Source organism: Taudactylus pleione, unplaced genomic scaffold, assembly GCF_031769625.1.
Source record: "Taudactylus pleione unplaced genomic scaffold, aTauple2 ptg000845l, whole genome shotgun sequence".
Classification (NCBI taxonomy): domain Eukaryota; kingdom Metazoa; phylum Chordata; class Amphibia; order Anura; family Myobatrachidae; genus Taudactylus; species Taudactylus pleione.
Window position 1 is genome coordinate 4,965,284 of NW_028285247.1, and position 72,089 is coordinate 5,037,372.

The following is a 72,089-nucleotide window of genomic DNA, read 5'->3' on the forward strand; positions in this document are numbered from 1 at the left end:
GTCATCTTGACGACCGCCATTCTGCCCATCCAGGAGACCTCATGGTTCATCCACTCTTTTGTGAAGGCACTAAATTGGTTCAACAGCGGGCCATAATTATATTCAAGAAGAGTGTCTTCTTTAGCTGACAAAGAGATACCCAGATAATGGAGAGACAGTGATTGGCAGTTATAATTATAACGAGATTTAAGGGAATACAGGAGCTGGGGTGGAACATTTATTGCTAATACTTCCGGTTTAGATGCGTTTAATTTAGGTGGTTTAAATTGACTGTAAATGACTGGAAATTAATGTTATTGAGTTAATAATACCCTAGGAACAAAAGAAAGCCCAAATTATGTGATTTTTAGCCAGTCACGGCAGGTTTGGCGAATCCAAAGCCAGATGACGAATCAGATCCAAATCTAGCGAAAATTATCCGTCAAACATCCCAAATTATGACCGCCCCCAGCAACTCACCACACCATGTCCCTCCAGCAGCTTCTCATCTTCCCCTGTGTGCCATGAGCAGACAGCAGGTGTAGATTTGGGGCTAATTACAGCTGGCTCATTGGCAGACAGCAGTAGACATGTACAGACAGCATCGGCGCAATTTGAATCTGGCATTGGTCGTGAGCCACTGCTGATTGGCTGCCAGTCCGCGAGCTCTGATTGCCTCGTGACCAGCGGCGCTGTCCCTCCATGACTGTCTGCATGTGCACCAAATCAACATTGCTCACACCCGGGCCCCCATCAACGGCCCTAACTGGACCGGCCCACCTTGTGTGCGTGATTGGGTGCAGGGGGAGTGGCGGGCCACAGTGTCAGAACGGGCACCATAGTAGCCGCACCCCTTGCACCCACGGCATGTTAGCAAATAGTGGGGTCCTTTTCAGGATAAATGGAATGGTGCAATAGGCAAGGACAATGTAATCAAATATAGGCTGCAGGTGTACTTCAGGGTCCAGTCTTCAACCCGGGCAACGCCGGGTATCCCAGCTAGTGAAAATAAACCCACCAAAACGAAAAAATAAAAAAATGTACAGTGCTACCTATGTATAACACCAGCTGAAAATATGCCCCAAAGCTGTTATAGTGAGAGAGGCATTACAAATGGAGTGTCATGAAATACTTTATAATGCAGTTTTTTAAAGTGAAGCGCCATTAAAAAGGGGGTGAGAAAAAATAAATCCAATAACCAATTTTTTAACTAGCAATGCAAATATTAATAAAAAAAAAATGTTTTTTTAATTAAAAACTTTGACATGGGCTCAAGTAAAACTTGCTTTTCAAGAACACTGGTGTGTTGAGCTATGATCTCACTGCACCATCACACACTGCCTGTACTATAATTATGTGTTGCATATATTTCAATGTGAGTACATAGTGTATCCAGATTGCATACTAATAAGATGCACTTTAGGATTGTTCTTGCTATAGGCTATTCCTTGCAAAATTAACAGCTGCTGTGCTTCTGCCACATCATTTTCTGAATTCAATATAAAAAGTGCAAACATTGGAAATTGTTTACATTTGGATTACAGGAATTACAGAGAGGCATGGGCAACTTTGGTAAGTAGTGTGTTTGCAGCACAGTCTGTCCTACTGTCGTCATGTATTATTAATTCATTATATTTTAATACAAAACTATTATTTCTATTATATTGCCCGGATGTAAGGATTTTAAGATCCCTGTTTAGATGAAAACTGATTGAGATATTGAATAGAACACCAGAGCTAGCAGGTATCCAGGACAGTAGAGACATGAAAGCCTTACTCCACTTTAAAACTAATGTTTAATTTGCAAACAAAATTATCAGCATTTGTGGTGACATAAACAAGTCACATTTATATATTAAAAATGTATTTCTAAATATTAAAACAAAATAAAATCCAAATCATATTCAATAAATATGCTAATGAACAATACAATATGTTACATATATATATAGAGAACAGACAGGCCCTGATAGTGTGATAATTAAGAGCAGGAATGAAATGCATATAAAGTAATAACTAAACTAATATGTGTAGCAAAAGGATGCTTTGTCAAGCTGTGAGTGTGTGTGATGAAGTCCTGTACAGTATCTTACAACCGATATGGAGCTGAATGACTTCAATGTTCCCTGGACGATGCAAATGTGTCTTTTAATATATAATTTTGGTACGCATATTTATTGATCTTAAGCATCAAAAGGTTGTATTCACTAGTAGGCGCCACTTCTCATTCACTATTGAGTACACAGATATATTTGACCACTGTGTAGATCACTTTTATATATTTGACCACTGTGTAGGACTCTTTATATATTTGACCACTGCGTAGGTCCACTGTGTTGGACACTTTTATATATTTGACCACTGTGTAGGACACTTTTATATATTTGACCACTGTGTAGGTCCACTGTGTTGGACACTTTTATATATTTGACCACTGTGTAGTACCACTGTGTAGAACACTTTTTCTTTTTTTTACATTGCACGGATTGGATGGGTGCAGTCTTCACCGTGTAGGACCACTGTGTAGGACACTTTTATATTTGTGACCACTCTGTAGTACCACTGTGTAGGACACTTTTATATATTTGACCACTGTGTAGGAACACTGTGTAGGACACTTTTATATATATGACCACTCTGTAGTACCACTGCGTAGGATACGTTTATATATTTGACCACTGTGTAGGACCACTGTGTAGGACACTTATATATATATATATATATATATATATATATATATATATATATATATATATAAAACCACTCTGTAGGACACTTTTATATATTTGACCACTGTGTAGGACCACTGTGTAGAACACTTTTATATATTTGATCACTGTGTAAGACACTTTTATATATATGACCACTCTGTAGTACCACTGTGTAGGACACTTTTATATATTTTACCACTGTGTAGGTCCACTGTGTTGGACACTTTTATATATTTGACCACTGTGTAGGACCACTGTGTAGGACACTTTTATATATTTGACCACTGTGTAGGACCACTGTGTAGGACACTTTTATATATTTGACCACTGTGTAGGACACTTTTATTTATTTGACCACTGTGTAGTACCACTGGGTAGAACACTTTTTCTTTTTTTTACATTGCACAGATTGGATGGGTGCAGTCTTCACTGTGTAGGACACTTTTATATTTGTGACCACTCTGTAGTACTACTGTGTAGGACACTTTTCTATATTTGACCACTGTGTAGGACCACTGTGTAGAACACTTCTATATATTTGATCACTGTGTAGTACCACTGTGTAGGACACTTTTATATATATGACCACTGTGTAGGACACTTTTATATATTTGACCACTGTGTAGGACCACTGTGTAGGACACTTTTATATATATATATATATATATATATATATATATATATATATATATACAGTCAGGTACATAAATATTGGGACATTGACAGAATTTTCAGATTTTGGCCTCTATTCACCACCACAATGGTTTTGAAATGAAACAAACAAGATGTGCTTTAGCTGCAGACTTTTATATTTAATTTGAGGGTAATTACATCCAAATTGGGTGAACGGTGTAGGAATTACAACAGTTTCAATATGTGCCTCCCACTTTTTAAGGGGCCAAAAGTAATGGGACTATCAACTCAAAAGCTATTTCATGGACAGGTGTGGGCTATTCCTCGTTATTTCATTATCAATTAAGCAGGTAAAAGGTCTGGAGTTGATTCTAGGTGTGACATTTGCATTTGGAATCAGTTGCTGTCGACTCTCAATATGAGATCCAAAGAGCTGTCACTATCAGTGAAGCAAGCCATCATTAGGCTGAAAAATGAAAACAAACCCATCAGAGAGATAGCAAAAACATTAGGTGTGGCCAAATCAACTGTTTGGAACATTCTTAAAAAGAAAGAACGCACCGGAGAGCTCAGCAACACAAAAAGACCCGAGAGACCACGGAAAACAACTGTGGTGGATGACAAAAAAATTATTTCCCTAGTGAAGAAAAACCCCTTCACAATAGTTGGCCAAATCAAGACCACTCTCCAGGAGGTAGATGTATATGTGTCACAGTCAACAATCAAGAGAATAGTTCACAAGAGTGAATATAGAGGGTTTACCACAAGATGCAAACCATTGGTGAGCCACAAAAACAGGAAGACCAGATTAGAGTTTGCCAAACAACATCTAAAAAAGCCATTACAGTTCTGGAACAACATCCTATGGACAGATGAGACAAAGATCAACTTGTACCAGAGTGATGGGAAGAGAAGAGAAGGAAAGGAACTGCTCATGATCCAAAACATACCACCTCATCAGTAAAGCATGGTGGTGGTAGTGTCATCGCGTGGGCATGTATGGCTGCCAATGGAACAGGTTACCTTGTATTTATTGATTATGTGACTGCTGACAAAAGCAGCAGAATGAATTCTGAAGTGTTTCGGGCAATATTATATGCTCATATTCAGTCAAATGCTTCAGAACTCATTGGATGGCACTTCACAGTGCAGATGGACAATGACCCGAAGCATACTGCAAAAGCAACTAAAGAGTTTTTTAAGGCTAAAAAGTGGAATGTTATGCAATGGCCAAGTCAATCCCCTGACCTGAATCCGATTGAGCATGCATTTCACTTGATGAAGACAAAACTGAAGGGAAAATGCCCCAAGAACAAGCAGGAACTGAAGACATTTGCAGTAGAGGCCTGGCAGAGCATCACCAGGGATGAAACCCAGCGTCTGGTGATGTCTATGCGTTCCAGACTTCAGGCTGTAATTGCCTGTAAAGGATTTGCAACAAAGTATTAAAAAGTGAAAGTTAGATTTAGGATTGTTTAGTTTGTCCCATTACTTTTGGCCCCTTAAAAAGTGGGAGGCACATATAGAAACCGTTGTAATTCCTACACCGCTCACCTGATTTGGATGTAATTACCCTCAAATTAAATCTGAAAGTCTGCAGTTAAATCACATCTTGTTTGTTTAATTTCAAAGCCATTGTGGTGGTGAATAGAGGCCAAAATATGAAAGTTCTGTCAATGTCCCAATATTTATGGACCTAACTGTATATATATAACCACTCTATAGGACACTTTTATATATTTGACCACTGTGTAGGACCACTGTGTAGAACACTTTTATATATATATATATATATGACCACTCTGTAGTACCACTGTGTAGGACACTTTTATATATTTGACCACTGTGTAGGACCACTGTGTAGGACACTTTTATATATATATGACCACTCTGTAGTACACTTTTATATATTTGACCATTGTGTAGGACCACTGTGTAGAACACTTTTATATATTTGACCACTGTGTAGGACACTTTTATATATTTGATCACTGTGTAGGACACTTTTATATATTTGACCACTGTGTAGTACCACTGTGTAGAACAGTTTTTCCTTTTTTTACATTGCTTGGATTGGATGGGTGCAGTCTTCACTGTGTAGGACACTTTTATATTTGTGACCACTCTGTAGTACCACTGTGTAGGACACTTTAATATATTTGACCACTGTGTAGGACACTTTTATATATATATATGACCACTCTGTAGGACACTTTTATATATTTGACCACTCTGTAGTACCACTGTGTAGGACACTTTTATATACTTGACCACTATGTAGGACACTTTTATATATATGACCACTGTGTAGGACACTTTTATATATTTGACCACTGTGTAGGACCACTCTGTAGTACACTTTTATATATATGACCACTCTGTAGTTCCACTGTGTAGGACACTTTTTCTTATTTTTTTACATTGCACGGATTGGATGGGCGCAGTCTTCACCTTTTTCTTCATAAACCTACCCCTTTTCCTGTCAGTAATAAACAGGACACACATTTGAAGATTTGCTACCATCCTTGATTCAGGGGACTGTACATGATAATAATAATAATATTATTATAATATACAGAAGTAGTATGAATGTGGCCTGTTAATATTCCTGGAGAAGGAGAACATTTGCTCTATTAATAGCTAGAGAGGTGATCATCTTTTATTTTATACAAAAAGAGATGAAAGAACCTGCTATTTCAGGTAAGCTCAGCTCTATACTTATTTCCTTTTCACAGAAAGTTCTCTTCCAAATAAAACTCCAGATTAGTCTCATGTGTAAGTGCAATGCTGTTACAATGAACAATCAGTTGTGGGATAAGGCCAGGTACACATCAAAACGACGTACAAAAGATGCAATGGTCGTTCCAATTTCCCTTCATCCCAGAACACACTATACAATCTTCTGTACGACAGCACGATATATCATGTCTGAGCATTGTATCCAATTAATCTTTTCTCCTGTACACACTATGCAATCATCGTGTAGATCACTGGCAGCTCAAGTGATGTATTCAGAGAAAAGATTGGACCAGTATATCTTGTGGTCTTCCGGTTGAGCATACACACTGCACAATGTGCACCACATTGTTCATGACATCTTCCCAACTGACGTGCAGCACATCAGATGGGAAGATGAAATGAAAGATGCACGTGAACGTGCGATTGAGCGTACATGTGTGATACCCCAGTGTTGTAGAAGGGGATGACAAATTGTCATTTCACCCAAAATGAGTGTTAGTTATGTGTAATTTTATTTATGAACACTTAAGTAAAATGATAACTGGGGATGTTCCCCCTGAAGAACTGATGGACAATTCGGAAACAAACCCAGCATGGCAGCACTTAAGGGACTAACGAGGCAAGGAGTGATCTATTACATCTTTGAAGGGGGGAGTCATGAAAGCACAAGAGACTCCTATTGGGATACAGTGAGCCGACCAGCGTGTGAGGATGGCGGGTGAAATCAGTTGGCCCGTGCACAAGCCTGGAGCAAGGTTATAAAAGGGTCCAGCCAGAGACTGTTAGGCAGTTGGTCGTGAGGTAGCCAAAGCAAGCAAAGCACGACGCTGCATGTTTACAGTGAGAGTAGACCGGACGGCACCCCAGGGAGACAGGTTGTCACTTCCTCTATCTGCCGGAAAATACAGCCCAGCAGTACCTGCGATTGAAGGAGGTGCGACCGGAGTGGAGCCTGTCAGAAGGAGTGGTTCGAGGATCAGTTTATAGTGCCACTCATAGGCGAGACTGGTCAGTGGAGGGGAGAGTAGTGAGTACCGCAAAGCCTAGCTCACCTCATACACACGCTACCTCAGTCTTCATTCAGACAATCCGATTCAGTGAACCATTGCCATAAACTCTAAAACCTGACCATTACATTGATAGCCAGACCGTTTTCCCTGCTGTGTCAATTTCTATAGACTCAGGAGACTTCAGTTAGCTATCAGCTGCAGCAGTATCTCATTCAATACCTTTAAGGCACACAGACAATGGAGTCAGCAGGGCACTGTTAGGGATAGCCTGCAGGACTTAGCAGCGCTACTCACCAGTCAGGAGAGATTACCAATGACAAAAAGGATAAATTAACTACAAGGCACCAGCAGTGAATTACTTATAGAAATTCCTAACAGTGTGACTACAGAGATTGACCCGTTCGCAAGAGGGTTGATGGTTGTGCATTGTGCATGCGCGGCGTGCGCAAGCTCCGTTGCGAGTGAGAAATTCACTCGCTCCGGGGCTCGCTACAAACAGGGAGGCTGTCGATGTTGATCGACAGCTCGCCCCATTTTGTAGGCGGGGAGGGGGGTGGCTGGACAAACGGAGGCATTCCTGAAGGAATGCCTGCCATTTGTGGGCAGCCCTACTGACATCATTCGTGATGTCAGTAGTGAGCTTCCGGCTCTATTAGAGCCGGAAGCTCACTGGGGCTTGCGGCAGACGAGACCCTACCACAAGTGGGTTAATGCTCAGCCTGTTATGATTGCTTTTATTTCGTTGTCCAAATTGAGTCCGTGCGGGGTTAAGGTCTTAAGTTCCATTATCCATTTTAACTCTTCTTTATTGATTTTTTTATCGTAATTGCCTCCTCTCCAGTTCTTTTTAACTTGTTTAATCCCTATATAACACATACCTGTGGGGTCTTGATTATGAAAATACCAATAACCTTAGTTTCACCACTCACTATAGTAAATCGAAAGTAAATTTTTTAGATATAACATTATACATAAAACAGGAGAAAATTGGTACAAGAACATATCAAAAAACAGTAGACGTCAATAGTTATATATTATTAAGCAGCGGGCACCACCCAAATTGGTTGGGCAACATTCCCTTAGGCCAGTTCAAAAGAGTCAGGAAGAACTGTAGCCAATTGTCAGACTATCACAAACAGGGACTAGTGATGAAACAACAATTCATAGACAAAGGATATAAACAAGAGACAGTACAACACGCTTTTGAGCAAGTAGAATCAGACAACAGAGAGTCCTTGCTGACATATAAAGATAGGTCCATTACACAGTAGAAACCCAACAATACTAAATACAGTAAGGATCACAAACGTTTAAATAAAATTATTCATAGGCATTGGCACATTCTCCTTGAAGACGACACTCTAAATGATCTTCTTCCACTCAAACCACAGTTGATTTTTAGAAGAGCACCAGATTTGAAACAAAAATTGGTACATAACCATATGAAGAATAAAACGACTATTCAGAAGACACTCCTGGGCAATACATTAGACTCAGGCTTCTATTATTGTGGAACATGTCAATTTTGCAAACTAAACCCACAATCCACAAAGAAAAGATGTTCATTCAGTTCCAATCAGAGACAGACAACATATGACATTAAAGATCATCTCACATGTAACAGCATGGGGGTCATTTACCTTGTAACATGTCACTGTGGACAACAATACGTGGGAAGGCACATATATACTGACCATATTCCGTATATAATCAACAATGAGCACATATACACTGACCATATTCCATGTATAATCAAGATGAATTTGTCTTGATCTATTAGTGTGGATACACCTGCAGAATAATCCTTCATCCAAGTATATGTAGGCATGACATCTAACGGGAAGGTTTAATGGATGAAATCAGTATGATCAGCTCATTTATAGCATTATGCATTCTCAAGGATATAGATAGATGTCCTATTGTATTAGCCCAGTGTGACATCTGCATCTCCCCCATCCCGCACTTTCCCCTCCCCCTCCCCCTTCTTTTTGTTTTCATACATAGTATGGAAATAAGATAGAATACTTACCAGCTCAATTTAAGTACAATGGAGTACATAGATCTCCTTCTCTCTCCCCTTTTACATATACCCATACTGCATTAGAATGTTTAGCCCTATCATTCTACTAGATTATATTTATTTATTTATCGTGATCCATAACCTTGGACATGTTTTCATATGCATACCATATCATTTAATTTTTTAATACTCTATATGTCACTCCTATCAATTCAACTTATACAAGATTAGGGTTGTTCACAATTTGTTATCCCATCACGGCTAGCACAGTTTACCAGATCCCCTTTCTCTCATGAGGATGGATATCTTCCCCCCGCCCCTTTTTTTTCATTATCACGTCCAGTAACTATGGCAACGATTTGTTTATCCAGTGACGTGGGCCCGCATCATAGACGAAGCCCGCCCAATGTACTTTAAATTCCACCTTCAAGATGGCGCCGATCACTACTCCCTAAGGAAGGCTTTTGATAAGCTGATACGCGTAGGAGCATCTAAGAACTACTACACATCCCCGCCACCACCGTGCACCCACGCCCCTTCTGCCTGCCTAAGTCTCCTCATCTTTTGGCGAGTCGAGCGTGCAGTAGTCCCGAGACAGCAGGTCCCTTACAGCCCGCGACCTCTCGCGAGATTGCGGCGCTGCATGGGATTCGGCTTCCGGACACTGTGGGGACCAAGCCTGTAGCTGCATGAGCAGCGGCTACTGGAATACGGCCCTACCATCGGCAGTGACACGAGGGAGCGGGGACCTTCGGAACAGGACAGGAGCAGGACCAGCTTTACGATCACCACAAGGTGAGGCCTCACCAGGATTTTAATTAATACAGACTACCCACAGACCACTGGTCTGATTGAACATACAGTCAGGTGCATAAATATTGGGACATTGACAGAATTTTCATATTTTGGCCCCTATTCACCACCACAATGGCTTTGAAATGAAACAAACAAGATGTGCTTTAACTGCAGACTTTCAGATATAATTTGAGGGTAATTACATCCAAATTAGGTGAACGGTGTAGGAATTACAACGGTTTCTATATGTGCCTCCCACTTTTTAAGGGGCCAAAAGTAATGGGACTATCAACTCAAAAGCTATTTCATGGACAGGTGTGGGCTATTCCCTCATTATTTCATTATCAATTAAGCAGGTAAAAGGTCTGGAGTTGATTCTAGGTGTGACATTTGCATTTGGAATCAGTTGCTGCCGACTCTCAATATGAGATCCAAAGAGCTGTCACTATCAGTGAAGCAAGCCATCATTAGGCTGAAAAATGAAAACAAACCCATCAGAGAGATAGCAAAAACATTAGGTGTGGCCAAATCAACTGTTTGGAACATTCTTAAAAAGAAAGAACGCACCGGAGAGCTCAGCAACACCAAAAGACCCGGAAGACCACGGAAAACAACTGTGGTGGATGACAGAAGAATTATTTCCCTAGTGAAGAAAAACCCTTCACAACAGTTGGCCAAATCAAGAACACTCTCCATGAGGTAGGTGTACATGTGTCAAAGTCAACAATCAAGAGAAGACTTCACAATAGTGAATATAGAGGGTTCACCTCAAGATGTAAACCATTGGTGAGCCTCAAAAACAAGAAGACCAGATTAGAGTTTGCCAAACAACATCTAAAAAAGCCATTACAGTTCTGGAACAACATCCTATGGACAGATGAGACAAAGATCAACTTGTACCAGAGTGATGGGAAGAGAAGAGTATGGAGAAGGAAAGGAACTGCTCATGATCCAAAACATACCACCTCATCAGTGAAGCATGGTGGTGGTAATGTCATGGCGTGGGCATGTATGGCTGCCAATGGAACAGGTTCCCTTGTATTTATTGATGATATGACTGCTGACAAAAGCAGCAGAATGAATTCTGAAGTGTTTCGGAAAATATTATATGCTCATATTCAGTCAAATGCTTCAGAACTCATTGAACGGCTCTTCACAGTGCAGATGGACAATGACCCGAAGCAAACTGCAAAAGCAACCAAAGAGTTTTTTTAAGGCTAAAAAGCGGAATGTTTTGCAATGGCCAAGTCAATCCCCTGACCTGAATCTGATTGAGCATGCATTTCACTTGATGAAGACAAAACTGAAGGGAAAATGCCCCAAGAACAACCAGGAACTGAAGACATTTGCAGTAGAGGCCTGGTAGAGCATCACCAGGTATGAAACCAGCGTCTGGTGATGTCTATGCGTTCCAGACTTCATGCTGTAATTGCCTGCAAAGGATTTGTAACAAAGTATTAAAAAGTGAAAGTTAGATTTAGAATTGTTTTGTTTGTCCCATTACTTTTGGCCCCTTAAAAAGTGGGAGGCACATATAGAAACCGTTGTAATTCCTACACCGTTCACCTGATTTGGATGTAATTACCCTCAAATTAAATCTGAAAGTCTGCAGTTAAAAGCACATCTTGTTTATTTCATTTCAAAGCCATTGTGGTGGTGAATAGAGGCCAAAATATGAAAATTCTGTCAATGTGCCAATATTTATGCACCTGACTGTATATTTTGGACTTTGACTTTTTCTGACTTTGTTTGATTTGTTAGGTACAGTGGGGTGTGGGATGCCCTGTGGGATGCCAGTTACTGAACGGTCTATTAACTATCAATTTCCAGTATTGATTTTTATTTCACCTATACCAGTCCATTACATTATTTCCCACCCCCCTCGTATCGTGTTCCCCCATTTCTCTACTCACACTCATTACATATATTTGTGATTAACAGTACCAATAAATATATCACATGATAGGATTATTAGAGTGTCTCAGACTCATTCATTGACAAACGCTGAGATTTGTATACTATCTACGGAGCGCAGTCCCACCTTTGACACATGTGTGTGACACATAGGTCATTCCTATTTCTAGATTAATATTGTTAGACCTTGGGAAGTCTAATCTTGGGATCTGCAGCACCCTTGTTCCCTCACATTCCCCCTATAAGAGGAGCGAGCGCCGATCATAAATAATTACATTTTCTTATTTATATATACATTGTTGCGCTTCACATAAGACACACCATTATCTCTACTATAAATCCACATAAAGGCTACTTTTTTTACTACAAATCCATAGCATGTAAGTGATAAAGATAAAAACAAAATTACATTTCTTAAACAGGCTATTAGATGCCCATACATAGGGCCTGATTCAGCACGACTCGCTATTGCGATCGCGGCAGTGTAATCGCACCAGTTCTGCTGCAAAAATATGCTAATGTTTGGAACCGCTCAGCCAGCATAGAGACGCCTACAACCACTTTCTCACATCCACCTCGCAGTCCTGCATACACATCGGTAACATCGAGTAACATCAGGCCCTCACACACAATTACAACAGCTCTGACCTGTCTCAGAAATTGCAAGTCTCGTCGCATGCAGTGAGTACTCAGTGGCTAATTTATGCACAGCCATGTAACGGCGTTCAAAGGGACAGGCACGCCTGCGTTTCTCTGACCACTCCCCCGTCACCATCCCCAAACGCTGATGTCCCGTCACTCACTCTGCGATGGCTGTCTATGTACGTGCGTGATCGCAGTGCGATCGCAATGCTATCCTGCGCTGGCACACTGCGGTGCATACGCATGCACAGTACGCGCCATCGGCAGATTTGCGCACGCGGTTGTAATTGCGATCCATGCTGAATCAGGCCCATAGTCAAACAACGAAGCCAGGGAGTCAGAGCCAGAATCTTAGCCTAAGCAAGCCAATGTCAAAGTCCATAAAATCCAATAAGATCACAGAACAGGAGCAGCTAGATCACAGGAAAAATCACAATAATCAGGTCAAGGTGGTCCTGACTCCCTGCTTCAAGCACCCACAGCCTGTATAAACATGGCTGTAACCAGGACGTGGGCAGATGGTAGACACATTCTGGATATTCAAGTATTTCTGAGTGGGAGCAGAGATTAACAAGAGCTGTTGTGACCCTTACCTGGAAAAGAAAACATGCCTACTGTATAGTGCAAAAGGTCCAAGACCAAGTCTTGTGGGATGCATCAGCCCTTTTTCTTGCGTGATCATGACAGAAGTAATACTTCTACAGGGCATGGGGGAGCAGTTTTCATTTCATTTTTCATTCAACAACACATTTCCGTTCCCCATCAGTCAGCAAAATGCCTAGTCTGTGTTTTCTTTGGATGCAAAGACTTGGTGATGTGAAGTATTATACCATTTGACAACTGGGGGCACTGTTTTACATTTATATTTGACTAGGCTGAGGAAGTAATGTGTCAGTTTCTACTTATGCCAGTAAATGAAAATGTACATTTCTCACTGCAGTGTTTCTCTCCTTGGTATTCTGGGCAATGATCTGTGGGACGAGGAGTGATCTAAGCCTGTTGCAGGAATGCCTTGAGGATCCTGAATATGAAGAGTTACTGGATATTGCCAAATATGGATTGCCTTCCGCTAAGATGCTTCATCAGAAATACATTGTAATTGTTGGTGCCGGGATGTCTGGACTCTCTGCAGCCAAAGCTTTACTAAATGCCGGCCACAGAGTAAGTAGATGAGTCTGTGTTATATTGAGTCTAATCATATCCAAATTAAATTGTATTGCTAGTTTTGTAGGGAAGAGGATGTACTAAGGGCACACTATTAATGTCAATGAACTCTTGCACATAATCAATTACACTGCACAACAATGAAAATGTCACCGATGTGAAAATAGTTACTTCTAATTGATTTCAACATGCAAACAATGAATATGACATTTAAAACTCTCAGTTAGCTCTGAGTTCCGAGATATAGCCCATTTATGACCATGTAGGGGTATTCCTAGTGAAGTGGGCAGAATGGAGAGAATCTTACCAGCAATCTGCGTTCCGCACAGAGGGGGCGGGGCCTAATGACCCAATTAAATTAATCAGTCATTTATCCCCTCCCCTATTCAAATATATGCGATTCACGGGATTACCCACACAAGATAACTGTGGTGCACTGAGTGACAAGCATAGTGAGCGATTCCACCAAGACATTTCAGCAATGGAACAAAGACATCAGGGTAAGTGAATCACTACTGTTGGACAGTGACAAGAGATGCCCCAGAAGAGGAGTACAAGGGACAAGCAAAGAGAAAGCACCCCCATGAATAGGCCACTATATTAGATAGTACTTTCGTATGCTGTATGTTTGTTTCGTATGCTGTATGTTTGTTTCGTTTTGTGTTCTTATTTGTGATTGAATTAAAACAACTGTTATTTATTTTCTATCAAGAAAATATCAGATTATTTTAAAATAGCTTTTCACTATGACTATATTACCAATGTACATACAGTATAGTACAAGTAGTGTAGCTCAAAACATAGAGCTAGTAAAAACATTCTGATATCATTTTAGTTTTTCATGACCTCAAATTAGTAATGTATGACTATTTTTAGAGAGGAAACAAGTTAAAAGTATTAATTTGTTGTACAGTGTTACCAGAACCTGTCTTAACGAGGCCTATTGCAATGCCAGTTCTCATGGAATGCCATGTGTTTGCCTGTACTTGCTTTTCCCCTGGAGTTAAACTCATGGTAGTTGCCACTGTTAAGAAGTATGAGCAGGAGATTAGATAATAACAAATTAATTCCTTGATGGTATCACACAGATTACCAGATCATGTCATGCTGGATGCAGTACCAATGATAACCAGTGTGCACAGTTCAACAGCGCAGACCAGCACAGTTAGTCACCACAACAGTGGTAAAACTGTATGAGCAGAGTAAGAGAAGTACAGTAGATGATTCAAGCAGCAGAACATAAACACAGTTTGGGTACACAGGCAGTGTTCCGTCCAGATTGTATACAAACAGAAGTTGTGGTGCCAAGAGCAGACAAGGCAGGCATGGGATAACTCCATACTTTAGGTACTTTAGGTACTAAGCACAATGATAGACAAAAAAAAAATCCTGATAAACTCTACAATTAACATGGAGTATAAGTGAGGTTCTTAGTACATGTTTGGCCAAAAATGTTTGCCCATCCACCTTGTCAAGGTGAACCCCATAAGATGGGTCCCTAACATCCCTAATACTAACACATGATGTTAAATGTATCCAGGACTTACCTGTAATAGTGGCTATTCTAATATGTAGACAGAAATGCAGGAACCTGGACTGGTGATTAAAAACACCTGAGGGCAGATGGTTGGGGTGCAAATTCCAAATAGGAGGAGTCTCAGCCTTCAAGTGTACAAAATATACACAAATATATTATATGTATTAGGGATGTTAGGGACCTATCTGATGGGGTTCACCTTGACGAGGTGGATGGGCAAACATTTTTGGACAAACATGTACTAAGAACCTCACTTATACTCCATGTTAACCGTAGAGTTTATCAGGATATTTTTTTGTCTATCACTGTTATTAGTACCTAGAGTGTGCGCCTGCATTCTATGTACCCTGCATTGTACTACAAGTCTCAGTATGGCAACACCTCCTATTATGTTTAAAATTAGGGTGTGCAGTCCAACCCTTCCCCCCTTCCTATAACTCCATACTTGCCTACTGTCAAGGAGACCCCTGAGTTTTGGGAGTTGTTCCGGACTCCCATGAGAGTAGGCCAACATCCAGCCTTCCCATAGCCAGTCTTGGTTCTGGGGGCTAGTCTCCCGATATTTCCAGTCCCCACACCTTCTATAAGGAGGGCCCAGGTAAAGGTTGGCAAGTATGGATGTGTAACACTAATATAACCAACATTGTTCTCAAACTGAGGGTGCTGATTAATGCAGCTAACACCATTCAGCAGTGTGCTACAGCAAGCATCCGGGCTGATGTAATGGCACAACCACTGCACCTGATCATTGAATAACAACCAGAGTATGCTAGTGGCTTTTCGTAACACACAGCCTCCCATAAAAGGGGGAGTCAAATAATCTCTAAGCCTAGATGTATCAGGTAATGATCACTGATAGTGACCAGTGTCTCCTCAAGATTTTTTTAGTAGATTATATTGCAGAACCTATGGATGTTGACTCCTTGGGCCGTAGCCCTCTGTGTATACAAGCACTGTGACTCCTTGGGCCTTAGCCCTCTGTGTAACTGTATACAAGCACTGTGACTCCTTGGGCCATAGCCCTCTGTGTATGCAAGCACCATGACTCCTTGGGCCATAGCCCACTGTGTATACAAGTACTGTGACTCTGCTGGCCATACCCCACTGTGTGGGTGGGAGTGCCCAAGGACAATTCCATCTTGCACTACCTTTCATTTCTGCCACTTCTGTGTGGCAATGTTTCATAGATGTGCTTTAAACTGCGGTGTCTGTGTCTCTGCTCTGTCACTTAGTAACCAGCCAGCTCACTGCAGCCTTTGGCCAATAATGGTGAAAACAATATTGTGAGCTGTGAGGTGGTCTAAATTGACTGTAAAAATGACTGTAAATTAATGTTATTGAGGTTAATAATACTCTAGGAACAAAAAAAAAGTCCAACTTATGTGATTTTAGCTTTTTCTGTCAATTTTTTGTAAAAAATCCAAATCCAAAACCAGTCACGGCAGTTTGGCAAATCCAAAGCCGTATCAGAGCCAAATCCAACTCCAGCAAAAATTGGTCCGTCGCACATCCCTAGTAAAGAGTCAGAGCAGCAGAGCCGCTGGGAAGAATGGAGCTCAGCTCAGTCATGTACTGCTCTTGGCTGCTCTGAGCTCATGGTAAGACAGCTGGTCTGGGGGAGGGGCCAGCCACTAGGAAGTATAGCTACAGTGACAGCTGCTGGCCGACGCTGTGGATGTTCACTGATGTCCAGTATGCCTTTTTTAATATATATATTTATCCAATTACTATTTTGTCAATTTTGTGGCACATGTGCTTATTGCTCTCTCTGTGCATGCTGCATCTATCCACACAGACACATGAGAATGTCACTTGTCCTTGAGATTTAACGGGGTGAGTGACTCGCAACTTCACATGGGAATAGTTTGTTTATAATTAGGAAATGGGACTGGACTGTTTGATGTTTATCGCAGGCTCACGATTTTTCGGGTAACCCCCTGCACCCCCAGAAGGGTAGTCATTTCTCCTGCATTTCTTGCCACTTCCTAGTGAAGTGGGCAGAGTGGGGAGCATTTCCGCGGCGATTGCGGGTCTCCGTGTAGGAGTGGGGCTTAATTACGCGATTCTTCATGAATTGCGTCATTTGGCCCCACCCCCTATTTACATTCGAGCCAATAGCGGCAAGTTACTGCGAGGGGTGGGGCTTAATGACACGTATCATCAGGCCCCGCCCCCCTTAACCACCACCCTGCTTCTCTTACCCAGGCTTCTCCCGGGAAGAGAAAAAAAAAGTAGGCAAGTATGGTTTTTACTCGAGGAATTGCAGAATAATTTAATACATTTTCTATTATTACAATGCTCACGTTGTATAGATTCAATAGGTTTTGCTTTTATTAATACATTTTAAAATATTACTTTATTTACATAAACAACTGAATGCTTTTAAAGATAAATAGCATAAATTAGGTAACAGGGCAGTAACTAGGGTGATGCGTCCATTTGCCAGGCGCCCGCTGCAATATTTTTAAAAGCTGTGTACCGGGCTCATTCTCTGCAGTCTCCTACCGGCTCCCGCAGGGCTGTCATAACTTCAGGGGAGGGAGTGGAGAGGGAGGGAGAGTAACGTCGTAGCATGGTGGCTCAGCAACAATATAAAAAAGATATTGCCCAAGATTTCAGTAACAAACTCATTTTCGTGGTTTTCCTGGGCCTCTATGAACCTCTGAAAGGGCCGGTATACAATTAGACTATGTTAGCTAAATCATAGTTTTAATTTGAAAATAGTTAAACAAAATTTTGTATAAGCAGTTTAGTAGATTATGTTGGAGCTGCACACATTAACAAAAAAAATAGACATTATGCAAAAACAAATTTATTGCAAAATGTTTATTGGGTTTATATATTAAATGCCGACGTCTACGTATTACATGCCTACGTCTAAGTAGCTGCTGCAATGACTGATGACCTATAAAGAGGGCGGAGCAAGCGCCGATGACTGACAGAAAGCAGGGAAGTATTCAACCTGCTTTCTGACTCCAGAATGGACCACCAGAGTCCTCATTTTTGGATCGCTTTGTCGGAAAGGTAAGTCTACATGAATTTAGCATAGCTATATATCACATCTAACTGATGCAATATATAATGAAAAGTAACAATCCATAACCGCAAATCTACATGAGTAGACACCTTTATCTCTCTCCACTTAATCTCTCCAAACTTTGATAAATCTCCCCCTATGTCCGTTTAACCAGTTGCGCTTATAGGATAATCTCTGGGAAACTACACCCTAGACAAATCTGTAAATTAGTGGGCTTGCTCTGGTTGTGTACAATAATGGAGGGATTTTAGTTATATATTCCTGTAGGAGAAACATAGGATCAGAGGCTAGACAGAATCTAAGTGGTGAGAGAAAATGGAAGGAATTGGGAGCTCCTGCGATAAATAACTAAATATACGTACAGTATCCATGCATTCTGAAGGACAAAATTAATGTAAAGAGGACAGAGAATGTGGTCCAAGAGAATAGGATTATGAAAGTAAAAATAAATATAAAAAGAGTCTTTTATATTCTAGGTGACTGTACTAGAAGCCAGTGGCCGTGTGGGAGGTCGTGTACAAACATACAGAGATCCAGATGGTTGGTACGCAGACTTGGGACCAATGCGTCTGCCAATAGCCCATAGGTAAAGTTTGACACCCATGATGCAATATATCCGTTCTATACGTTCTGCTCGATCACAAAACAGGACCATTGAGCAATATGAGCTAATACGTAGTTCCTATTGTATAGACTATAAATGATTGGGAAGGGGAAAGCGGGAAGTTAATACACCGCACTGAGGAGGCCGTGAGGTAACTATGATGGTCACACACAAACAAAAAATAGAATAATAGATTCCTATAATGATAATATGATGAGGGTGCTCCCATGGAGCAAAACCTCGAGTAATTGACAAAAAAAGAAGAAAAGTACTCCTATATGCAGGGGCACACCTCTATAAAATATTACTTTTAATAAATAAATAGATGTAAAATTCAGGAATCACTACAATATATATAGAACACATGTAAAATCACATAAATAATCTAAAAATAGTCTGTGTATTTACACGCACTGGGATCTGCTTTTCCCAGTCCTGCAAAGCATCAGACTGGGAATGAGAGTCCCGTACAATAGCACAGTACAGAAACAATAGACCTGTTTGTGCTGACAGGGCTGGACTATGGGCTAAACCCTGTTGCACAGACCTAGTCGCAGCTGGTGAGGGATCAGGAGAAAAAAGAAATGAGGTACCTGTAGATAATTGGCAGGAATATTCCCAGTGGGACAATGGTCAATGATGCATGGGTCCTCTGTGCGCACTATTGTTTCTGCACTGTGCCGTTGCACATGACTCTCATTCCCATTCTGATGCTTCGCAGGACTGGGAAAAGCAGATCCCAGTGTGTGTAAATACACAGACTATTTTTCTCTTCAGCATTATTATTTAATCTATGCTGATTCTATACCTGGTACCGACACTGAGCATTTCTTTATATTCACAGTTATCTGAGGGACGTTGATATTTGCATAAAGATATTTAAGGGCAGATAAATTGGTCATGGTGTTATTTTAATCTATGTGTGTTTTTCACTTCATGTATGTTTGTTTATCACATCTTCACCAACACTAAATGCACAAATGTTTTTCACTTCTAATTATATAATTGTTCACCATTTTTACTTCTTTTCACCTACTTTATTTTTCTTTTATTTCATGCTGCTATATTGCTAATACTAATTTAGACTATATTTAGATTATTTATGTGATCTTATGTGTGTTCTATATTATATTGTAGTGATTCCTGGATTTTACATCTATTTATTGGAGTACTGAGTACTTTTCTTCCTATTGTGTAGGCATCAGAATGATCAACAGAAAGGAAATATATATTTTGCTGTAATCATTCCTAACAACTGAACTGATTTTCCAACTGCTGGATAAAATTGTTGTTGCCCTGGTCACCCCTGTAGTGGTCAGCCGATGTAATCAAATTGACCAAACTGACCTGCATGCATTGGTCCATCTTAACCATATTTGCTAAATGCAGGGCTTAAAGTGGTCCTGGAGAGGTGGTGGAACTCATCTCCCCCGCCATCTACTCGCTTGATTCTTTCCTTACCTATATGCTGGTTTCTCTGAAATGAGAGACCTCCCAAATACATTGAGACTCCCTAGGCAGACAGAGAGTGGCTCTCTGTGGGACTTTTGTGCAGGGACTTGGTGGAGGTGGAACTAGTTCCACCTACCATTAGAGGTGACGGAACTCAGTTCCACCCCGTTCCTGCCCACTTTAACCCCTGGCTAATTGCCTTTAGCCTCTGTCTAGTCACACACAAGAACACAATGCACCACAAAGAAAACAATGTTAGGGGTAATGCTAAGAAATGTTGCAATAGATACAGATATGTGGGTATTATATAATAAATAATTCTGTTTATTGCTTAAGTATATTATTGACTAATGATGATAATCTCTACAGTATATACACTAGTTATATACAGCTGTTTCAATCAGGCAGCCAATGACAGCCTGAAAGCATAGGGAATGTAAAATAAAGGATGGTAAGAGCAAACGTCTAAACACTTTTGGCTCAGACTGACATTGAGATAAAACTTACATAAAAAAAATAACATCACACAGGTGGGAGAGGTGGGAGGACAGGGAGGTGTGCAAATTAAAACATCCCAAAAAAACATTTAAAAAAAAGACGTGTATTGTGGTACATGATGATCGCAGAGTCCTGTCCCGCATGCGGCCCTCCAAGACTTGACTTGCAGCCCAGCTCCATCCTGGTTTGTTGTTATTTTGTCTAACTTATAACACTTGTTTAAAAGGCCTGTTGATATGTTCTTACAGATGGATATTGGTTTAATTGATTAAATGTATTAACTTAACTTACAACTGAAATTAAGGGATGTGAGGCACTTTTGGAGGTCCGAAGGGTGCCCAACGGGGTCCCAGAATTGTCCAGCAGTGTTGGCTGATTGGAAGATTGGATTCCGCTCCTAAGGTGCCGCGGTCCAATACTGGTTCATGTGGATACTGATTGAGGATGCTTATAGTTATGTATTTACCTCAGTTATGAGGAGAGGTGAAGTAAGGTGCAGGTAATCCAATGCATTTCTGACTACCTTTTTCACAGTCACATGTGCAGGAGCACATCAGGTTCGAGGACGAACCTCCCTATAGACTGGGTCCTAGTGCCCAGCATATATGCACAGTGAGGAGGAGTGCACTGCGTATTTCAAACAGATGTAATGTCCATTAAAAGCAATGTGGTGCCCAGCAGAAGCACATGTATCCTGTTGTGGAACATGAGCAATCTCATGCATCCAGCAATGTACAGTAATGGGAGCAATGAGGATCGATCTGAATTGGTGAACAAAATTCTTGTGTATCACCTATCTCCACCTTTAGGTGGCTCAGAAGGTGGTGTCATTTCCAGATTATCCCCATGCCTTTAATCTGGTAGCTATTTCTGTCTGACCTCCCATAGAAGACATTTATTTGACTGTCCTGTAACGATTTGTACAGTACAGGGTCTGTTACTTTATAAATTTCAGGGATGGATCCCAATTGCTGGCATTAACCGGAGCCAGAGACAGAGGCAAATTTAAATGTTCTGTAATCAGGTAGGCAGTAAGAAATCTGTCACTGGTATCCAAGAGATGTTCCAGGGACAAGATCATGAAAAAAGCAAAGAAAAACAGAACCGGACTGGAAGTCAGATGAATCCAAGGGAAATCAAACAGCGGAGCCAAGTTAACAGGAACATCTAGAGGAGAGTGCAAGGTACAGAAACATGATGTTTAAGCTTTACTTACCAGTAACCTAACAAACAACATGTACCATGGATCACTGGTTCTGAGTACACGGGATGCAGGATCAAGGGCCTGAGAGATGCACACAATGCCAGTCGCTGCTGTGATTCCGTAAACAGTAGACTTGCAAAATTACGCTAATAAAGCAGACACTGTATTGTGCACAGAGACGCCCACCACCGGCGTCTCACATCCGCCACTTATTTACAACAGCTATAACTTTGGAAATAGCAGCCGCAAATCTAACCTCTGACCTAGCCTATGCTGTCTCAGAATAAGCGTCTCACCTCTGTAGCTGCGTACAAACTCACTGAGGCTCACCAGAAAATGGTCCCGATATGCCTGTATTTTTCTAGCCACCCCCAAAACTCTCATTATTTATTAGGGTGCACTACCAAATAAAGTAGCAGAATTGTAATTGATTCTGGGCCCATGGGGAATATTGTGGATCAAGGATTTGCGTATAACTGTAGTATTTGCAAAACGTAGTCGCTCCTAGAGACGTCGACAGTCCCTGTCACGTCAGAATTCTGTCCTCTGTTGATGGTTCATCAAACTGGTCATCAAGAATATCTCAGTTTGGCTTTGGTCTAATATTCCTAATTCCCTGTTGTCCTTGGTATGACATGGTTGGCAAACACAATTTTCAAATTGATTGGACCTATAACATTTTATTATTTTATGTTTCAGCCACTACATATATATATTTTATTGATGTGTTTATGTGGTCACAATGTATAGTACTTTTCAAGTCAGTTATACTGCTGATCATCAACCAACCAGATCATTTTTCTATACTCTCCTTCTAAGCTAAGTTTTGCCATTGTCAAAGCCATACTTCAAAAATCGATGTGATAAGCACTACATACTTATGCAAAATATGTTTGATTGTTACTGGTGAGTTGTGATGTAGGTTTAACAAACCTTTTAAGTGTTAATGATATAATATTACTGCACTTCCTTACTAGCGGACTATCACTTAGTTTGATTAAATAGAATATTGATAACTGAGATTAAGGGGCATATCCAATTAGTCGCGGGGTTTACCCTGTGGCTAATTCTCGCGTTGGTTGGGATTCAATTTAGCAGGGATTCCACACGCGGGTGTCCCCGAGACCCAGCACGCGAATCCCCGCTGTCGTACAGTACCTCGCACCTCATGTTGGTGCGAGGTAAAATCCGTGTCAATATGCCTTATCCCGCTTCACGCGAGAGGCTATAACACACTGTTTCCGCATTTCTCGCGGAAATAGTGTGTTCCCGTTCGCGAGAGCCGATTTAATGGCGCGGGGAAAAAGCTATTTTATTGAATAGCTTAACCCCGCGCCGCGGGACTTTCGAGCCACAATTACTCGCGGGTGAAGTCCCGCGGGTAATTGGATATGCCCCTATATGGTGAATATTGTGTATTGCCATCACTGAATCATAGTATGTGCCAATTGGATATTGAAAGTGTTTCTGTTTTTTTTACAGGATTGTGCGTGAATATATTCAGCAGTTTGGTTTGAAGCTGAACCCTTTTATTATATCGGATGACGACAATTTTTATTTTTTTAACAATGTAAGACAAGTATTCAGGGACATTGAGAAGACACCAAACTTGTTCGGATTCCAGCTAACATCTGAGGAAGAAGGAAAATCTGTTGATGATCTGTATTCTGGATCAGTAGACAAGGTACACATGTTTATTTGACATATTCTACTTCTTTATATACCCCGTCTTAAAACACCAGCATCACTTGCCACCAGTTATATATTCCTCACATTAATATGTATTAATTCCTTTTTCTCTCCTCCTCTTTATAATACCACTATAATGTTTTTTTTTTGTAATAGATGTGCTCCATATACAAAAGTGTGTACATTTAGGTTCTTACTATAACATATATAAATGTGTAACTAAAGGCTTTTTTTAGATTTTCAAATACAATTACAAATATTTTAGGTTACCATAAACATGGTCTCAATGTGTGATCCTCTCCTGGGTGGTCCTCACAATACAAGAAAAAGAAGAGCGTTTATTAGTGTGCACTAGCACTAATGATTGATTAATAGAATAATTATTTATTGGTATGCATTAAAAACATATTTTTAATGCATACCAATAAAGAATTATTCTATTACTCAATCATTAGTCCTAGTGCAAAACGCTCTTATTTTTCTTGTATTGTGCAACGATTCTTCTCCATGAGCTATAAGTAGCACCTCTTATCTATTAATCTAAAATACTACAAGACTGAATGGATTGTAGGTGAAATTATAAGAGTACAGGACTAAAATAATGACTTTACAACTATATAAATTGGTGCAGGATTGTACGTTCCAAATTTGGGTGTGGAAGGTTAATGTATCATCCTTCCTGTAGTATTATATTACCCACCAGTAGTCATGGAAGATATTCTTGCATGCAGGATGACTTTGGAAGTGAGAGCAAATGTTACCATCTATTGGTCTAAAAATAGGGATTTTCTGTGGAAATTAAAATTATTTGTTATCTCATGTGAGTCCATCTCACTGTTCACCGCATAAGGAGATACTATAGCTGTTCTTATTTATTTATCCTCTTTAGTTTCTGAAGAAAATTAGCGCCAGATATTGTTCTGAAATGTTGCAGAGATTTGACAAAGCTTCGGAACAGGTAACAAACTCTGCTCAGATGGTAAAAATTACAAAATCTAAAAACGTATTTGCCAAATGATTAAGATTTAAAGATTATTTGTAAGGTGCACCAAGATCAACATGGTTTGGGCTGTACAGTACCTTAACTGTAAACCACTGTAGCAATGCTTAGGTTCTTTAAAACTTTGGCACCCAAATACTAAAGCTGATTCTAGTATGATTGCAGTGTACAGGACACAGTAGTAAAACACACACACACACACATACATAAACACACGTACATACACACAAACACACACACACATAAACATACACGTATAAAACACACACATACATACACACACAAACACACACACACACACACATACATACATACAAACACACACATACACAGAGAGGCTGATCCTGAGTCGCAGGCAAAGTGCTTGTAGATGGGGGCAGCCAGAATTACTATATGCTAATGTAAGATTCTGCAAGGCTAATGAGAGGGTCTGTGCATCTGCATGCGAGAAGCCATGCCGCCCATTGATTTTACACCATCCTCCGCAACCATCACTATCAGTACTGGCTCTTGTACTGCACATGCTAGGTGCAAGAGATCCACCAGAAACAGGCTTCCTTTCCCCATATGCACATAGCTTTACATACATACCCCATATGCACAGAGCTTTACATACATGCCCCATATGCACAGAGCTTTACATACATACCCCATATGCACAGAGCTTTACATACATACCCCATATGCACAGAGCTTTACATACATACCCCATATGCACAGAGCTTTACATACATACCCCATTTGCACAGAGCTTTACATACATACCCCATATGCACAGAGCTTTACATACATACCCCATATGCACAGAGCTTTACATACATACCCCATATGCACAGAGCTTTACACACATACCCCATATGCACAGAGCCTTACATACATACCCCATATGCACAGATCTTTACATACATACCCCATATGCACAGAGCCTTACATACATACCCCATATGCACAGAGCTTTACATACATACCCCATATGCACAGAGCTTTACATACATACCCCATATGCACAGAGCTTTACATACATACCCCATATGCACAGAGCTTTACATACATGCCCCATATGCACAGAGCCTTACATACATGCCCACGACACTCCCACAAGTCAGGGCGGTTCCATGTGGCCACATTGCCACCACCCAGTTCCTGCTCTGAAACACCTAATTTCATGAAGAGACAGATACAGCCAAGTACCATCAATCTCAGAATAGGACGGACATACACAAGAATGCTGCATACAAAAACTCGCCATTTGCGTCTATGCACAGAGGGCCTAATTCAGACCAGCTCGCGAGCGCTCGCAAGCGGGTCGATGGTGGCCCAGTGCGCATGCGCACGATGGAGGCGGCTCCGTCGTGCGCATGCGCAAGACCTGGATAGCGACGGGCAAACCATCGCTCCGGGTCTCGCTACAAAGGGGGCGTGCTGTCGATGGTGAGTGACAGCACGCCCCCTTTGGTGGGCGTGCCGGGGGCGTGACTGCCCAGACGGAGGCGTTCCCATGGGAACGCCTACCGTCTGGGGCCGGCCACAATGACATCACAAGTGATGTCAGTGGGAGTGCTCTCGGCTCTGATAGAGCCGAAAGCACTCCAGGGCTTGCGGCAACGAGACCCTACCACAAGGGTCTCGTCGCAAGCCCGATGGTCGCAATGGTCTTGACCATCGCAACCGTCTTCCTGGCCGCTCGCTATGGCTGTGGGTGGTCACCCACAGCTATACGAGCGGCCAGGAGGCCGCTCTAAAATTAAGAAGGACGGCCCTGATTCAGAGCGAGCGCTCTGTCAGTGTGTCCGGCTCTGAATCAGGGCCAGAGATCCATCCGATATAGAGAGCTGCAAAGTAAAGGACTTACCATATGTGTTTGGAAGAGATTCTGCTCCCACTCCTGCTTGGAGATTATTGCACCAAAAATACATTGTAAGCGTCATCTTAGATACATTGCCACAGTAAATGAGTATACATTATTATGATAATATATATATATATATATATTAGGGATGTGCGCCGGACCATTTTTGCCGGATTTGGATTTGGTTCTAATTCGTCGTCCGGCTTTGGTTTTGGATTAGGATTTGCCAAACTGCGGTGACTGGCTTTGGATTTGGATTTTTTTACAAAAATTTACAAAAAAAAGCTAAAATCAAATAAATTGGTCTTTTTTTTCTTCCTAGAGTATTATTAACCTCAATAACATTAATTTCCAGTCAATTTAGAACACCTCACAGCTTATAATATTGTTTTCACCATTATTGGCCAAAGGTTGCAGTGAGCTGACTGGTTACTAAGCGACAAAGCAGCGGTACAGACACTACAGTATAAAGCACATCTATGACACATTGCCACACAGCAGTGGTGTCCCTTACACAATGCCCCCAGCAGTGGTGTCCCTTACACAATGCCCCCAGCAGTGGTGTCCCTTACACAATGCCCCCAGCAGTGGTGTCCCTTACACAAGGGTATGCCCCCCAGTAGTATGCCCCCATAAGCAGGCCCCCAGTAGTATGGCCCCCATTAGCAGGCCCCCCCAGTAGTATGGCCCCCATAAGCATGCCCCCAGTAGTATGCCCCCCATAAGCAGGCCCCCAGTAGTATGCCCCCCATAAGCAGGCCCCCAGTAGTATGCCCCCCCAGTACTATGCCCCCATAAGCAGGCCCCCAGTAGTATGCCCCCCCAGTAGTATGCCCCCCAAGTAGTATGCCCCCCACTAGCAGGCCCCCCCCAGTAGTATGCCCCCCATTAGCAGGCCCCAGTAGTATGTCCCCCCAGTAGTATGCCCCCATAAGTATGCCCCCCCAGTAGTATGCCTCAGATTAGCAGGGCCCCCCAGTAGTATGCCCCCCCAGTAGTATGCCCCCCCAGTAATAGGCCCCCCCAGTAGTAGGCCCCCCATTAACAGGCCCCCGGCCCATACACACATTAAAAAAAAACAACTTTCCTGTATCCCCGCTCCAGCCGCCGTCCGCTCTGCTGCCACGCGACGAGGAGGGAGCCGGAAGACGGATCTCCTGAGTGAGCTCCAGCTGGCTCCCTCCGTGCAGCAGCCAATGAGCATCTGTGTGACTCTCATTGGCTGCTGTAACAAACACACAGCTGCCGCTGGCGGCTGTGTGTTTGTTCTGTGTAGAGCAGACCACTATCACAGCGGTCTGCCCTACACTCGAGGAGCCCTGATGTCGGATTCTCTAGCGAGAATCTGACATCAGGCGGCCGCCGTTCGGCCCTAAACGGGGATCCGAGTCAGGCGGGGAACACCCGAACAGTTTTCGGGTGGACTCGGATCCCCTATGTTCGGAGCGGTTCGGATTCCACAGAATCCGAAGCACTCATCTCTAATATATATATATGATGCGCAAAGGTGCGGCACTCAAAGCATATTAAACACTATATGCATCTCACCACATGTGAAGCCGTTCCCCCGGAGTTGGGGCTGCTCACCCGCCCGGCGGTGCAGTTGTATGACGTCATCACACTCTCAGCGTGAACAAGACCGTCATTCCTGTGACACCATCACCATGGTAACAATGATAAAATATTTACAATTAAAAAGCACACAATTTAGCTGTAGGCCAGTTGTAAGATTCTTAATGCGGACATGAACTATTCTCAATGGTTTAGTACAGACATGAATAAATATGAACACTAGTAGAATACCAATCAGTGCACAGTAAGAGAGGGAACTAAGTACCCGGACTGGTAATAGACCGCTCACAGAATAAAATACCATGGAAAATGCACTGGCAACTAACAAGCCAGTTTATAAAAAACTAGCATAAGAGATGCTCTCATTAAGCCCCCTAGGATGTACCACATCCAAACGGGCTATCCATCGAGCCTCATACTGCAAGTATTTAGAGGCACGATCACCTCCATGTACTAGGGGAGGGATGTGGTCAATCATGTGATAGCGAATACTAGCCAAAGGGTGTTTAAAGAAAGCGAAATGCTTGGCAACCAGCTATTCGCTGTTACCTGTTTCTAATGCTTGGCGAATAGCGGAACGATGTGCCGCCATGCAGTCCTTAAATTTCCTTTCAGTCTTACCTATGTAGGTGAGACCGCATGGGCAAATAATTTGATAGACCACAAAATTAGTGTTACAACTCAGTAAAAATGTTATGGTTAGTTTTTTGCACTATGTGGATGTGCAAACGAGTCACCCGCAATTAAATACTGAGCCCCTTGTAGTGGTCCGCTATTCGCCAAGCATTAGAAACAGTTAACAGCGAACAGCCGGTTACCCGGCATTTCACTCTCTTTAAACACCCTTTGGCTAATATTCGCTATCGCATGATTGACCACATATCTTTCTAGAATCTTACAACTGGCCTACAGATAAATTGTGTGCTCTTTAATTGTAAATATTTTATCTTTGCTACCATGGTGATGGTGTAACAGGAATGACGGTCTTGTTCACGCTGAGAGAGTGATGATGTCATACAACTGCACCGCCGGGCGGGTGAGCAGTCCCAGCTCCGGGGGAACGGCTTCACATGTGGTGAGATGCATATAAAGGAGGTATGTAATCATCTATATTTTGTGATCTTGAAAACAGTCTTTAATGAACTGAAACGTTGATTTCTACAACCGCATTCTGTCAGTGTTTGATATGCTTTGAGTGCCGCACCCATGCGCATTGTACCAATTACCTACTGTGAGGGCACCGGCAGCAGCTACTATTGTTGTTAGGAGTGCCAGTCCTGGCTTGAATAATATATATATATATATATATATATATATATATATATATATATAGTATTACTAATTTTTATTATTTAACCAACTGCTGTAATATATAGTCAGAATTCAGTTCTAGTCCAATGATAAATACTGTCTTTTTATCTTCTTTTTTGAACAGTCTTTCCTGGAGAATGAATTAGGTTTGAGCAAAGGAGCTATTGAAATGCTTGGACACTACATGGGTTTGAATAGTCAATTATATATCTCATTCATGGAGTCAATGATAGATGCCATTGTGTTTAACACTACCAGGTACAGTAAAGAATATGATAAAAATTGTTTTCATATTTTCTGTTTTCATTATTACAGATAGTTATAGTGTGTGGTAGAGCAAGCTAAGGGTCTTATTCAGAGATGGAGGCAAATGCCATTGCAACTGCGATTTTATACGCCATGGACTTATGAAAAATATGGTAATGACTTAGCCGATGTCTTGTGCACTGAGATACCCATCTCCGGCGTCTTGCGTCCGCCGTTTACGTACAAGAACAGGAACATCGGAAACATCGGCCACACATGGAACTTCTTGGCAGAGCCGTAACTAGACTTTTTGGTGCCCTGTGCCAGAAAGAGCATTGGCGCCCACCTCATTTTTCAAAGGGACATAATGCACCCAAAAAAGGGGAATGGCCTCATGGGGAAGGGCCAGGGAAGAGATAGGAGAGGCCAGGAGATGCTGGGGATGAAATAAGAGGAATCTACAAGTGAATATGATAATAAACAGAAATTTGACACGCCCAAACAGCGCCCCCTGACCTGTGGTGCCCTGGCACCGGTCGCACTACCCTAGCTACGGCCCTGCTTCTGGGTAAACCCATGCTGTCTCAGATAGAGAGGCTCTCTTAAGCCACCGTGACCTCTGCAGCTGCAAATGAATATGCAGAGGCTCACTAGAGCACGCCCAGAAAACAGACCCGACCAGTGATGGCTCCAGAGGTGGGGCTTCAGCGCAGTGTTTGGAAAGGCAGTTGGTGTGGCTCCCCTATTTGAATTTTGGACTGCACTGCATCCTCACTTCTGGAGCCACCACTGGTCCCAACATGCCTGCGGTTTTCTAACCCGACCGCCATCGCTAATCCATTGCCACGCTTGTGCATTGTGGCTTTGATGCATGCGCACTGGCAAGAAAACGCTTCACTGCGTCCAACATTGGCACTGTGTCCATCTCTGAATCAGGCCCTAAGTCTTGATCATAAGCATACGGGGGCCTAGCACTGGGTTTGAGTTGTTCCTAAGCCTGGTTGCAGAAAGTAACTTGTGTGAATTTGCACTGTGCAGGTTTCAGAACTGGTTGCACATAAGTATGAGCCATGAGGAATCATTTCACACCTACACTACAAGTGGTAGAACTGGGGTATGAGAGTGCTAAATAAATATCTAGAAACTGATTGGTTGCTATGTTTCCAAGGTTTAATACATCTCTCCTATAGGAATAGTTTGGTGAGGGTGGACTAATGAAAATTTGTCTTATACCATACTTGCCAACTTCCTGGCTGCCTTCTCCGGCTCAGCAGTGGGGCGTGTCACAGGAATGTGGGCAGGCCAACGGGCGTGATGACATTATCTTATCATCATGGCTCTGCTTCCCGCTTCACAATGACGGCATTGTGAAGCAGGGGCAAGGCCACAAATTGAGCCATCGGCTGCCAAGACTGTCTATTTTCGTTGGGTAAGTGGACAACTTGATGGCGGAAGGCAACTAGCTCGGGAGACTTAAGCCGCGTATCCACTTGCCGATTAAAATGAGCGATTGAACTTTCAATCACTCATTAATCGTGCATGAATCGGGCACTAAAATGTCGGAAACGACCAGCAATGCGCGATCCCGCTTGTCGTTTCCAGCATCAATCATTGCCTGAACATGCCGGTCAATCTGCCGATAATGACAGATTGGCCATGTTCGGGGATGAGGGAGGGTGCCTGCACTGAATGACATATCGTTCAGTGTAGGCACTACAGGGGATCAGGAACGACTGTAAGATTACGATGATGTAATCGTACTGTCTTTCCATAGTCGGGTAGTGGATGCGTCTTTACCCACTCTTCCAGGCGGCCAGGAGCACCACCTGATTTTCGGGAGCCTCCCAGATATTCTGGAAGAGTAGGCAAGTATGTCCTATTTGGAGAATTATTATTTGCACGCAGTGTGGGTAATTCTGTTTAAGTCTTTTTTCAGAAGACTTTGAATTTTAGAAAATAGCATTAGTTTGCTTATTTCAAAGACACTCTTCCTAAAATTGGCCAATAATGTTTATTTTTTTAACTAAAATTGCAAGAATGTAAGCTAAAATCAAATGTGTGTAATGTGCAGGCTCGGTTCTACTCGGTTCCGTTCGTTTTTTTTTTAACCGAATCTTATTGGCTATCCAAAACTCGTGACAGCTGAAACCCAATAAGATTCGGGAAAAAAAAACGAACGGAACCGAGTAGAACCGAGCCTGCACATCCTATTTATTGTTATAACAAGAACCAAAAATACACTGTTGCTTTGGCATTAATCCACCTTTCCAGTCTGACTGTACACGTAGGTTTTCATAATAAAATCTGCACTTGAAAATGATACATCTTTTTTTTTTACATGTTGTTATGAATAATACGGTAGCACAACAAGACATACCATTTTGGAAAATACGCACCCTATAGCATCCATCGAGGGGACCTTGTGTTTATTAACCATTTAACTGGCGCGGTACCATGGAATGCAACTGCAGCCAGCTGGGCTTTAGGTGACACGTTCGCATCCCATACTGCGGTGTCCCCCAGCACTTGTGCAGGACGTATTTCCTCTGGATCCCAAGCAGTGATGTAGGGGTCTATGAATCACGCACCAGAATGGCATGTGGCAATCTGGAGTGCATATGCAGGGAATCAACTTAGTTCCCCCCAAGAACTATTTTACAGGTGCAGAGATCAGCTGCAGCAGGAGGAACTCATCATCTGTCCCCACTGACACACACTCCACAGAACTCTTTGTGTGGAGGAGGGATAATAGCTCATTTGTGTGTGTGTCTGTACAGTATGTGTGTGTGTGTCTGTATGTGTCTGTGGGGGGGTGGGGCAATTCTCACCAGGGGTTACTCTATTTGCACTCGGGGTGGGGGGAAGGGTGTGGTGCTCAAATAAAAAAAAATGAGGATGGAGGGATTTTAAATTAGTAAGAAAATGACACCGGTCCCTGGGGAAGGAGGAGGGGGTTGTATGCAAAAGCACGGTCCTATTACACTAGGAGTGTGGGGGTTACACGTCTGGTGATCTCCTACCACTAGGGGGTCAGGGGTAATGCTTATGGAGAGCAGTTGTCATTGGGGTGGTCTATTGCCAATGGGATCAGAGGTAATTTTACAAGGGGACCTGTGGAAACGGGGTGCTACTGGACCCCCCCTTCTTCAATAAAATATTTTCATTCATTTTTAAATAGGTTTTTAACTTAATTAAATAATAATAAATAAAAAAAACGTACATTTTTGAGGGCTATTTGGTAAAGATCAATTCGGCAGTAAAGTGTTTACCACCAGGATGGGAGATATCTGGGTATTAGAACCCCCACCCATTTCTGTTCTTTTTGTTGCTTTCTGTTGTATAGGGTACTATCAGCTGGTAACCACCTGACAGTAATTACTAATGGGGCACAGACCTGAGTTTATAAGTGACAGCATGGGGGAAATGATACACCTTAAGTATACAGCCCCATCCGCCGACTCTACTAGTATTTCTGCTGTACAGGTTTATATTGTCTGGTCTTCAATGGGCCACATCATTTAAAAGAGTAAACTCTACTCTTTCAAATAAGGGTGCCTTCTTGGACTTCATAGTGATTTGTGCAGTACAGGAGTGTTTTCTGCTGATATCACATGATCACCAGAGAATGACATCTAAGCGTTTACATTATTTAAAAGAGGGTACTCCTGCCTTACACATGAGGTTACCCCTGAGTATGTGGGTGCCAGAATGGAGGCAATAGATCACTTTACCCTATTTACTGGCTTTTAATGATGTCATTGCAGCAACAATGTGATTATGTCATCAAGGCTCCCCTCCTGGGTCAGAGCGACAGCACGTTAGGCAATTTTCCACCATCATTTCAAGCTCTGCAGTGCCTAGGACAAATACTACTCACCCTTTGCAGCAAAGTGGTTAAAGATGTTGTAATAGTAACGTGGCCACAGTGGCGTCCCTCCCCACGGCGTCACCTGGTGCGGGGAGGGATGCTGTGCCGGCAGCCAAAAAGGGGGCATAGCCTTGCAGTCATGGGGCGTGGCCTCACAGCCCGAACCCCGTATTCCCGACTCACATGCTTTTTATTGGGGGGGGTGAGGGGGGTGCAAGATGTACGGACCGCTCTGTGTGCAGTGCCGGCCCCCCTCACAGTGTTAGGAGCCGAGTGCTGCACATATTACTACAATGCAGTACTCTGCTCCTGTCACTAGGGGGAGTCTGCACCTTGGTGTCACCCCTCGGCGGGTGACACCTGGGTGCGGCCCGCACCCCTCTTGTGACGCCACTGCGTGGCCAAACACATTAGCTTTGTGTGTTTCTGTAATTGCATCATGCTCACAATCAGTCACATGTGACAAATACAGTGAGAACGCTGCAGAGAGGATTCGCAGGGTCAGAGCTTTATCCCGAGCTCTGTCCCTGCATGGGATGTCTGATAAATCCCTGTGATATTTCCTAAAGTCGCAATGCGAAACTAGGTGAAAATATCATACTGCAACCACATTTTAAATGCGTATTGTAGTAAATAGGGCCCTTCCTCCCCTACTGTACACACATTCTGTAGCCTTGGTGTTGCCTTTACAAAGAAGAATGTATTGATTCTATTTACCTCATTTTAGCTCCACAACCCCTTCATCTTTAGCCTAAATTGTTAGTTTTAAGAGTGGTCTCCTTCAGAGTTTCTGGTTCTTACATGAATATTGATATTGGATACATTTACATGATATCCAGATTTAGATGGATTGGTAACAGTGAAAATTCTGATACTGGATAGAATAGCAATAGTACAATATATAGTGGCTTTTTCAGTTTATGTGGCTATAAGGCCTTTTTATTACCAGTTATTATTATTACCAGTTATTTATATAGCGCACACATATTCAGCAGCGCTTTACAGAGAATATCTTACCATTCACATCAGTCCCTGCCCCAGTGGAGCTTACAATCTATGGGCCTGATTCAGACCCGGACGCTATTTGCGGACAGTCGTTCCAAAAAAGGGGCAGGCTATTTAAATTGAGCTCTCGCTCTTTGCGGTTTGTTGACGCCTCTGTCTGAGCGAGCGAACGAAAAATGTGCTCGCTATTTTGTAAAGACGCCCCTTTGCCATTCGCATCACACGTCATCTCCGGTATTTATTATATTAATCGGGAACATCTGAACTGATCGCAGTGCTTATGGTAGCTTTTTCCTACCGCAATCACTGCGAGCAGTTCAGGCTAAAAGACAACAAAGTGACGTGGTCGATGATGCTCCTTTAATAATTATGCACTCCCATTAAACGCCCTTTTTACCATTAGGCACGAGTGTGGGAGGAAACCAGAGTACCCGGAGGAAACCCACGCAAGCACAGGGAGAATATACAAACTCCGCCCGGATTGGGCCGTTGTGGGAATTGAACCCATGACCTCAGTGCTGTGAGGCAGTAACCATTACACCATCTGTGCTGCCCACATTCCCTTTTGGAATTAGACCTCAAAGTACAGAAAAACAAAGGTTCACAGCATTGTTAAATGAACTTCCAACACAGTTAGTTGGTAAAAGTTAACTTTTACCAGAGTGTGTAGCTAACAATCACCCCAGGTGCATTTAAAGGGTCCTCCAATAAATTACAGACTACCCATCTCCCTATAGGGGTCAGATGCTCCTTTATTTAAAACAAAGCGAAAACATCCAAATTCCATTGTATTGGGAAGAATATACTGTACATTGGTTCATAATTTGTATTGTGAGATTTCAGTATTATTATTTTCTTTTGCCAATGGCAAGTAATAACTTTTTGGTTTGTCTGGTGTATGTCTACCTGTATGTACTAAATAAACAGTCCCCATCTACTTTTAGTATGACATCACTTTCTTGATAGTATAGCAGAATAAGATATGGTATAATACATAAAGAAGGGAATTCAATTGTTTTTGCATGCGGCTGTTAGTAATAGGCGCCCGACGCGGCAATTCAATTGTTGCTCCGATCGGACGTGGGTGCCCAGATTTGTCAAGCAGAGATCCACAAAAAGTCAGATTTGGAGGCACCCAAACTGCCATTTAACGGGTCTAAACCTGGTGGTTTTGGGCAAGACATGCGCCAAAAGTCATGAGCGCCCAAAACAATTTAATTTCACCCCCCCACCGATTTTATGGCACTTTAGATGGGAGATCAGATGCAAAAAAAACAAAAAAAACACTTAAATTGGGGGGAATAGAGATGAGAAACAATTTGAATAACTCTTTTACATTTTCATTGTGTTTCACTAGGTTGGATGAGATCACTGGCGGCTTTGACCAGTTGCCTTTGGCTTTTGCCCGGCGTCTTGGAAGTTCGATCAGATTAAATTCCACGGTAGTTAAAATAATGAGGAGGAAGAAATCTGTGATTGTCCAGTACCGCAAAGATGAATCCTCAGAGCTCACCAGCATAGCAGCAGACTATGTCATCATCACCTCCACTGCAAAAGCCACCAGGCTCATGGAGTTCAATGCTCCACTGAGCAATGACAAGAACAATGCACTGAGTTATGTTCACTATGCAAGTGCAACAAAGATTCACCTAAGATGCAATGAGAGATTCTGGGAGAAGGATGGCATAGTGGGTGGGAAAAGTTGTACTGATCGTCCATCTCGTAACATCTACTACCCAAGTCATAACTTCACCGATGGAGGAGGTGACCTCCTTGCATCCTACACCGATACAGATGATTCAATGCTCTTTGCAGCACTCAGTAATGAAGAATGTGTGGATGTAGTTCTGGAAGACTTGGCTGCCATCCACAGGAGACCAAAGGAGGAGCTCAGAAAGCTATGCCCAAAATCAGTGGTGAAGAAGTGGAGTCTGGATCCACATTCTATGGGAGCATTTGCCTTATTTACCCCTTACCAGTTTGGCAACATGTACGAAGTATTATCTCAACCTGAAGGTAGAATATATTTTGCTGGAGAACACACATCTTCCCCTCATGGTTGGATAGACACTGCTATTAAAAGTGGCCTGAAAGCTGCACGAGACATCCACAGGGATGCCAACATGTTTCTCCATAGATGATCTTGTGCACACACACACACGCACGCACACACACACACGGCGAAAGCTCCCTATGCCTGAAGACACAAAGTGGGGAGGGTTAGGTTTAGGCACAAAGGGGGGAGACTTAGGTTTAGGCACTAACGGGGATAGTTAGGGTGCAGGGTGGGGAGGTGCGGGGTGGGTTAGGCTACAAGAAGGAAGGATTAGGGGGAGAAGGGGGAGGGTAATTATACTTACCCAACCCCTGTCGGGATTCCAACCATTGGGATACCACTGTCGGTATTTTGATAGGAGGCATCCTGACAGCCGGCTTTACATACCGATTCCGGTTGCTCAGTGGGGGCTGTAGCAAAGACCAAAAATAGCAGAGGGGGACCCGAATAAAACATAACCCTAACTGTACCTTTACATTTGTTTTTAATATTGGCGTGTGTCTGCTGGGAAGGTAAGCTCCCTGGGGATCAGTGCCATGTATCACAGCCGCTGCAGCCAGGAAACAGGAATCAGCGCCTCCCTCCTGTATCTGCCTGTCCCACAGACTCCAATTGGCCAGTTACACAGGAGTATTCAGAGCCGTAACTAGACTTTTTGGTGCCCTGTGCCAGAGAGAGCATTGGCGCCCGCCTCCCCCAATTTTTTAAATAGGGACATAAGATAGTGCACCTGAAAAAAGGGCCATGGCCTCATGGGGAAGGGCCAGGGAAGAGACAGGGGAGGCCAGGAGATGCTGCGGATAAAAGAAGAGGAAGCTACAAGTGAGAATGATAATAAACAGGAAAATTGACGGGCCCAAACAGCGTCCCCTGTCCTGCGGTGCCCTGTGCACTACCCTAGTTACGGCCCTGGGAGTATGTACGACTCTTCATGGAGACCTACAGCTATAATTTTGAGACCATGGTAACACACAAGTCCATTATCCTCACAAAAACAAAAACCGGCCTATCTCTCTCCTCCCCTTCGCCTCTAAGCTCCTTGATTGGATTATCTACAGCTGCCTAATCACTGTTCTTCCTCCCATTCCCCCTTGACCCACAGACTTGCTTTTGTTATATCCACTCCACAGAGCTTGTGTGCTTTTCCAAACTTACACCATCATCTTCTGCCCCTTGGTATTGCTTTTGGTCATCTGTTTTTTTTCTTTTTATATATATTTATTTTGGTGATTTATGCACAATCCGTCTTGCCTATAATGTTCTTTACTTTCTTTAGATTGGCAGAATTACCTACACCCAGTAATCCCCTTCCATATTCCCAGGTTATGGGTTACCCATGCCCTCCTAGAGTGATTTATTATATTGTTTTATTATGTCTATACACTAATTCTTCCTTCCCTTAATTCCTATCCCGCTAACATACCCTGGACTGACCATTTACTACCCTGTCTATGATCACTTTGCCTTTAAAACCCTGAAACCATTAAAGTTAACTTTGCTGCTCCAATCTTCTTCCCTCTCTCTACCATCCTATGACAGGTACTCTATGCATTGTATCTATAAATGGTAGAGGCAGGGGCGCTAAGAGGAAGGCTACTCTTTACCCAGGCCCGGTATTGTTGAAGAGGCCTGGAGGGGCCTGCTTCAGTTGCACAGACATCGATCGGGCAGGGAGAGAGAGGAGACTGCTATTGCACAGCGGCAGCAGCCTCTGGAGCATGCGTTGCGCAAAGATGGTTTTGGAAGGAGGCATGGCCATCCCTCCCCTGATTTGATCATGTCCCGTCCATCCCTGCTCTCAAGTGAGGCTGAAGATATCAGAAAAAAGAACCAATGCCTTCAATCTCAAAAAGTTGGCTAGGCTAACATAGCTTTTATTCAGGAGACCCACTTCAAGCACTCAGCACTACAACCACATTCTGGCATTGCTTTTTCCCCACTGCTTATTTCTGCAACAACTTCCAAAGAAATCCACAGATGTGGTTATTTTGTTCACTAATTTACAGACCGTGTCAATGTTATTGTGCAAAGGACCTGATTCAGAGACTTACGTAATACAATCGCATCTGTGATCTCTCATGAACCGCATTTGCGAAAATATGTTAATGACTCCAAAGCTGTCCGAGCATAGCGACGCCCACTGCTGCCTGTCCGATGACGTACAAGAGCGCAAACATCGGGACCAGTTTCATAACGTTTGTAAGCTGTACCATTCACAGGGTAAGGCATGCATCACACACCTTCCAGCTGTTCCAGATTTGCTATATACAGGGCCGGATTGAGGTTTGTGGGGACCTCAAGGCAACCAACTGGTGGGGGCACCTAGCCCCCTACCATTACAAAATGTCAATATGAATTATTGGTGATGTTATAAAAAGTGTTTACATATTCTCAGAAGCCCAACTTTTTTGAACACAATGTAGTGCCTGCAGTTCACATTATGCCCCACAGAAACCCCAGTTCACATAATGCCACAGTGCCCCTCTTACTGGTCATATAGCTATGTGTGGAGGCCCCTTCATGTGTGTTGGTCCTTGGGCAACTGCCCAGGTCGCCTAATTGTTAATCCGGCACTGGTTATATACTACACCCGTCGAACAGATACTTACCCCATTTCTTACATCCACATGGGACTCCTGCATAGATTACTTATTGCTAGGACACAGGCTCTTACATTTAGTCAGGGTAAGTGTAGTGTACACTGGGAAAACAAAATGAGACTGCTAAATTAAACTAAAATAAAAGATAAATGTAAATAAACACTATAGTATATAACAGATAACTCCCAGGAGTGGAGCATAACATAAATAAAAACACATTATTATAAAAGCAGTAAATTGCAAGTGCACAAATAGATTACACTACTGTCCATCCAACAACACTAGTGATACTCGCCAGATCTGTGACGTGTCATGTGGGAGCAGAAACTGTACCCAATGCATCTGCCCGTTATACAAAGTTCTTGGTGCTTTGATTTTCCTGTTGTTGATTTAGTAAGGGCAGCCTCAATTGGGCCAACAACATGGTCCGACCATGCTCCTCGCTCTCTCTAGCCCTTCCCCTGTGCATTGGCACTGGAAATTCAATGACTCTGTTCATGACATGTATTCTAAATCGCAACTGGGAGAGGCCATTGATGAATATATAGACCATAATACAAACACCTGAACTATCCAAAGCTCATTACTATGGGAAGCGCACAAATTATTCGTGGGATGTCCATTCAGTGTCTTCCTTAAAAAGCAAAGATTACAGAAAATGGATTCCCTACAACAGACAATTAAGTCCTTGGAGACTTCCCAAAATGTATTGTTCTCATACAGTCCCCGGGTAGATCTGATTGTCATCTGGCCTTTGCATTGATTACTTTCTCCCACTCCAGCATCCATGACTTCTCCCATGCTGCACCCCTCTAATTGAACTCACTCTGCTGTCCTATCAGCCTAATCGTCAGCACTGCTTTAAACGCTCCCTTAAAATTCGTCTGTTCTTCAAAGTTTATCAGCTCTCTTTAGCTCTCATATGCTGCCCTCCCACCTTTTTCTTCCCAGTTCACTTCCCAGTTAGATCCCATTTCCCGTAGTTCTCCCACGCAGGAACACCCTCCCTCTTGTTCTCTCCCTGCACCATCCATATTCCCAGTGCTCTCTCATTCATGGTCATTGTGGGTGATCCTTTCTGTCTGCCCACCACACAGGGCACCGAGTCATTATATCATGTTATTTATTTTACTGTCTAGTCTTTCCCCTTATGCTTGTTTTTTGTACTTTCTATACTGATGTGGTTGTGTTTTCAATGTGATTGCTTCTCTATACGGAGATATGGACACTTGGATAATAATAATAATATACAGGTTGAGTCTCCCATATCCAAAATGCTTGGGACCAGGGGTATTTTGGATATCAGAATATTCTGTATTTTGGAATATGTGCATACCATAATGAAATATCTTGGGAATGGGACCCAAATCTAAACACATAATGCATTTATGTTCTATATACACCTTATACACACTGCCTGCAGGTCATTTTATACATTTGTAATAATTTTGTGCATGAAAAAAAGTTTGTGTACATACATGAAATACATTTATGTTTCATATACACCTTATACACACAGCCTGAAGGTCATTTTATACTGTATTTTAATAATTTTGTGCTTTAAACAAAGTTTGTGTACATTGAACCATCAGAAAGCAAAGATTTACTTTCTAAGTCATGCTAAAAATATTCTGTATTTCGGAATATTCCGTATTTCGGGAATATTTGCATATGGGAGACTCCATAGGCAAACGCATGGGGGGGGTTCCGTCTGCCTGGAAACCCCCCTTCCCAGCCCACACCATTACCACAATAGAAATAGTAATATAATAGAATTTTATTGCTGCATGTTCTTGGAATGGTGCCCACATCTAAAATAAAAGCATTCAGCTCAGGCAGGATGGACCTACTGCCGCACCTAATGGCTTACTGTGATCGCTGGTCCTGTATATGCTGGAATTATAAACCACAATACACTATGTATGACACATATTATGGGTTACAGTGATCGCTGGTCCTGTATATGCTAGAACTTATGACACACAATACACTTTGTATGACGCATATTAAAGCAGATTAAGTGCTAATTATGCCCTCCTCCTGGACTCACCACACTCACACTAAAATCAAGCATTTGGAAACCCCCCTCTATAAATCCTGTGTTTGCCACTGGACTCAACCTATAATGATAATAATAATGTTTACTTGCCTCTTGTTATGGTCTAAATATTTCTGCTCACTGTCTCCCATTATATTTAATGCTGCTTTGTAGTAACATTTTCATGTTGCCTTTTGAAACCAATAAAGACAATTAGCAATACAAATATATTTCCATGTTTTGAAATCCAATGTGTTTTTCAGTTCAAAAAACTTACTTGATTCAGGATGTGCATTAAATCTATTCACAATACCTAAGGGTATATAGAATTTGTAATGATCCCTTAGATCAGAGGTTCTCAAACTTGGTCCTCAGGACCCCACACAGGTCACGTTTTCCAGGTCACCCAGCAGGAGCACTGGTGTGTTCATTACCCACTGACACATTTTAAAAGAGCCAGGTGGAGCTAATTATTTAATTTGTGATTCTGTGAGGAGATCTGGAAAACATGCGCTGTGTGGAGTCCTGAGGACTGAGTTTGGGAACCTGTGCCTTAGACAGTGGCGTAAGTAGGGTATATGGAGCCCAGGGCAAATTTCAAAATGGAGCTAACACGCTATGTGCACGCGGTGGAAAGTGGGCGTGGTCACAAGGGGCCTGGCCACTTAAAAATGGGGCGTGTCAACATGACATACACCCCTCTCTCATCTCTCTGAAAATTCCCTTCCATTCCATATGCACCTTAATGCCGTGCCCCCAGTAGTGGTCCCCCTTATGCAGGCCCCCAGTAGTGCCCCTAATACAGTACCCCCTGTATGCAATGTCCCCAGTAGTGATCCCTCTTATGCAGGCTCTCAGTAGTGCCCCTTATACAGTGACCCTAGTAGTGGTCTCCCTTATGCATGCAAGTAGTGATCCCCCTTATGCAGTGCCCCATGTAGTGGTCCCCCATATGCAGTGCCCCCAGTATTGCCCCTTATGTAGTGCCCCCAGTAGTGGTCCCCCTTATGCAGGCCCTCAGTAGTGATCCTCTCTATCCAGTGCCCCCAGTAGTGTTCCTCCTTATGCAGGCCCCCAGTAGTGATCCCCCTATCCAGTGCCCCTTATACAGTGCCCCCTGTAGTGGTCCTCCCTATTCAGTGCCCCCAATAGTCCTCCACATGCAGTGCCCCCAGTAGTAGCCCCCTCCCCAGCAGTGGGTCCCCCCTCCAATGCAGTACCCCCAGTAGTAATCCCCTCCCCATTAGTGACCCAAGTAGTGGTCCCCCCCCCCGATGCAGTGGCCCCAGTAGTAGTCCCCCCCAGTAGTGCCCCCAGTAGTGCTTATTCCCCGATGCAGTACCCCAGTAGTCCCCTCCCCAGTAGTGGCCCCAGTAGTGGTCCCCCCGATTCAGTGCCCCAATAGACCACATGAGTTAAAAAAAATATATATATCACTTACCTTAATCCCGGCTCCCGCCACCGTCCGCACCACGGCTGGCGCGCTTTGCATTATGGAAGAGACAACATAACGTCTCTACCATTACCCACTGCAAGAGCCGGAAGACGGAGCTCATGGGCGCAGCAGCCAATGAGAGTCTGTCTGACTCTCATTGACTACTGATTAACACACACACATAGCCGCAGTGGCGTAACTAGGGCAGGGGGAGCGGGGCATGTACCGTGGGGGTGGGGGTGGCGCGCGCCGGCCACGGTACCGACACGTCCTAGTTAGCCAGTGTAGTGCCGACTGCAGTGAGTGCAGTTAGCACTACACATTTACACAGGACTGGCATTAGGCTTCCCAGCGCTGGTCCTGTGCTGCACAGCCAAGCCCCTTCCTTCCCCCTGAGCGCTTGCCCAATAGCGCCAGGAGGAGGGTGGCAGGCGGGCTCATGCTGTGCATTCTAACACACACCTCGCCCCCAGCGCGGCGGCGATGTGTGTGTTAATCAGCAGCCAATGAGAGTCAGACCAAAAGCATGTAGGTCAGTCTGACTGTAGGAATAATGGCTGCTCAAGGCTATGATATGTTGTACACCTACCTGTGGTATCAGGGGTGTAACTATCTCTTTGGGGGTCCCAAAAGTGCACACAGACCCCCCCAGAGTGAGGTTCAGCCGACATAGCCAGCAAACAAATAAAAATGTTTTTGAAAAAATTATATGATTATATGTATATGCACATGCATACAGTATATGTATAAATATTACTCAAAAAAGTCAATCTCTTTCACCCATTAAAAGATACCTAAACCTGATGAAGTTGAAAGACAAAACACGTGGCGGTTACCAGTTACGGTTCCATTGACCAGTTGTATGAAGATTCCCTCCCTGTTGAGCACACGATTAGAAAAAATATACAATGTAACAGACAGCGCTGAAAATAGATTAATCACACATTTGACTTGAATACTTCAGAAAATATTTATATAGACATCGGAAGCCGCTGAGACTCACAGAGAGGCAGGGAAACGCATTACTCATTACCCACAAGTGTCTGTGCTTAAAACTGCATGCAGCAAGGAACTTCTAGCTAAAATTGCACTGAGGCTGGAAAGAAGGCTTGCTAAAAATCTCCTCCACAAGACTCCCAGTGAGTATGACCAGATGGATTGCCTAACCCAGTGGTTCTCAAACTCGGTCCTCAGGACCCCACACAGTTCACTTTTTGCAGGTCACCCAGCAGGTGCTCAGGTGTATTCATTACTCACTGACACATTTTAAAAGATCCACAGGTGCAGCTATTTCACTAGTAATTATGTGAGGAGACCTGCAAAACATGCACTGTTTGGGGTCCTGAGGACCGAGTTTGAGAACCTGTGGCCTAACCTAATAGTCAATAGAGGGCTGAGTTACACATCCATCATAGCATGCTGAGTATTTGACTGTCAGGAGTATAATATTGGTGTACTCACCATTAAAAACGGGAAAGAGTGAACTATCAATTACCCATTTGAGGAGAATTATCTCTATTGCATCATATCTGCCAGTGAAAACACTGAGGAAATAACATTATATGTGACTTCCCACCGAATGAGTGGATTACGTGGGAGAAGGAGTATTACCATCACAAAATCCTAAAAATATCTAACAGCGTTTGAAAGAAAGCACTATGGACCTCATTCAGAGGCGGTCGTTAGATGCAAGCGGTCGCACTGAATGAGGACGGCCACTTGCATCTTGTAGTGCCGCCTCTTGGTTGATCGCTAAGCTGTGGGTTACAATACCACCCACAGCTCTAGCGACCGACAAGGCCATCGCGACCATCAGGGCTTGCAACGAGACCCTAAGGTTGGGTCTCGGCACTCGCAAGCCCCAGGGAGCTTCCTGCTCTGATTGAGCAGGAAGCTCCCCACTGACATCAATGTTGATGTCAGTGGGGCCGCCCGTATGACGGCAAGCGTTCCTTCGGGAACGCCTCTGTTTTGCCGGCCACGCCTCCTGCCCGCCTCCCAAATCACCATCGACAGCTCGCCCCCTTTGGTGCGAGACCCCTAGCGACGGAGCGCCCATCGCTAGCCGGGTCTCGCGCATGCACACGTCGGAGCCGGCTCCGACGTGCGCATGCCCAGTGGGGGAACATCGACCCGGTTGCGAGCGTTCAGCTCTTGCGACCGGGTCTGAATGACCCCCTATATTTGTAAATGTTGGTAATTTAAACTTGTATGTTTGCCTTTTTTTTATTACCTGTATTATTTTTTGTATTTTATGAATTGTGGAGCTATCAGATTAATAATTGATGCTATCATACTATCGGTGACTATAATAAAAAATATATTACTAATTGCATCAAGCTAATCACTATATATATATCTGATTGTACTCCCAGATTTTAGGGTGATACCCCAATATATTGTCTTTTTAGATACTTCATGGCCATTTTTACTATTATTGTCTTTCTTTTTACTTATTAAATATTTTCTGAAGTATTCAAATCAAATGTGTGATTAATCTATTTGCAGCGCTGTCTTTTACATTGTATATGTTTTCTAATCTTGTATTATAGAAAGGGGTGGCAATCCTTTCTAAACAGGTAGCTGCAGCAATAATTAAGATACATTGAATATAAGTGTGTGTGGGACTAGGCGCCAGGTGATTTTTTTTTTTCTATTGAGCACACACCTGTTTAAAGATGAGGTTGGGTCTCAAAAAAAATATCTCCTCTACACTGGCCTTGGCTCACTGATTTATTGGATCTATGTTGTTTCTTACTTTGTTTATATGAACCAGAACTGTTAAATGTTGAACCTATGTTTTTATCAAAAATAAACATTTGGTATCTTTCTTAATTGGCCTTTTTGAACTTCTGTTGGGTGATTTTCTGGTGGAGGGTATATCCACAGGAGCCCTCGTGGTCTAATGTCAAACAGTTCAAAAGTAGAATACCTTATTTAAACTAGGGGTGTGCACCGGCCACTTTTCGTGTTTTGTGTTTTGGTTTTGGATCTGGATCTTTCTTCGTGTTTTGGATCTGGATTGGTTTTGCCAAAACCACCCTTCCGTGTTTTGGGTTCTGGGTTTTGTGTTTTGGATCTGTATTTTTTTTTAAAAAAAAGCATAAAAACAGCTAAAATCACAGAATTTGTGGGTTTTTCTGCTCCTATGCTATTATTAACCTCAATAACCTTAATTTCCACTCATTTCCAGTCTATTCTGAACACCTCACACCTCACAATAGTGTTTTTATGTCCAAAAGGTTGCACCGAGGTAGCTGGATGACTATGCTAAGCGATACGAGTGGGCGGCACAAACACGTGGCCCATCTAGGAGTGGCACTGCAGTGGCAGACAGGATGGCAGTTTGAAAAACTAGGCCCCAAACTGTACATAATGCAAATGCAAAGAAAAAAAAGAGGTGCAAGATGGAATTGTCTTTGGGCCCTCCCACCCACCCTTATGTTGTATAAACAGAACATGCACACTTTAACAAACCAATCATTTCAGCGCCAGGGTCTGCCACACGACTGTGGCTGAAATGATTGGTTCGTTTGGGCCCCCACAAAACAAGCTGGCAATTAATCTGTCCCTGCACAAACTGGCTCTACGGAGGCAAGATGTCATCCTCATCCTCCTCATCCACCGATTCCTCACCCTCTTCAGTGTTGTGTACATCCTCATCCTCACAGAGTATTAACTCGTCCCCGCTGGAATCCACCACCACAGGTCTCTCTGTACGTTCTGGAGGCTGGTCTCCCTGGAAGAGTTGATAATTCATTTTTATGAACATCATCTTCTCCACATTTTGTGGAAGCAACCTCCTACGCCTTTCGCTGACAAGGTTCCCGGCTGCACTAAACAGTCTTTCGTACACACTGGAGGGGGGGCAACTCAGGTAAAATAGAGCCAGTTTGTACAGGGGCCTCCAAATTGCCTCTTTTTCCTGCCAGTACAGGTACGGACTGTCTGACATGCCTACTTGGATGCTGTCACCGATGTAATCCTCCACCATTCTGTCAATGGTGACAGTATCATATGCAGTGACAGTAGACATGTCAGAAATTGTTGCCACGTCCTTCAGTCCGGACCAGATGTCCAAACTTGGTCCTGCGTGCCCTGCATCACCGCCAGCGGGTTGCTTAGGATACCTAAGTTTTTTCCTGGCAGGCCCAGTTGCGGGAGAAAATGAAGAAGGAGCTGTTGACGTGTCACGTTCCGCTTCAGCTGACAGTGTTTTCACCAGCAGGTCTTTGCACCTCTGCAGGCTTGTGTCGGCCGGAAAGAGAGACACCACATAGGCTTTAAACCTAGGATCGAGCACGGTGGCCAAAATGTAGAGGTCTGATTTCAACAGATTGACCACCCTGGAATCCTGGCAAAGTGAATGAAGGGCTTCATCCACAAGTCCCACATGCCGAGCGGAATCGCTCCGTATTAGCTCCTCCTTCACTTTCTCCAGCTGCTTCTGCAAAAGCCTGATGAGGGGAATGACCTGACTCAAGCTGGCAGTGTCTGAACTGACTTCACGTGTGGCAAGTTCGAAAGGCTGGAGAACCTTGCACAACACGGAAATCATTCTCCACTGCGCTTGAGTCAGGTGCATACCCCCTCCTTTGCCTATGTCATAGGTGGATGTATAGGCTTGAATGGCCTTTTGCTGCTCCTCCATCCTCTGAAGCATTTAGAGGGTTGAGTTCCACCGCGTCACAACCTCTTGCTTCAGGTGATGGCGGGACAGGTTCAAGAGTGTTTGCTGGTGCTCCAGTCTTCGGCACACAGTCGCTGAATGGCTAAAGTGGCCAGAAATTTTTCGGACCACCCAAAGCGTCTCCTGCACGCCCCTGTCGCTTTTCAGAAAATTCTGCACCACCAAGTTTATTGTGTGAGCAAAACATGGGACGTGCTGGAATTTGCCCAGATGTAATGCCCGCACAATATTGGTGGCGTTGTCAGATATCACAAATCCCCAGGAGAGTCTAAGTGGGGTAAGCCACTGGGTGATGATTTCCCTCAGTTTCTCTAAGAGGTTGTCGGCGGTGTGCCTCTTACTGAAACCGGTGATACACAGCGTAGCCTGCCTTGGAACGAGCTGGCGTTTCTGAGATGCTGCTACTGGTGACGCTGCTGCTGTTGCTGCGTAAGGTGATACATCTACCCAGTGGGCTGTCACAGTCATATAGTCCTTAGTCTGCCCTGTTCCACTTGTCCACATGTCCGTGGTTAAGTGGACATTGGGTACAACCGCATTTTTCAGGACACTGAGGACACTTTTTCTGACGTTTCTGTACAGTCTCGGTATCGCCTGCGTAGTGAAGTGGAATCTAGACGGGATTTGGAACCGGGGACACACTACCTCCATCAATTGTCTAAATCCCACTGCACTAATGGCGGATTCCGGACGCACGTCTAACACCAACATAGCAGTCAAGGCCTCAGTTATACGTTTTGCTTCAAGATGACTGCTGTCGTACTTCATCCTCCTCGCTAAGGACTGTTGGAGTTGAAGTGTTCCTACTTCTTCTCTGGGATGATGAACGACTCCCAGCAGCAGCACCAGTGGCAGCAGGAGGCGTAGCAATGCAGGATCCTCTGGAGGAATCCCGGATAGGAGAGTCAGTCATGCCAGTGACATGGCCTGCAGGACTACTTCCGATCCTGACTAAGGAGGAAATTGACGAGGAGGGAGTTGACGGTGTGGTTTGCAGGCGCTTGGATACAACAGGACAACGGGATTTAGGTGTCCCTGGACTGCTTACGGTCTTAGCCAAAGTTTCTGAACTTGACAGTAACTTTTTATGAACGCGCTGCATGTGCCGTATAAGGGAAGATGTTCCTAGGTGGTTAACGTCCCTACCCCTACTTATTTCACCTTTACATATGGTACATATGGCAAGACAGTTGTTGTCCGGATTTGGATAGAAATATTGCCAGACCAAAGAGGTGGAATGTTTGGTCTTCTGCCCAGGCATGACCGTGATGGTCTTTTTCATCCCACGGACAACAACTGTCTCCCCCGGAGCCTGATTTAAACAAACCACATCACCATCAGAATCCTCCTCGCCAACTTCCTCCTCAGCGCCAGCTACACCAGTATCCTCATCCTGTTGTACTTTAACAGTGACATCTTCAATTTGCATATCAGCAAGTGGACTGTGGGTGCTCCTTTCAGCACTTGCAGGGGGCGTGCAAATGGTGGAAAGAGCCACCTCTTCCCGTCCAGTGCTGGGAAGCATCGCAACCACCACCACACTTGGACTCTCCTTGGGGATTTGTGATATCTTCTTAGAACGCACAGTTCTTCGCTGTGGTTTTGCCAGCTTTACTCTTTTGATTTTTTTAGTGGGAGGAGGGCTTCCATCGTCATGTGAAGCTGAACCACTAGTCATGAACATAGGGAAAGACCTTAGCCATTCCTTGCCACTCCGTGTCGTAAATGGCATATTGGCAAGTTTACGTTTCTCTTCAGATGATTTAAATGTTTTTTTCAAGGTCATTTTCCTGAACTTTGCCATTTGGGATTGTATGTGCCCTCTACTATGACATTGGGCATCGGCCTTGGCAGACGACGTTGATGGCATGTTATCGTCTATGTCATGACTAGTGGCAGCAGCTTCAGCACTAGGAGGAAGTGGTTCTTGATCTTTCTCTATTTTATTTTTATTGGAGAAAGTTTGGTCCTCCATTTATGTTATATCGATTTGATATATACGTGCGGCTTAGGCGCACACAAACACAGAAAATATTTTTTTATTTTTGCTGGAGAGTAGTGCACTTTGTGGGTTACACCACCCTTTAAGAAATGAACCAGCCGGCTCTTTACTTATGGGACACAGGCGCACGCTTGGCGCTGCTCCTTTGTTGATGCACGTGTGGCTACTGCGCACACAATTCACAAACACAGAAACATTTTTTTTATTTGGTTTGGACTGGAGTGTACTTTGGGGGTTACAGCACCCTTTACCGGTCAAGCCAGCCGGCCCTTTACTTATGACACAGGCGCACGCTTCGCACTACTTTGTTGATGCACGTGCGGCTACTGCGCACACAATTCACAAACACAGAAAATATTTTTTTATTTGGTTTGGACTGGAGTGTACTTTGGGGGTTACAGCACCCTTTAACGGTCAAGCCAGCCGGCCCTTTACTTATGACACAGGCGCACGCTTGGCACTACTTTGTTGATGTACGTGCGGCTACTGCGCACACAATTCACAAATACAAAAAAATATATTTTTTTATTTTGTTTGGAGTGCCCTTTGTGGGTTACAGCACCCTTTAGCGGTCAATCCAGCAGGCCCTTTATTTATGGGACACAGGCGCACGCTTCGCACTACTTTGTTGATGCACGTGCGGCTACTGCGCACACAATTCACAAACACAAAAAAATATATTTTTTTATTTTGTTTGGAGTGCCCTTTGGGGGTTACAGCACCCTTTAGCGGTCAATCCAGCCGGCCCTTTATTTATGGGACACAGGCGCACGCTTGGCACTACTTTGTTGATGCACGTGCGGCTACTGCGCACACAATTCACAAACACAAAAAAATATATTTTTTTATTTTGTTTGGAGTGCCCTTTGGGGGTTACAGCACCCTTTAGCGGTCAATCCAGCTGGCCCTTTATTTATGGGACACAGGCGCACGCTTGGCACTACTTTGTTGATGCACGTGCGGCTACTGCGCACACAATTCACAAACACAAAAAAATATATTTTTTTATTTTGTTTGGAGTGCCCTTTGGGGGTTACAGCACCCTTTAGCGGTCAATCCAGCTGGCCCTTTATTTATGGGACACAGGCGCACGCTTGGCACTACTTTGTTGATGCACGTGCGGCTACTGCACACACAATTCACAAACACAGAAAATATTTTTTTATTTTGTTTGGAGTGCCCTTTGGGGGTTACAACACCCTTTAACGGACAAGCCAGCTGGCCTTTTACTTATGGGACACAGGCGCACACTTGGCGCTGCTCCTTTGTTGATGCACGTGCAGCCACAGTGCACACAATTCACAAACACAGAAAATATTTTTTATTTTGTTTGGAGTGCCCTTTGGGGGTTACAGCAACCTTTAGCGGTCAATCCAGCCGGCCCTTAATTTATGGGACACAGGCGCATGCTTAGCGCTGCTCCTTTGTTGATGCACGTGCAGCCACAGTGCACACAATTCACAAACACAGAAAAAATATTTTTTTTTTTGCACTTGGGGGGAGCACCCCTGATGGACAGAGCACCCCCTGGACAACACTACAGCACCCCTTTAGGACTGGGACACTGCACAGGACTTTGGAGTGGACACAGCCCCTATGGACAACTGACTGCACAACACAGTCCAGCCAGCCCCTATGGACTTTGAAGTAGTGGACACAGCCCCTATGGACAACAGCAGCACAGCACAGCACAACACTACACTGCACTACACTACACTACACTACACAGCCCAGCCAGCCCTAACTCCCACCCTCCCTCTTCACTGTCCACAGCCGAGTGAGAAAATGGCGCCGACGCGGGCACCTTATATAGGATCCAAAACCCGCGAGACCCTTAAGGCGGGATGATGATGTTTTGCCTCGATTTCAGATCCGAGTCAGGCGGGAAAAGTCGAGCCTGACTCGGATCGGCCTCGGATCGGGGGGGCTCGGGGGGGTTCGGATTTCAGAAATCCGAACCCGCTCACCCCTAATTTAAACGTTTAGGGGACAGACTTTCACATTCAAGCAACCTGCTAACTCAAACTGTCTTAATTTGATTGCACACAGCGCACTTAGGAATATTTGTAAATACACCCCTCTCAATGTTAAAGCTTGCTTCCTGTTGTAAATACTGCATTCCTGAGACCCTGGGGATCAGTTTTCAGGTAAAGGAGGGGCTGGAGAGATAGACACGCAGGGGTGGGAAGACTGGGTGTGTAGCTGGCAGAGCAGAGAAAGGAAGAGGGAGGAAGAACAAAAGGATTGAAAAGAAGAATTTGGGAGAGAGCAGACATCTTTGGGAAGTGTCAGAGCTGGAAGGAGAAATGTAGCCCTCGTGCTCCCCTGGCAGGGGAAGATTGGCGGGGCCGTGGTGGCTACCACAATGCCCATCTAACGCCAAAGGAGAGAGAGGTCTGGAGTGAGACCACTGAGATAAAGTCTGTGAGAGACCACAGAGAAAGAGCTGGAATGTTGCAGTGTGAGCCGCCCAGTGAAGTGTTAAGCACCCACGAGAGGGGTAAGAGACGCAAATATATGTGTTGGAGAGATGGGGAAGAGGAATTTCCCAGGAGCTTTACTTTTAGGGGACAAGAGGAGACCCTTATGCATAAAAGCACCCCCGGCAGCCATTAAAGGGGGGGTCACTGTGGTAGTAGTGTGGCTATAGGAGCCATTCCTGTAGGATAGGGATGGGTGACAGCTGAGACTGTGATAGCTGCAGCCAGGGCCGGATTAAGGGGTGGGCGACAGGGGCGGTCGTCCCGGGGCCCCCACACATAGAGGTGCCCTCACAACAAGTGTACACAAGGGTGTAGGTTGCCGCTGACAGACAAATCCCCCCTTTACTAGCGGCGAAATGGAGGCGGAGCCAATATGACAAGCCCCGCCCCCATATTACCCGCGAATAGCGGCATTAAGAGGAGACTTGTTGGCGGCGCAGAGACAGTCAGTCTGCGGGGACCGGAGTTCCAGCATGACAGGGACAAAGTGTGGACTTGTCCATCGGTGAATCAGCGGCAGGAGCTGGGAGGCGGATACAGGCGGAGCTGCATCGGAAGCCGTCCTTCCTTCACTAACTAGTGGCCGGGGTTAGCTGAGTATGGAGGCGCGGTTTTCCCAGCCGGGGTTGAACCAGAGGTGGAACAGTGAGTAACTGAAACCCGCCCTTATTGGTATTTCCACCAGCCACTAGTCAAGTACAGATCCCAGGCAGTCCAGGGACAGCAGGGTTGGTGTGAGCCTGCCGAGCCTCCGTGTGGCTTGGTGGGGGCCCTCACAACTTAGTTGCCCCAGGGCCCCCACAAGCCTTAATCCGGCCCTGGCTGCAGTAGAAAAGTCTGTGCATTGTTGTCCCATGTGAAAGAGAAGGGGAGCAGAGAGAGACAGGCTGGGTATGAGACACTCTGTATATTGTCTTAGAAGAGACAAAGGAGAAGCAGAGTGCAAATATGTGAGATGTGTGCGATTTTTTTAAGGGATTTTGCAGTTTGGTTTAAGGAGCTCATTCAGACCCGCTCGCTAGATGCATTTGCTCGCCCGATGCGTATGCAAATTCGACCAAGTGACAGCAAGGCAGGCGAATGCACAGCAAGGAATAAGCACACCCACTATATCTTGGTGTGCGATAGGTAAGTGCCTAACCCTAACCGTCAGGGTAAGTGCCTCGCCCTAACCGCATCAGTGAAGTATTTGCTCTGTTATAGCAACTGGCTTGGCGACATCCTGTTGTGCACAGATTGCTATTTAGAGACACAGTGCATTGGAGGCTACTTACCTACATGGATTTGGGGCCTGATTCAGACTCGCTCGCGAGTGCATATCGCTCGCAAGCGGGTCAATGGCCAGGCAGTATGCACGCGCGGCATGCGCACTGCGCGTGCGCGAGCCCCGTAGAGAGTGAATTTTCACTCGCTGCGGGACTCACTACAAGACGGGGCGGCTGTCGATTGTGATTGACAGCTCGCCCCGTTTTATAGGCGTGCAGAGGGGGTGGCTAGACAAATGGAGGCGTTCCTGAAGTAACGCCTGCCGTTTGTGGGTTTGTGGGTGACCCTACTGACATCACCCGTGATGTCAGTAGTGAGCTTCCTGCTCTATTAGAGCAGGAAGTTCACTGGGGCTTGCGGTGGACGAGACCCTACCACAAGGGTCTAGTCACAAGCCCGATGGTCGCGACCATCACCTGGCCACCTGCTAAAGTTGTGGGTGGTCACCCACAGCTTAGCGAGCCGCCTGGAGGCCGGTCAAAAAAACCCAAAACAGGCCGCTCTGATTCAGAGCGAGCGCTCACAAAGAGCGTCCGGCTCTGAATCAGACCCTTAGTACATGATTTCAGTGGCAGAACTAGCCGCGGTACAGCTGGTGCCTTGCATCGGGGCCTGCTGTGGTGGTGCAGGAGCCCATAGCTGCCTGCATCCAACAACGCCGCTGCACCCGCTGCGAGTGTCCCTCGGGCCCCCCAAAGTGTGGTGTGGACCGCAGTGAGAACGGTCGCATTACACAGTAACAAACACACTGCCGTGTTTGTTATAGCAGCCAATGAGAGTCAGACAGACAGACAGACACCCCTAATGCTGTCAGTGCTGGCCCAACTTAGGCATTCCGCGTCGCCTGATGATGGCTGCCTGGCTCCACCTGCCATACATTATGTACCAGCAGAACACAGAACAGGAATCTCTCATCAGAAGGGGCCTTGGTCGTAGCTAGGGTAGTGCGGCCGGTGCCATGGCACAGGGCACCACAGGTCAGGGGGCGCTGTTTGGGCCTGTAAAATTTCTGTTTATTAACATTCTTGCTTGTAGCTTCCTCTTATTTCATCCCCAGCATCTCCTGGCCTCTCCTATCTCTTCCCTGGCCCTTCCCCATAAAGCCATGGCCCTTTTTTGGGTGCATTATGTCCCTTTGAAAAATGAGGGGGGCACCAATGCTCTTTCTGGCACAGGCACCAAAAAGTCTAGTTACGGCTCTGTCTATGCCCATCTGTGGGGTATCCATGTCGCTGGTGAGGGTTGTTAGTTCTTACCCACCACCCATTACCAAGTTATAATCCCAGTTCCCACCCCCATTCTGAGGTTGGCTCTGTGCACCTTGGTCTATGTGGACAGGGTGCCCCCTGCACCAGCCGGTTCCTTCTGGCCAAGTCTCCTCCCTGCAATTTCCTGGCCTTACTACCTTTCCCTCTCTATGCCCTACTTCTACTGGGCTTTATCTGCGCAGGCCATGTCGCATTCCTCCAGGTCTTCTTACTGCCCCCATAGGTTCTGGTATTACCCATTGCAGGCATAGCCGCTAGCCCTATCTGCATTGTTTGCTTTTACCTCAACCTGGCACAAGCTCCTGCACCTCCCTGGCTGATGCGGTGATTTCCTTGTTAGGTGCATGTCACCCCAGGGGTGAAAGGTAAGTCTAAAATAATATGGGTGCAGTGTGTGCGGTGCAGGGCCCCCCTGGACCCGGGGGCCCGTGTGCCCCGCACACAATGCACCCATTATAGATACGCCACTGTTTCTTGCAATGGTTATAATTTTCTAGTGAATTCTGACCACCTCACAATATTGTTTTCATCCAGTTTAGGCCAAAAGATTGCACCAAGCTAGCTGGCTGACTAAGCTAAGCGACAACAATGGGCTGCACTAACATGTGGCAGTTCAAGTTCAAACATGGCACATGGCTTACACTGCATGGAATCAGACTGCTTTTACGCACACGTTCTGGGGTACTACAGCGTACTGGGATGCACTGCACAGAACAGTAGAAATACAACAATTTTATTTTATTTTTTTACTTTTTTTGCTGACAAATATGGAGTCACACTGTGAACGGAGTGGGTGGGGCCTGCGGAGTCAGTACAGCACCACTGTGATAGAATTAGACTAAGGCTGGTTACTCACTGGAGCAATCAGAGATAGCTCTGACGATTTCACGATTAGCCCAGAACAAGCGATATTGAGCGTATACACACTGCAATCTTGTGAATCACGAATGATATATTGTATAATTTTGACGCTAGCGATATATCGTTCCTCCTGTACACACTAGAACAACTGTCATTATGATCCCCTGGAAATTTGAATAATGGGCTGTACAGTGTACAGTGGTCTGTGCTATAAAAGAGGAAATAAGGAAAACGCAATTTTCTCTGTGCAGTATTGCTCTGTATTTGCTGAGGCTAGGTTATCCTGCTGAACGCTCTATATAACTTACTGCTCTATTTTTTTTGCTTTGCTTTTGCTTTGCTTGCTGTAGCGGCCTATGCTGTCACTGTGGCATCACTCCCTGAAACCCAGAAAGCTCACAAGGGGGGAAGAGTGTAGAGGGCCTGCTAGACCAAAGAGTGGCTGCTGCAGAGAGACTCCATGTCTCACATGCCCTTGCTCATAGAGATTCATGAGAATAATCCCAATGATTATCGCATTTTCCTATGCACGGATGATGCCACCTTCTAGGAGTTGCTGCATCTGGTGACTCCCTACATCGAGAAGCGAGACACCAGCTTACGGAGGGCCATCCCTGAGGAGAGACTGGTGGTAACCCTACGCTTTTTGGCTACCGGTGGGTCCCTGGCTGATCTCAAGTTTGGCTCCCTTATCTCTCCACAAACTTTAGAGATCATCATCCCTGAGACCTACTAAGACAGCAATACCTCAAGGTAAGAACAAATGAGGACACAGATTTATATGTCTTAAACATATTTTTTTATTAATAATATAACTGCAACATGCAGCGTCAATGAAATTGACTGCAATAGAAGTGCGTAGCAATTGCATAGCAATTTTTAACAAAAAGGACAATATGTCCAAAATACCAACTTTTTTAAAGTACTAGAAAAAAAAAATATATATATATTTTATAAACTAAATCCTTTAGAAAACAATTATTCCAATTGTGGACACACATATAGGGGTCTATTCATAATGTTAATTATCGGGGTCTGATAATTAATATTGTAACTCGCCGCGGACCCCGGAGCAATTCCTCCTTGCTCTGGCGCGGAGACAGCTGATCCGAAAATCAGCTGTCCCCACGAGCAACATCACTGCTCCTGCGTAAGGAGCCGACAGGAGCCGAAAGATCCGAAAAGATCCCTCTTCGCAACCTGGGACTCCTTCCTGCAGGGAAGGAGCAGGTTGCGAGCCAAGAGCGGGAGCAAACGCCATCTGAAGATGGCGAATGCTCCTGCACTAAAGCTCCAAAAATATTGTATTTTCGGAGCTTGATGAATACTGTCCCCATACTAGTGTTTGGGGACAGCGGGCCATTCCGCCAGAGGAAGGTAAGCAGGAGATATCTGTGATACTAGTGTATGAGGACAGTGGGCCATTCCGCCAGAGGAAGATAAGCAGGAAATATCTGTGATACTAGTGTATGAGGACAGTGGGCCATTCCGCCAGAGGAATGTAAGCAGGAGATATCTGTGATACTAGTGTATGAGGACAGTGGGCCATTCCGCCAGAGGAAGGTAAGCAGGAGATATCTGTGATACTAGCGTATGAGGACAGTGGGCCATTCCGCCAGAGGAAGTTAAGCAGGAGATATCTGTGATACTAGTGTATGGGGACAGTGGGCCATTCCGCCAGAGGAAGGTAAGCAGGAGATATCTGTGATACTAGTGTATGGGGACAGTGGGCCATTCCGCCAGAGGAAGGTAAGCAGGAGATATCTGTGATACTAGTGTATGGGGACAGTGGGCCATTCCGCCAGAGGAAGGTAAGCAGGAGATATCTGTGATACTAGTGTATGGGGACAGTGGGCCATTCCGCCAGTGGAAGGTAAGCAGGAGATATCTGTGATACTAGTGTATGGGGACAGTGGGCCATTCCGCCAGAGGAAGGTAAGCAGGAGATAGCTGTGATACTAGTGTATGGGGACAGTGGGCCATTCCACCAGAGGAAGGTAAGCAGGAGATATCTGTGATACTAGTGTATGGGGACAGTGGGCCATTCGCCAGAGGAAGGTAAGCAGGAGATATCTGTGATACTAGTGTATGGGGACAGTGGGCCATTCCGCCTGTCGAAACTGGATTATTGGCTGAGACAAGATCAGTTTAAAATTGAATCGCAGCGACACTCTCTTGCGACTGGCCGCAAGACGCCATTTTGCGAAATGGCCGCCTAAGCGCCATTTTAGATAAACTCACACTTTAGTACATGTGGCGATAATACTATTAGCATCATGCGAATGCATCTGTGACCATCGCCATAGGTTGCGGCGATTCACCAAAAGCCTATTTCATTACTTTACGTATTATAAAGGATATATATTTCAGAAATGGCTTTACAGTATGCCAAAATTGCATTAGCTGATAGAGCAAATGGCTACGTGACAACTAGCTTGTGTAGATAAGCTTCCTGGACAGTGTCTGCCCTCACTACAGGTGGTCTGGCTCGAATACACACCTTAAATTAGCAAGCTTCCTGCAATGACATGATTTCAAAGACTAGAGTGTCATCTTAGGTCTGTCTCTTGTAGCTGGGCTATTTGCATTTCACACAAGAGACTGGGAGAATAAAGAGTTTTTCTTTTGAAGCCTGGGACAGGTGGGGGGGACTGCTGACAGAGTGGGCATGTGGAACTATCTGGCTCAGCATGTCACACTGCTAAGATGTTCACTTAGTGAGAGTTAAGTGCACCCTTCCTCATACACACATTAATACGCACAATTGCGCTGTTAACTGGTGGCATATTAGAGAATGCATAAGACTTTGTATGAAACCATTGTTTTTATTAAGCTTTGTGCGCACGCATCTGCCCCAAGTTAACTAGCGTTCTTATATCAAACCCTGCATACTCACACACTACATATTCACACATAAGGTTTAATAAGCTTTAAAGTATAAGATTTAAGTTGGTTCAGTTAGTTTAAATGCTGTGAAATAAAGATATTTGATAACTAAGGTTTTATACATGTTAAGACAGCCGTGTTTGGGTTCGTACTGATGCATACTCATTCAACAGAATTCCGGTACTTGTTGTGGAGATCGCATCAGGCATTCTCAACTTATGGACTGCAGAAACTACAAGCAACAAAATGTATATTTTATGAACAACTGTTAGGATGCAGCATGGGGAGGCGGGAGGGAAAAGACCCTCAGTTGTTAGAGGCTGGGCGAGTCTATTTGAACCAGCCTGTTAAATGCACTGTAACATATGCTTCTCCCCTGGGAACCAATGGCATAAGCAAGAAACTTCTCTATTGTCCTGTCAATTCTGGGGGGTATAAACATGTGTGCTCAAACACTGGGTCTTTAGTCTTCTTGCTGAATGCTGATTGACAGAGGTTTTCTTTCTGAATGCCGGGATCTGGTCCAGAGGCGCTGCGTATGTATACTATACTTGGGTCTGTATAATTCCTTTGCGCTCAATTGTACACAGATCATAGCGTGTAACTGACTGTACTTTTTACTTGAATAATACTTTGTGCTTTGGAACCACATGTTCTGAGTCTGGGGTCTCTATTTATTGTATGACTGCGTACGCAAATTAAGCATCATCCTTAGAAGTTTATAGGTAGGATTTAGAAGGTACAGGCAGGGGTATATAGAGGTTCAATTTTAATATCGTCAGATGGGGGCTCATCAAGTGAAGTCACTTACCTACTCACACGGCACATACAGCTATTGATATCTCAGCAAAGGGTGGAGTGGCCACATACAGGGTTTTCCTATAACCGCTTTGTGCTGAAAGATCGCTATCCGTTTTCGTGTGAGCAAAGGAAGCTGACTAGAATCCAGGGACGAGAGGAAAAAGTTTGTTTTCCTTTGTTGATAGAACCTAACGTTTAAAAGGGGTGCCGCAGTATTGAGTACACGGCTGAATCGCAGTTTTGCGCACAGTAAAAGACGCACTTTTGCGTACGCAGCTAAAAAAAGTTGTCATACGGTTGTGTGATAGTCGCATTATTTTGCATGTGACTGGTTACACAATAGCGTATACGTACTTCCGGTTGTGCTGACATGGTGTTTAAACAAAGCCGTTGAGGTTTACATTTTTCAATTGTTAGCAATATCCGGGTTAACGTTTATTTTTCTGCGCAGGAAAAAGTGTTTAACAGCGAGTATGTGTTGGACAGTTAAGGGTATCGTATGATCCTTAAGGGCTAGGTGCAAGGGTTAATCTAGCCGCTCGGTAAGCAGCTTACCGTTCAGTACACAGCAGGTGTATGGTTTATTATTTTTGTTAGGGACCGGCTCTCAGTGTGACTGCAGTGTTCAATAATATTTGAGCATTGTAGTTGAGCCGCACTAGGTGTGATTGTGAGCTGAGAGATAATAGGTGAGCGGGGGCATCTAGAATTTCTTCCGTAGGTGACCGGGGGCATCTAGAAATTTCTTCCATAGGTGAGCGGGGGCATCTAGAATTTCTTCCGTAGGTGAGCGGGGGCATCTAGAAATTTATTCCGTAGGTAAGTGAGAGTATCTAGATTGTCTTTCACCAGTTTAAATCTTTATTGAAAAGCATACGATTTTGTCTCAGAAAGGGAGCCATGCAAACAGTAGAGATGTTAAACAATGATGTGCTGCTAATGAAAGCTCCGATTGGATCGGCCCGTCGTATTATGCATGCTAAGTATGGTACTTATGCAATAAGGTATTGTGATGTATGGTTTAAAATGACGATGAAGAGTGTTAGACCGTTTCCCAGAATTGGTAGTTTTGATAAAGATGTATTAGATAATGTCCGGGATCACATCAGTTTGATGTGCTTCCAAGAGAAAAAGGTCAAATATTGTGAATGTTTAAAATTGTGGCAGCATGAAGGGGATGCGTGGCTTAAAAATGTGCATGCAACGCAAACTAGTGTCGCGAGCGCATTGCCAGAAAATACATCCGCGACGCTAAATTGCAATATGGGCGAGCCGCAAAATGGCGCGCACGTGCGGCAAGGTAGCGTTGTGGAGAGTATTGCCAACAGTTCACGCTCACCTACCCCACCTTATGTGGATGGAGGTGCAAGTACAGTTACCAAAAATACCCATAAAAATGTAACAAGCAATTTGTACCCTCTCTTAAGCAACCATAAAGAAAATGTTTATGATGTGGATGATGAGCCTATTGTAATGTCTGCCATTTCCCATGCTGTGCAAATGATAGATGCTGCATCACCACAATCACGGGTGGTGCCGCCATCTCCATCGGTAACAGCAAGGGAAGTGTTAACACACTCTGCACCCATAGAGGAAGTTGTTAATACCATACATAGCAGCAGCAGATTAAACCCCCAGCTAGGTAACCAGGTCAGAGGTAGCAACACTGCCGGTCTGCATCCAATTCGGACGATAACTGTTCCGAATGGAAATGCAGATGCGTACGGTGTAGTGCCCACGAGGGAAGTGGTAATGCATTGTCCTTGGAAAGAGCAGAACTAAATTCCATCATAAATGATTTCCCCGATCCCAAAAAGGAACTAGCCAAATGTCAAAGATTTTTGAGGAATTTGGGTAGTTCTCATGAGCCAACTAATAAAAATTGGCGTGTGGTGTTAAGGGCCTGTCTGCCACGCAATACCGACGTGACAAAATTTATCACGGATTATGTATTGGATGGTGACGTTCCCTTAACAGGCCAAGTAAACCAAGGTAACATTTCCCGCATTGTAACTCAATTGGGTATATATTTTTCAGTAGTAGTTAACTGGAACAAAATTTTCACAATCAAGCAAAAGGAGAGTGAAACTGCGGAAGACTATTGCGACTGGGCTCTGCAGGCTATCACCCAGTACACTGGGATAGAAGAAATTAAAGATAGCACTCACCACAGGGGAATGATAGTCACGGTACTCATGGACGGTCTGAAAGACGACTTAAAGACTCGGGTTCAGACCTCACAACCTGGCTGGAAGGGAGTCACAATAGATAACCTCATAGAGTCTGCCATAGAACATGATAAAAATATCACAAAGAAGAGAGAGACCCAGAGCGAAAAACTAATAGCTGTCAGTATCCAAGCTCTGGAAGGAATGACAATAACATCACAGCCAACCGACACACCTGCACCCACACACACACCTGCACCTGAACAATTACACGTCCTCACCAATCCCACACCACAGCAAACACATCCTTACCCCACATATCATGCACAACCACAGGTCTCATACTACCCACAAACTTCATACCTCCCACAATACCCTTATCCTTCACATCCTTACCCATACCCACCACCTTTCCCTCTTGCTCAAATCCCACAACAATCTTTTCATCCAACCCGTTCAAAATTATGTTTTTAACTGTCACCAAGTGGGACACGTAAGTAAGAACTGCAAAGTGAAGAACACCACACAGGAACACGAGTTTCCCATGGGTTCATAGGTAACCCCAGTATCTTCTCCCAGGCCTTATATGACTGTTTACAATCTTTTCAACCTGCCAATGTATCTGTTCTAATGTAAAATGTGGACGATTTATTGTTGTATTTTAGGTCATGTTTAAATGATATTAAACTGTTGTGCTTTATCTCCCACTCATAGGACACAAGGTTGCTAAGGATAAACGGCAGCCATGCCAGGCTGAGGTCAACTACTCGGAATACTATCCAACCCAGTGGCACAGGCATTATTTAGAGCAGTAGCTATTAATAACAAGATTTAATTGCAGGAATCTGTATGCAGATACTATATCCCTAGAATTATTAAAAATGATAGGGGGACTTATTTTACAGGTGACGTTTCCAAGAACATGTGTAAGGTGATGGGTAACAACACTAAGATTATCCCAGACTGTCTTTTCCTTTATTTGCCCCCCTTTAAGATACTGTTCAAACAGGCAGCCTCATGTGAAAATATGATAATGAGGTTACTGTGCAGGGTCTCACGAAGATGAATGAGAATAACCGAAATTGAAAGTGTTATTAACTAACATATCTAATGCAACCTGTCATGATGTCAAATCTGGAGAATTTGTTATGATCCAAATTTTTTTTAGCTTAGGTTGTTTGACTGATTGGTGGAAAGGTCCATATCTGACGATACAGCATCCTCAAAGGGTGTCAGAGGAAGATACGTGGGTCCATTCCACTAACTATAGTGAGGTTAACCAACCGGTGGAGATACAAGGCAGAGACAAGGCCGATAACATGGACCTGTCGATTGCGAGCTTGTGCCGGAAGGATTAAAAAGGTGACGGTGAGATATCTGAGCTAAAGAAATGTGTAGATCAGTGCTTCCAGCAATGGAGCGGTCTGCTGTGGTCATCCTAGTTCTTTTTTTTGCCAGAGTTTTTGTCGTGATGATCTGTTTGGGGATACTCAGTGTCTGTGATAGAGGACCGATTGAGGAAATGGGAGCTGATGGCAGTGCTGATGGAGTGGAGTCAGGAGGAGTGCAATGCCAATCAGGGGAGTGTCTGACCAATTTTAGTATTGTAATTGTTATGTTATTTGGGAAGAATACTTCCAGAAGTTATGACCCTCACACATGTTGAAATGCTTGGTATACATAAAAACACATCATCACCATATCTTCACACGCAATATGAACACAGAGGCAAAAGAAATATGATACCTGGTGATGTGCATTAAGCCGCTCAGTTAATTAGTGAGACAACTGGCTTTCAAGTTTTAGTCGCACTGGATCCCACCAGAATTGCTCGGGGTACATTAAATTTTAGATATATTCAGGAACTTGCTAAATTGATAGATAATATCACCGAGATGTACGATGACACATTCAGGTATACAGGGAGAGAATTGCAAGCGTACAAGAAAGAACTGGTGCAACACAGGCTAGTGTTGAATTATTTAACTGCTGTTACTGGAGGGTATTGCGTAACGTTAGCCACCCAATTTGGAGCACTTTACGTATTATAAAGGATATATATTTCAGAAATGGCTTTACAGTATGCCAAAATTGCATTAGCTGAATAAAGCAAATGGCTACGTGACAACTAGCTTGTGTAGATAAGCTTCCTGGACAGTGTCTGCCCTCACTACAGGTGGTCTGGCTCGAATACACACCTTACATTAGCAAGCTTCCTGCAATGACATGATTTCAAAGACTAGAGTGTCATCTTAGGTCTGTCTCTTGTAGCTGGGCTATTTGCATTTGCATTTCACACAAGAGAGTGGGAGAATAAAGAGTTTTTCTTTTGAAGCCTGGGACAAGTGGGGGGGACTGCTGACAGAGTGGGCATGTGGAACTATCTGGCTCAGCATGTCACACTGCTAAGATGTTCACTTAGTGAGAGTTAAGTACACCCTTCCTCATACACATATTAATACGCACAATTGCGCTGTTAACAGGTCGCATATTAGCGAATGCATAAGACTTTGTATGAAACCGCTGTTTTTATTAAGCTTTGTGCGCACGCTTCTGCCCCAAGTTAACTAGCGTCCTTATATCAAACCCCGCATACTCACACACTACATATTCACACATAAGGTTTAATAAGCTTTAAAGTATAAGATTTAAGTTGGTTCAGTTAGTTTAAATGCTGTGAAATAAAGATATTTGATAACTAAGGTTTTATACATGTTAAGACAGCCGTGTTTGGGTTCATACTGATGCATACTCTTTCAACAGAATTCCGGTACTATCGGTGTGGAGATCGCATCAGGCATTCTCAACTTATGGACCGCAGAAACTACAAGCAACAAAATGTATATTTTATGAACAACTGTTAGGATGCAGCATGGGGAGACAGGAGGGAAAAGACCCTCAGTTGTTAGAGGCTGGGCGAGTCTATTTGAACCAGCCTGTTAAATGCACTGTAACATATGCTTCTCCCCTGGGAACCAATGACATAAGCAAGAAACTTCTCTATTGTCCTGTCTATTCTGGGGGGTATAAACATGTGTGCTCAAACACTGGGTCTTTAGTCTTCTTGCTGAATGCTGATTGACAGAGGTTTTCTTTCTGAATGCCGGGATCTGGTCCAGAGGCGCTGCGTATGTATACTGTACTTGGGTCTGTATAATTCCTTTGCGCTCAATTGTACACAGATCATAGCGTGTAACTGACTGTACTTTTTACTTGAATAATACTTTGTGCTTTGTATGACTGCATACGCAAATTAAGTGTCATCCTTAGAGGTTTATAGGTAGGATTTTAGAAGGTACAGGCAGGGGTATATAGAGGTTCAATTTTAATATCGTCACGCCAGAGGAAGGTAAGCAGGAGATATCTGTGATACTAGTATATGGGGACAGTGGGCCATTCTGCCAGAAGAAGGTAAGCAGGAGATATCTGTGATACTAGTGTATGGGGACAGTGGGCCATTCCGCCAGAGGAAGGTAAGCAGGAGATATCTGTGATACTAGTGTATGGGGACAGTGGGCCATTCCGCCAGAGGAAGGTAAGCAGGAGATATCTGTGATACTAGTGTATGGGGACAGTGGGCCATTCCGCCAGAGGAAGGTAAGCAGGAGATATCTGTGATACTAGTGTATGGGGACAGTGGGCCATGCACATGTAAATGAGAAGCAGAAACGGATGATTGTTATAGGCTACTCCCCCATCGCGACACTTCTCTGCACTGCGTGATGCATAAACCCCAGTTGCTGATTTGTGACAGCTTTATGTCTCCCCACTATTATAATTACTCCATATTGGAAGGAATGGCATTGGGGGTCAGAGGGGTTCTCTTCCGGGAAGCTGTACTGCAACATACCACTATATATTGCGTTGTGGATGGGTGTACTGCTCCCTTGTGCAGACTGTGGAGTGTAGGGGTGATGTGACTGCGGCGCAAAATGTTGGGATGGAGGTGGCGTAAGCTGAGGCTGTAGTGGCCTAAATGTTTGGCGCATAGGCCTTGTTGTCAGGTTGTCAGGTCGGTGTCTGCTGTCAATTCATCACTTATCCCCCTCATTAATATGGTAAATATGATGCACTCAGCATGCATGCGCTGGTCTTCATGCAACACATTTTAAAAGCATATGAATTGCATAACATGTCCCACTCGTCGGGGGGCTTCTTTAATACATTCTTTGCTGAAGTCAGTACTTTACGCTGTAGTAATAAATTGTCCTCTTGGACTTCTGTTTGAGGCTGAGTTGGTCTCTTCCTCCGGCACGGTAGGATGGGCACAGGCACAGATGAGACATGCTCGCTTTCTATAGCCTGGCTGTCTATGGAACTGTCCTGAGACTGCTCCGGAGCGTCGTCTACTAAAGCAGATGGCTGAAATGAAAAAAGAGAAATATGACATGAATATGTTGATAAAAAAATATGAATAGTTTACGAGATGTATAATGATAACACTGGCATTTTATTTCTTTTTTCTAGATCCCGACAACTGCAGAGCAGTGGAGAAGTATTGCTGAGGAATTTGAGGGCGGCTGGCATTTCCCCAGCTGTGGAGGAGCTATAATCCCACCTCCCAACAGCGGATCCTAATTTTACAATTATGAAGGCTACTTTAGCATTGTGCTGATGGCGGTGGTCAATGCTAATTATGAATTTATTTTTGTGGACATGAAAAAAATATGTCCAGCACTCTGAGCCTACCATCTATTGTAGAAACCAAACACACAGACTACCGTTTGTCTTTGTGGCTGATGAGGCTTTTTCTTTACAAGAGAACGTATGAAACCATACCCGCAAATGACATTGACCAATGAGAAGCAGATCATAGACTTTCAAGGGCTAAGCAAATTGTGGAGAATGCTAAGTAATAGATTTAGCATTTTCATACAGCCATCAATCTGCGTGTGGACAAAATTGACTGGGTGGTAATGGCATGCTGTGTATTTGGAATTCAAGGAGGGTCTTTGCTTGCCTTGGTCAAGGGTAAACTACAACAAGTCTGTGAGGTTCTGAATTTGTTGTGGACCCGGGGTGGTTATAGAAGCAGACACAGGAGCAGACTTAAATGAAAAAGTGGGGTTTTTAATAAGTGACTGAGAAGACATGGGAATGGCAAACAAAAAGTCCAGGTATAGCACTAAAGTGCACTTGATAACTGTAGTGAGGGTTAATGAACAAATGTCCAGATAGTGACAGGCAGGAGCAGTCCAGTATAAGTATGGTGAGCTAAAACAGAATGCAGGTATGATGATATGTAACAAAATGCAGGCTTGATGAGCTGTAAATGAATGCAGGTTTGGTGAGCTGTAACTGATGAAGGGAGAGGTAGTGAAGTCCAGCTGGGAGTGAAATGAAGCAAGGTGCAGGGAAACAGCAGGTTCAGGTACTCAGGCAGGTAAGAAGGTATATGGAGGGTGCAGGGTAAGTCCAGCAGGTTGGAGCAGGCAAGATTCAGGCTAGTAGCGTAACCTACAGGCAGGCAGGTAAGGCACAGGTACTCTCTCTCAGCCGCAGCCTAAATACTCAGTGCCGCGCTGTGACTGGCTGGAATGAGCACATGACCTACCAGGATTGGACAGCTGGGTTCACATGGTCGCAGGCAAGATGGCGGCGCCCATGCCAATGGAACGGAAACACCGCCAGAACTCACCAGGCCTAGTGACAATGTGCCCGCACAGGACCATGCGCAGCCAATGCCCCTCGCCAAACACCAGCACCGCTGCCAGAGCGACCTCACAGGTAATACCCGGCGGGTACCATGCCGAGAAACTCTCGCCGTGGCAAAGTCATAATACCACAATTTAGTGTGGTACACCTCATCCGCTCCTGCCCTGGATAGCTTTGAGGCCTGCATTTTCTCATGTTCCCTGCGGAACACCATTCTATAACTTTGGCTTTATTTGTGGATCCAATCCATCCCTGGTACGGTTTGCTTATGCAGATGAGGGCCTGGATTGCTGCGGCACATTTCTGCTTGTTTAAGTACTCCTTGCTTCGGACCTTCTAAAGATATTTATGTTGTCTATAGACTTCAATGAACTCTTTGGGGAATTCATTGCTCTCTCCAAGGGCATTTTGCTTAAAAAAAAAAAAAAAAAAAAAAAGAACAGAAAATTAAGTAATACAAATGGTGGCATACTACACCATACCCAAATGAGCTAACTTTTATCTATGTAATGTTTAAACTGTATTAATTAATGTTTTCATTGTTATGTTTGGTTTTTAATGTTAAATTGTGGTTTTTAAATTTCTGCCAAATTTGAAATAAATGTTATATAATTTTATTTGGTTTTTAATCATATACTTTAACAATAAAGTCAGCAAGGTATACATCACCCTGGCAACAGCCCCCCCAAAACTGCAAAAGACAGCCCCCATATAATAATAAACACAGCAGAGGAGGGAGCAAGACGTGACATGAGGATTACCTCAAATCAGTACGACATATTGTTTGTTGTCAGGTTTTCCATACACACTGCACAATAGGCACACAATTGCTAGCTATATTGCCAGGTTTGATGTGCAGCACATTAAACCTGGCGACCGTTGCTTGCAACCGTGGGAGCACGCATTCATCACTGAGTGATGTAGGTGATACAGTATGTCGCTACAAAATGGCAAATTGTCCCGACATTGCTCCAGTATGTACCCAGCTTAAGGAGACTGGACACAACTTGTGGATGTACACAGTGACAGTAGTACAGCCCCTTAGATGGACACATTGACAGCAGTACAGCCCCTTAGATGGACACAGGGCCTGATTCAGAGCCGGACGCAATTAGCGCTCGCTCGTCCAGAAAATAGGGATGGCTCTTCAAATCAACCGTTCGCTCTTTGCGGTATGTTCACGCCTCTAGGTCTGAACGAGCGAACAAAACATGCAAACGTAATTTAGAAAAATACGCCCCCTGGCCGCTCGCATCCTACGTCATGTCCGCTATTTATTAGATTAATCGAGTACATCGACCAGGGTATGAACTGCTCGCTATTCTTGGGGTTGGTTTTTGATACCACAATTTTGCGAGCAGTTCTGGTTATAAAATAACCCAGTGACGTGGTCGATGACGCTGCTGTTTTAATTATGCACACTCATAAAACGCCCGTTTTGACCTTTAAGCACGCCTGCGTACGGATCTCCACTCCCCGTTTTCAAGCACCTTCCCCCGTTACCACCCACATACGCCTACTCCTGTCACTCAAATTATCAGGCATTCGCTATTTTGTGAGCACATGAATTTCGACCGCACTGACTGGTTCGCGCATGCGTATAACGATCCGTACGCATGCGCAGTTGGGCAAACATCGCTCGGAGCGAACGAGCGGCCGCTTACGGGCGGCTCTGAATCAGGCCCACAGTGACAGCAGCACAGCCCCTTAGATGGACACAGTGACAGCAGCACAGCCCCTTAGATAGACACGTTGACAGCAAATCAGCCCCTTAGATGGGGAATCGGTATGAAATACCACCGGCCGCATGGTTCGATTCCCGGCATCGGCAGGCCGACAGAAGCAGAGTTCCCGGCAGCGGAGGCCCGACAGCGCTGGAAATCCCGATCGTCCCTAAACTAACCTAACCCCCTAACCCCTCCTTAGGGGTGCCTAACCCTAACCTCCCCCCCAAGTGCTTAACCCTAATCCCCCCTCTAGGTGCCTAACCCTAACCCCCCCTGCCCCACTGCCTAAACCTAAGTCCCCCGGGGGGGTGCCTAACCCTGAGTCCCCCCCGGGGGTGCCTACCCTAACCCTCCCTCCCCCTAGCATAACCCTAATCCTCCCAGGATGGTGCCTAACCCTAAGTCCCCCCCGGGTGCCCTAAACCTAACCCTCCCCCCCCGCGGCTGTCCGCTTGCGGCACCCGGCATCCCTTCGATTGGGATGCCGGGCACCTGTTTCCCGGCGTCGGGAAAATGTCAGGCATCTACATGTAGACGCCCGGCATTTCACCCTCGCCGGGATATGACAGTCGGGAAGCCGGCTGTCGGTATTAAGGCAGCCGGTTTCCAGATTGCATCCCTTAGATGGACACATTGACATCAGAACAGCCCCTTAGATGGACACAGTGACAGCAGAATAGCCCCTTAGATGGACACAGTGACAACAGCACAGCCCCTTAGATGGACACAGTGACAGCAGCACAGCCCCCTAGATGGACACAGTGACAGCAGCACAGACCCTTAGATGGACACAGTGACAGCAGCACAGCCCCTTAGATGGACACAGTGACAGCAGGACAGCCCCCTAGATGGACACAGTGACAGCAGCACAGCCCCCTAGATGGACACAGTGACAGCCAAGGCTGGATTAAGGCTTGTGGAGACCCTAGGGCAACTAAGTTGTGGGGGCCCCCACCAAGCCACATGGAGCCTCCCCACCACCTCCCCCGCCTCATGGAGCCTATCCCTACCCCCACCCTGGGCTGGCAACAGAAATCTTGAGGCCCGGTACACTTATACTTCTGGGGACCCCCCGACCAAGCAACTTTTCCTTTGTCAAATACAGTACAATTATCCCCAAAACACAATTAAGATATATATAATCTATCATCCACATGGGGGGGGGGGAGGAGAGAGAGTGTGTGCGTGTGCGTATATATATATATACACAGCGGCGCCGAGAGGGGGGGGCGGGTACAGATTACCGGGGCCCGGGCTTCCTGAGGGGCCCGGCGGGGGCCCGGGTCCGGTGCCGCTCCCCCTCCCTCACAGCAGCCTAGCACACAGCGTGTGCTGAGCTGCAGTTGAGACTGCTGTGGCTGCTGAGCAGCAGCCACAGGAGTCTCCTATGCCTGTGGGGGGGAGCGATCACACTGATCACGCCCCCCCTGGCTTTGAGCAGGGCTGAGGGGGCCCAGAGCTCCCCCTCCCCAGCGCGCAGCACTTTTTTTTTTCTGGGAAGGGGGCGTGGCCACGCTTCCCACGATTAGGCCAGGCCCCCTATTACCCGGGCCCGCCGCGGCTCTCAGCGGGCCTGTATATATATATTCTAAAAGCAGAGCAGAAAATATATCATTTTATTTTTTAAATATATACAGGTGTTAATCTTACAAATAAGTTTCTTATGCACTTTTCAGAACAGGAAGGGAAGGTAAATGGTTACAAGGATTATTTGCAAACAGCGTTGGAAAGCACAGACTTGTTATGCATGTAATTTTTAGGTCACACAGATGTCACAAGATGGAACTTTGACTAGGAATACAGATCAGGCTTGCCTACCCTCTCAATTTGGTCGGGAGCCTCCCGAATATCGGGTGCCGCTCCCGACCCCCGGAAAGGCAGGCAAGCCTCCCGGCTGCAGCAGCGCGATGATGCTGAATCGCGTCATCGTGGCTCCGCCCCCTGCTTCACAATGCCTTTATTTTTGGCATTGTGAAGAGGGGGTGGGGCCGCGATGACACATTTGTGAGGTCAGCCCTGGCCCCTCCCCCCGCTGTATGCTGGCATTCAGCTGTCGGCAAGTATGATACAGATATATAATCTTACACCAGTGGGCAACATGGCAGGGGGAGAAGGTTAGACCTGGTCATTGCATCATGAGAGAGAGAGAGAGAGAGAGAGAGAGAGAGAGAGAGAGAGAGAGAGAGAAAAAGAGAGAGAGAGAGAGACTTATCGCATATGCACTAACATATGCGATCAGTACAGCAAAGGACAGCTTTTCCGATAAGAGCTGTCCTTTGCGATCTCTGCTGCACAGTGGACCAGGGGTGTATGTAGGGGTCCGAGCACCCATGGCAAAGTAATGGAATGGCGCCCCCTCCCCACATATTTTCTGTATAAATACACACTCTGTACTTAAAACCTCTCCCTAGCCAGCCCCATGTCTCACCTGCCAGTTACAGTAAAACTACACCCTGTCACATACTCGGCCTGTCACCTGTAGCACTACACCCTGTTACATACTCACACTCACCCTGTCACATACACTCACCCTGTCACCTGTAACACTACACCCTGTCACATACTCACACTCACCCTGTCACCTATAACACTACACCCTGTCACACACTCACACTACACCCTGTCACATACTCACACTCACCCTGTCACCTGTAACACTACACCCAGGGCTGTCTTAACAGCAGTGTGGGCCCTGGGCAAAGCAATGCACTGGGGCCCCTACCCACCCATGATATGGCATGTCCACAGCAACCAAGCACTGCCGGCAGCGTCTCCCAAACCAATCGCTGCTGCTGCGGACACAGAACCAGGGCTGCCATCAGAAATGTTCGGGCCAGGGACTGACAATATAGGCAGGGCCCCTGGGCCCCCCTCTCCCTGCTACCACTAAGTCTCAAGAGTCATAACTTACCTTATCGCCTTGAAGAGTGCTCCTTTCTTCTGGCTTCTTCTCCTCCAGGTCTGGCTGGCTCTGCTCCTCACGCATCACGGCTCCTCTGACCTCTACCTTCCAGCAGCTTTGTGTGATGTCATGAAGTCACGCGTGCCGACTCCAAAGAGAAAAAAAAAAGAATTATTGAACAGGGACAATCACAGGATTTTCTGGGGGGAAAATACACACACACAACATTACCCCATACACATATATACATGCTATATAACACATATGCAGTATACACACACTAACACATATATACACACTAACATACATACACAGGTTCGGTATGAATAGCCAGCGGCTTAATAGCCTCCGATTCAAATACCGACACCAGAAGCCCAATCATCTACATTCCCGACAGGGACGGTAAGTACCCTAACCATCACCCTCTCTCCCCTAACCCTCCCCCCATGGTGCCTAACCCTAAACCTAACCCTCCCCGGGGGGTGCCTAACCCTAACCCCCCCTCCCGGTAGCCTAGCCCTCCCCGGGGGGGTGCCTAACCCTAACCCTAATCTCCCCCCAGGGGTTTCTAAACTAACCCCCCCATCCCAGGCTAAGTATCATACTTACCGGTATACTTACTTTCGGGATGGCGGGGGTCGAGATGCTGACGTCAGTATCCTGATGTCTTCGGGATATCGTCTGCAGCATTATGCCGGGCGTTGGGAATCCGACGTCAGTATATCGACGTCCAGGATTCCGCCCGCCGGCATATTAAACGTATACCACATAC

At 44.6% G+C, this 72,089-nt stretch overlaps 2 protein-coding genes across 2 annotated transcripts; one reads left to right on the top strand and one right to left on the bottom strand.

Moving 5' to 3' along the window:
* Positions 1–13,502: 13,502 nt before the first annotated feature.
* LOC148474426 (L-amino-acid oxidase-like) lies at positions 13,503–36,620 on the top strand. The gene is made up of 6 exons (XM_088458635.1): positions 13,503–13,604; positions 18,658–18,767; positions 23,422–23,623; positions 24,518–24,586; positions 29,485–29,618; positions 35,837–36,620. Exons 1-6 carry the CDS (start codon positions 13,518–13,520, stop codon positions 36,618–36,620), a joined length of 1,386 nt encoding a protein of 461 aa, XP_088314761.1. The 5' UTR covers positions 13,503–13,517.
* A 27,996-nt stretch (positions 36,621–64,616) lies between these two features.
* LOC148474427 (uncharacterized) lies at positions 64,617–71,599 on the bottom strand. The gene is made up of 2 exons (XM_088458660.1): positions 71,327–71,599; positions 64,617–65,395 (listed from the first exon to the last, which is right to left on the bottom strand). Exons 1-2 carry the CDS (start codon positions 71,399–71,401, stop codon positions 65,084–65,086), a joined length of 387 nt encoding a protein of 128 aa, XP_088314786.1. The 5' UTR covers positions 71,402–71,599; the 3' UTR covers positions 64,617–65,083.
* Between the last annotated feature and the right edge of the window lie 490 nt (positions 71,600–72,089).

Excerpts from the sequence above, each read along its gene's own strand:
- LOC148474426 (XM_088458635.1), top strand. The coding sequence starts at position 13,518 with ATGCTTCATCAGAAATACATTGTAATTGTTGGTGCCGGGATGTCTGGA. Across the intron at positions 18,768-23,421 it reads CGTCTGCCAATAGCCCATAG|GATTGTGCGTGAATATATTC; the intron begins GTAAAGTTTGAC and ends TTTTTTTTACAG. Across the intron at positions 29,619-35,836 it reads ATTGTGTTTAACACTACCAG|GTTGGATGAGATCACTGGCG; the intron begins GTACAGTAAAGA and ends GTGTTTCACTAG.
- LOC148474427 (XM_088458660.1), bottom strand. The coding sequence starts at position 71,401 with ATGCGTGAGGAGCAGAGCCAGCCAGACCTGGAGGAGAAGAAGCCAGAA. Across the intron at positions 65,396-71,326 it reads GCACTCTTCAAGGCGATAAG|CCATCTGCTTTAGTAGACGA; the intron begins GTAAGTTATGAC and ends TTTTCATTTCAG.